Raw genomic sequence first — 72,089 nt, forward strand, 5'->3', positions numbered from 1 at the left:
AATCAAATGAGATCATTTTAGTACAGAATTTTTTCAATTTTGTATAATTGTATATTGAATATAAGTAATTGATTTCTTATATAACACTAGGCCAATATAAGTAATTGATTTTATTTTTAAAGAATGCTAGAATTTTAATGCAGCTTTACAATGAAATGGAACTTTTGGTTGTGTGTGTTTGTGTGCATGTGTGTGCATGCTATGGAATGAGAATAAGAGGTGTATTTGAAGTTATGTTTGCTAAGTAGCCAAGTAGTCCTTAATCAATAAACAAAAGCTAGACCAACTCTGCACACCTTAATAGATTTATCCAGGTGAGGTTGTTACACAAATGAATTTAGGCAGATTATTATTCATGCAGTCATGTAACAGCAGCACACATGTAGTTTATGTTTATGTTAGTTCCCTTTTTTCTCCAAGTTCCATGAAGAGGATGCAGAAAGCTTTATATGAAGGCTGTACACACAATTCTATGCAGAGCTAAGAGTGCCTGAATTTAAGAAATACTCAATTTTTTAAGGGTGTTACTAGCAAACCTGCCCAGACTTACTTTATCCCTTTTTCTTTATGATACTACTCGAGAGAACTATGTCAAGTTACCAAAGCTTTTTCATATGTAAAGATCATTAAACTGGAAAAGATAGTCTGGGATTAAAACAAAAACAAATAAACAAATAAACAAAAACAAAACACATGTAAAGCATAGAAAAGCCCTGAGGGTATGTGGTTACCTCACAATGATAAGGATAGGCTACAATCAGCAAGACTAGTACTGTCTTCCAATATGAGTGTGTGTACTGCTGCACTTCACCAACACAGAATGAGTTCTGCTGTTCTACCACCTGGACAGCATTTGGTGGTGGTATTGTTTTGGATTTAGTCACGAGAATAGATGTATCTCAGCTGTGGGAGGCCATACTCGCACATGATTTGAGTTACCTCCCTGGGCGAGAGGTGCTTAGGTACAGCTGTGTCAGAGCTGTCCCCACCCTTCTCCAGGTTCCAGGGCTTGTCTGTGCAGAGGCATGTCTGGCCACTACCTCACTACCTCAAAGACCCAATCATGGCCCCTGACCTTGGGATGCTGCCCCCCTTAATCTTCATTGGATGGGATTTTCCCCAGAATTTTTTGTTCTTGCTAGCCTCTTCAGTAAACCTTGCTAACACAAGAGGTGGCTGGAGGTTGGAGCTAGGAGAAGCCATCCTGGAGCTGGCTAACTTAGAGTCTTGTCTCTTTAATTCAAAACTCCCTAACGGTTTCTCATGACTTGAACCCCGTGCGGGTCCTGGGCTAAACTCAGCATTGTTTTTATTTACATTAGTCTACAACATATAATAGGGAGTGTATTTTTGTTGCTTACTTTTCATCTGCATATCTTCCTTTTGTGAGGTGTATATATTTTATTTGTGTTTTAAATCTAATCACAATAGTAGACATAATTACAAATGTACTGAGAAGGGCACAGTTGAGATATTTTAGATTTTTAGCATACTGTTACAACAAATATATGTTCAAGTTCAGTCATTATTCAAAGTTCTGATTTTTTTTCTTTTTTTTTCCTTTTTTCTTTTTAGATAAACATGACAGTAGAGTTTATTTGGACTATATATATATATATATATATATATATATATGTGTGTGTGTGTGTGTGTGTGTGTGTGTGTGTGTGTGTATACACATACACACATACTCACACTTGGAGTATAACTTATACTAATTAAGATCCCATTCTTGTGATTGTACATGATGTAGAGTTTCACTGTTGGTATATTCATATATGAACATAGGAAAAGTTATCATCTTTCATATTCCTATGCCCCCTCTTGACCCTCATTCCCCTGTGTCTAATCAACTGAACTTCTATTCTTACCCTCTTTGCTTAGCATCTGTACATCAGATAGAACATTCAATCTTTGGTACTAGGGGGTTGGCTTATTTCATTTAGCATAATACTATCCAATACATCCATTTATTGGCAAATGTCATAAAGTCATTCTTTTTATGCCTAATACTCCATTGTGTGTGTGTGTGTGTGTGTGTGTGTGTGTGTGTATACATTTCATTAACTATTCATCTGTTGAAGAGCACCTAGCTTGGTGCCCAGGATTAGACATTGTGAATTGAGTGGCTATAAACATTGATGTAACCACATCACTATAGTATGCTGATTTTAAGTCCTTTGGGTATACATAAAGGAGTGGGATAACTGGGTTAAATGCTTGGAATAAACATTCCAAGTTTTCTGATGAATCTCCATTCTGCGTTCCAGAGTGGTTGCTCTAATATACCATCCCACCAGCAATCTATGAGTGTACCTATCCCCTCACATTCTCACCAACATGTATTGTTACTTGTATGATTGCCATTCTGACTGGAGTAAGATGGAATCTCAGTATAGTTTTCATTTGCGTTTCCCTAAGAGCTAGATATATTGAACAATATTTGAAAATTAGAGAACACTAAAGAAATAAATTCAACTTAGAATATGAACAGATTTCCCATATTTTTGGAGAAGCAGAATTAATATTGTCAAAATGGTACACTATCAAAAGTGCTATACAGATTTAATGCAATTCCTATTAAAACTTATTTTAAAATATTTTTCACAGAAATAGCAAAAAGAAGTCTTGAATTTTATTTGGCAAAATAAGAGACCCATAATATCTAAAGCAATTCTTAGCAAGAAAAGTGAAGTAAGGGGCATCACAATACCAAGCAGAATAGAAGACACAGAGACAAACCCACAGAAATACAGTTATCTCAGACTAGACAAAGCTGCCATAAACAAACATTGGAGAAAACATAGCTTCTTCAAAAAATGGTGCTTAGAAAACTGGAAATCCATATGTAGCAGAATAAAGTTTAATCCCTATCTTTTATTCTCTACAAAACTCAGCTCAAAGAGGATCAATGACCTAGGCATTAGACCAGAGACCCTGCACCTACTATAATAAAATTTAGGCCCAACTCTCCATCATGTTGGTTTAGGAACCGACTTCCTCAACAAGACTTCTAAATACAAGAAGTAAAATCAAGAATCAATAAATGGGATAGTATCAACCTATAAAGCTTCTTCACAGCAGAGGGAACAATCAAGAGTGTGAAGAGACAGCCTAAAGAATGGAAGAAAATATATACCACCTGTGCCTCGGCTAGAGCATTAGTTTCCAGGAGATATAAAGAACTGGAAAAAAAAAAAACTTAACATCAAAAAAAGCAATAACCCAATCAATAAATGGGCAAAGGAACTGAACAGGCACTTCAAAGAAGAATAAATATGTTTGTTGAATGGTCAACAAATATATAAAAAATGTTCTAAATTTAAGTTGTTAAAATTATTACTTTTATAATTAAACACATTTGACTCAGGAAAATGCATATGTATCAGGATCAATTGCTGTTTCAGGGAATATAGTTTCAAAGCAATCACTGCATTAGAAGGTATATACAGATCATAGTCATTCTAACCTTGCAGCATCAAATTCCACCTTTGATGTGAAGGACAGTATAGTTTTGATGACATCTTTACTGGAAAAGACAAAATATATGATCAGGCACCTATACAGATGTACAAAAACTAATGATAGTTATGTGTGTACATGTTTAAAGCACAGGTAACAGAGGCAGGTACTTCTGTACTTATGTTACAAAAATCGATCATATGACTTAAAATTGTAAAGGTTTTCAGTTTTGAAACTGAATATTGAGGAATTATAATTCTCAGAACACAATTGTTGAACTTTGTAACTTCTGTACAAAGTGTGTGTGGATGCATGTGTTATTCTTCTTCTATAATACAAAAGTTTATACTAGAAACTGTTCTTTGTAATAAAAATAAAAACAAAAAATAATGGACAGAAATAAAATATGATGAGAATATTCTGTTTCACTCAGAAAACAGGCTTAAGAAACGCAAGAAACAGTGTGCATGCATACAGAAAATTGCCAATTATCGCTTTTATATTATTTTTCTGTTTAAATAATTACATTTTAATGATTTATATTTTTCCAGAAGTAGGCATAAGTTTATATAGGAAAGAGGATACATATTCAAGGGAGAATGGGAATCTCAAGAGAGACAGACCTTTGGACATAAAGGGATGTGGGCTATCTCCACAGGGAGAGACAGCCTCACACTTAATTTACAGCCCCCCACATAGATATAGTAATAAAAGATAATAAAAGTAAATTTATAACAAATACTGTTTCTCTGAAGTTTTTCAGCTGTTATGTTTATCATCTGAGTCTTGTTGCTGGAGAAAGCTAACATGACAAGAGTGTGTATGCCACATGTTCTTCAACTGTTGTCTGAATCACAGAACAAGTGTCAAGAATACCTGCTTGTTATGGGCACTGAAATCTTTTACCTTTGCTCCACAGAACACTTATGTATTTCAGGAAACATCAGCCTCCCTTGAGAAGCTCAGTACTGATAGAACTTGAAGCCCTCAGTCATATTTCAACCCCAAAGTGCTCATTCTCTCTAAATCTTAGTATGATTGTATCTGACTAACATAATTTTGCTGATAAAAACTAATGACTTTTTAAAATAATTGATAGCTTGGGGCCTTCCAATGAGTTACTTACAAAAACTGAACCTTATTGGAAAAACAAAAGCAAAGCAAAACAAAACAAAACAAACAATGCCATAAATTTCCTCAGAATACAAGTGATTTTTTTCTTGTTTGTTTGTTTTGTTTTGTTTAAGACAGTTTTGGTGAGTAATAAGTTTCTTCTAGAAATAAAATTTCTAAAAAATTAAGAAAGGGATTTTAGTTGGAAATTAACTAAATTTTCATGACTATTTTATAAAAAAAAAGGAACTGAGTCTAACTTGCAATAATTTTGCTGTTTAAAAAAAGTATTGAAAAACTTGATATTGTTTACCATTTTAGGGTATTGTTATGATAAATGTTTCTGAAGCATCTTCAGAATTTTAACTTTCACACCCTCAACAGATTAATGAGACAATGTATGTGTGCAACTGTTTTCAGATGGAAAGTAATTATTTTTTCAGTGTTAAAAGTAGAAAAGAACAGAGTAAATAATAACATTTCTTGCACAAGCACTGATATGTTGTTACTGTTTAATACAGAGATTATTATATGTTGTTATTGTTTAATACAGAGAATTATTACTATTATTGTTTAATACAGAGATTATATTGTATCAGTGCAATTTTATGAATGCATATGGATTAGCATTCTTTGCCTTTACATGGAAATACAGTTCAAGTTCTTCAAGATATTCTACAAATGATACCCAGGAGAAGAGAGAGGAAAGACATTTGGAGAAAAATGTTTTTGCCTGTGAGGGTAAAAAGTAAAAATATAGAATAGATAGTAAAATGACCAGGCAGTCAGGGCAATTGGCCCCATTCAACCAAACCTGGAGGCTAACCTGCAGACATTAAAGAGAACCATCAAGACCTATATCAAGTGTGAAAATCCTTGGGGCTCACCTGTGGGAACACCTTCAACCAATTCCTTTGTCCCAGAAATAGAAATGGAAGGTGAGGGTGAACCCAGATGGAAGTTATAGGAAGGAGGATGAGTCACAGAAAGGAGGATAGAAGTAAGATACCTATTTCACATAGAATTTGTTCCATGCTTTTCCAAAAATCATATGTAAACTCCTAAGATGACACACAATTTTTTCCCCTGCTATAAAGCCCCCTTCTGCATGGTGGGAGTTCTATCTCTTCTTACTTAAATAAATCCTTCTCAGTTTATTCTCCCCTTCTGTGATTTTCTAAGGACTTTATTCTTCAGAATGTCTGAGAGGAAACCAGAGGAAATTGGTGAGGTGGGAAATTTAGTCTCATCTCAAAACTTCAGTTTCAAAAGTACCCTGCCATTAAAAAATCAATTGATCAAAAGCTTTAATGCATAGCAAATATAAATGTAACTTATGTGATAAGAGAGCTTTGGAAATTACTTTTCATTCTATTTGAAAAGGTAAAATTTCTAGTAGGAAAAATTTTAGTAAGTTAGTGCAGGGGAAAGGTTATCTTCATTTCTCATCAAAACTTACAACTTAAATGAATGTCAGAAGATACCCAGCGAGGTTACTATCCAGGTAGACATTGAATGACAAGAAAACAGACTCAGTACCAAAGGAAATTAGTTAGCAAAATTTATTCAAAGATACAATTAACTAAAGAATGACCCCTTTGTAAGCTCTTTGAATCCTGAAATGGGAAATTTTTATGTTATATATCTATTAAAGGCAAGAGAAAATAAAGTACTCTGCATTCTGTCCTTTTAAATGAAAAAAAAATCCTACATCAACCTAAACTTGAAGTAATTAATTTCATTGTCCTTGGAAATACACTTAAAAATAAAATCCACCAAACATTACAGAATCTGATCTAAAACATAAAATATGCAGCATTTCTAAACCAATTTTCACTTATCGTATGTCAGTATTCAAAATACCAGACAAATGTAATGGCAAGTGAAGCTACAAATGATTTTTAAATGCCATAGTATAAACCAAGAAAATAAGACCAATCATGAAATAAAGTAATATTTTATTTTCACCTAAAATTAAATATTTTTTATAATTCTGAAAAATCTAGCAAAAGTAAAATCAGATTTGAAAATAATATCAAATGTAAATATATACAAAGTCTTTGTCAAGTTACATATTCTATAGATAAAAGGCAAGGCTTAAGAATTTAGTTGACCATGCTGAATTTAGTTTTATTCATGACAATATTGCAAGCAATGATAAGCTGAACATTTTAGTTAAATGCTGGAATTTTTTTATCAATATTAATGAGACTAACGCCTTTCTTGTGGTTTAAATGGTAGATATTTAAATATATAATCTGTTTGCTCAATGGTAAATTTAAATGAACATCCTTCTATTAGTGGCTATATTTTTATTTGGACCTTGCTTATAATGATATAATTAAATTATATCTTTGCAATTCATTTCTATTACATAACTTTGGATATAAAATGACTATCTAAATGAACATGGAAAGTATTATTCAAAATCTCCTGTCCAGTGCTAGGCTAATACTGGTACTAAGTGCCATCCATTAAATTTGCTTTGTAGATACTATTGCTCCAGTTAATGTCAGATCGTCTCCTACATTCAGACTTCTTTGTTCTAGTAATGTCACCTCTTTCTATGCAAGTAGTGTTCTATTTTAAAGGTGCTAAATATCTTAGCTATCTACTCCCTACCTTCATCCTTCAACAAATAGAACTCTAAGTTCTTCAATCCAGTATTAACATGAGCACATTTTAACATTCTCATGTAATTTCCTGCTAAGTTATTGATGTGATTCCTTTATAATACACCTACATCCCATGAATATGCTTAATGTATGCTACTTTTAATAGATTTCATTCTTTTTGGTTATAAAAACTTCAACTTCTGTCTGCCTTTTAAAAATCCAGTTCTTTTTTAACAAAAATTCCTCACATTTCTTTTGCCTATGACTGAAATCACAGTATTTAATCTCAATGCCTCTCATTTGTGTCTCTGTAACAGTTTATATTACAATGTGTGAAATATTTTGTTATGATTTTTTCTGTAACAAATCCTAGATCTATTTTATAACTTTAATGAAAATCTATAAACTACAATAAATTTTAAGGTTCTCCAGGATAAGACCTATTCAACGACTGTCATAGTTCTATGTGCACAGTACATAATAAGTACATGTTTTGTTTAATAGAATTTCATTGTTCATTGGTTTCATGTGGTATTTTAAATTCCTTCACATTCATTCATGCCTATATGAAACAAAATGTAGATTTCAGGGATAAAAATTATGTCAAAAGTCCCTCAGATATGTCCTTTAGATAGTTCCAAATCATATTAGGAAAAAAATGATCAAGAAATGCAATTATATAGGAGCACAAATTTTGTATGACATGGAATTTAAGATGATATCAATTGAAACTATGCTGTTATAAATTTGGAATGTTATATCTAATACCCATGATAATCACAAAGTAAATATCTATATAATATATGCAAAAAGTGAGATGGGAATCTAAACAATTTACCACAAAAGATAAACTAAAAGAAAACTCAGTAGTGGTAGAAGAAATGAAAATATGATGTGTTTTTTAAAAAAAAACATACATCAAAATTACAGAATTTATTTTTTCTCAGTAATTATCTTAAATGTAATGGATTGAACTCACCAATCAAGAGGCAAATATTGGCAGACAGGCCAAGACAAACAAAAACATTAGTAATAGCTAAAACAGAGCTTGGATGGCTACACACACACACACACACACACACACACACACACACACACACACATTTGAAAGAAGTAGAATTTCAACAAAAAAGTTTGTAGGATATACATTCTATTTTGATCAAAGTACAATTTCATGGGAAAGATATAACTGTATGAGCAACAGTTAACAGAACTCCCAAATATTTTAGCAAATTTTGACAAATAATTCTACGATAATTGGTGAAGACTTAAGGACTAATTTTGAATAATGGATGAAACACTACACAAAATGTTAAGGTACACAACAAACTTTTATAATTATAAAAAGGTAAAATAATACAAAATATCTTTTATTGTTGAAATGGAATAAAACTAAAATAATAGCAGAAGGAAATTGGAAAATTTACAAACATGAGAGATTTGAGATGGCAGATTAGAGGAAGGATGTGTAAATAATTGCTCCATGACTCAGAATATCAGCAGTGGGGATACAGATTTTCAGTGAGGTGGGTGAAAGAGGGAATTCATTTGAATTTAATATTAGACAGTCAATCTTAAAGACTCAGAAAACTAGGTGCATTGAACAAAGGACAAGATAGAGTACCTTGGACCAAAACAGTTCCAGCAGATGAGTCACTAGTTCACCGCAGAGAGCAGGGTAACACAAATGCAGAAAGAAATACAATGTATAAATTTGGCATGGAAAAACTTATGGAACCAAAAAGCAGCCTGAAAGCTGATCCAGTGGCTGTGCATTGAACTGGTGCTTGGGAAGTGCTGTTTCACTACTGGCAAGCCAAGAGAAAAAGCAAGAAGCCATTTGATGAGATCATGTTGTAGCTTGCTGCTGTTGGAGCCCAGGGTGATCATAACAAATGGCAGGCAGACATTATGATACTCTGGGACTGATCCAAGGAATGGACATATTTATGTTTGGTGGATTGTAAAACAACTGTGGATGGTCAGCTCACTTGTCTTACAAATGAAATCCACAGGAGGCTACTGTAATTCTGATACCCAACAGAGTTCAACATCTGCCTAGTCCTAGGGTTATGTTGATCTAATCTCTCCAGAGCAAATACAACCAAACAAATTCCCAAAGGCCTAGTTAGAGCTAAGCCCCATGACCAGAACCCCCCACTTAGAAGTTTGCAACACCCACTCTGGGAGTGCATCAATCTTGTCTGTCCAAATAAAACTCCAGTTATCAGTACTTGCCATTCTGTCCTATCTTACATGAGTGATAAGGGAAGTTCAAAGCTATTTCAACCAGCTTCAGGTTTGGGACAATCCAGCTAGCAGCTTAGTGAGCAACAGAGAAGGAAGAAGGGTTTATTAACTACCAGGAGAGAGAGAAAAAAAAAAAAAAAGGATAGCCAAGCATAAGTAGTGATCACTCATCTTCCTCAATAGTTTTTAACAATTTACTTGAAGAAATTCTTTTTTTTAAATTTTTTTATTGGTTGTTCACAAGATTAAAAAGCTCTTGACATATCATATTTCATACATTAGATTGAAGTGGGTTATGAACTCCTAATTTTACCCCAAATGCAGATTGCAGAATCACATCGGTTACACATCCACAATTTTACATAATGCCCTATTAGTAATTGTTGTATTCTGCTACCTTTCCTATCCCCTACTATCCCCCCTCCCCTTCCCTCACATCTTCTCTCTCTACCCCATCTACTGTAATTCATTTCTCTCCTTGTTTATTTTCCCATTCCCCTCACAACCTCTTATATGTAATTTTGTATAGCAATGAGGGTCTCCCTTCATTTCCATGCAATTACCCTTTTCTCTCCCTTTCCCTCCCATCTCATGTCTCTGTTTAAAGTTAATCATTTCTTCCTGCTCTTCCTCCCTACTCTGTTCATAGTTGCTCTCATTATATGAAAGAAGACATTTGGTATTTATTTTTTAGGGATCGGCTAGCTTCACTAAGCATAATCTGCTTTAGTGCCATCCATTTCCCTGCAAATTCCATGATTTTGTCATTTTTAAGTGCTGCGTAATATTCCATGGTGTATAAATGCCACATTTTTTATCCATTCATCTACTGAAGGGCATCTGGGTTGGTTCCACAGTCTAGCAATTGTGAATTGTGCTGCTATGAACATCGATGTGGCAGTATCCCTGTAGCATGCTCTTTTAAGGTCATCAGGGAATAGTCCGAAAGGGCAATAGCAGGGTCAAATGGTGGTTCCATTCCCAGCTTTCCCAGGAATCTCCATACTGCTTTCCAAATTGGCTGCACCAATTTGCAGTCCCACCAGCAATGTACAAGTGTACCCTTTTCTCCACATCCTCGCCAGCACTTGTGGTTGTTTGACTTCATAGTGGCTGCCAATCTTACTGGAGTGAGATGGTATCGTAGGGTGGTTTTGATTTGCATTTCTCTGACTGCTAGAGATGGTGAGCTTTTTTTCATGTACTTGTTGATTGATTGTATGTCCTCCTCTGAGAAGTGCCTGTTGAGGTCCTTGGCCCATTTGTTGATTGGGTTATTTGTTATCTTACTGTCTAATTTTTTGAGTTCTTTGTATACTCTGGATATTAGGGCTCTATCTGAAGTGTGAGGAGTAAAGATTTGTTCCCAGGATGTAGGCTCCCTATTTATTTCTCTTATTGTTTCTCTTGCTGAGAAAAAACTTTTTAGTTTAAGTAAGTCCCATTTGTTGATTCTTGTTATTAAATCTTGTACTATGGGCGTCCTATTAAGGAATTTGGAGCCTTATCCCACAATATGTAGATCGGAGCCAACATTTTCTTCTATAAGACGCAGAGTCTCTGATTTGATATCAAGCTCCTTGATCCATTTTGAGTTAACTTTTGTGCATGGCGAGAGAAAGGGATTCAGTTTCATTTTGTTGCATATGGATTTCCAGTTTTCCCAACACCATTTGTTGAAGATGCTATTCTTCCTCCATTGCATGCTTTTAGCCCCTTTATCAAATATAAGATAGGTGTAACTTTGTGGATTAGTCTCTGTGTCCTCTATTCTATACCATCGGTCCACCCGCCTGTTTTGGTACCAGTACCATGCTGTTTTTGTTACTATTGCTCTGTAATATAGTTTGAAATCTGGTATCGCTATACCGCCTGATTCACACTTCCTGCTTAGAATTGCTTTTGCTATTCTGGGTCTTTTATTTTTCCATATGAATTTCATGATTGCTTTATCTATTTCTACAAGAAATGCCATTGGGATTTTGATTGGCATTGCATTAAACCTATAGAGAACTTTTGGTAATATCGCCATTTTGATGATGTTAGTTCTGCCTATCCATGAACAGGGTATATTTTTCCATCTTCTAAGATCTTCTTCTACTTCTCTCTTTAGGGTTCTGTAGTTTTCATTGTATAAATCTTTCACCTCTTTTGTTAGGTTGATTTCCAAGTATTTTATTTTATTTTATTTTTTGAGGATATTGTGAATGGAGTGTTTTTCCTCATTTCCGTTTCAGAAGTTTTGTCGCTGATATACAGAAATGCCTTTGATTTATGGGTGTTGATTTTATATCCTGCCACTTTGCTGAATTCATTTATTAGTTCTAGTAGTTTCTTTGTAGACCATTTTGGGTCTTCTAGGTATAGAATCATGTCCTCTGCAAATAGTGATAATTTAAGTTCTTCTTTTCCTATTTTTAATGCCTTTAATTTCTTTTGTCTGTCTAATTGCTCTGGCTAGTATTTCAAGGACTAAATTAAATAGAAGTGGTGAGAGAGGGCATCCCTGTCTTGTTCCACATTTTAGAGGGAATGCCTTCAACTTTTCTCCATTCAGAATGATGCTAGCCTGAGGCTTAGCATAGATAGCTTTTACAATGTCAAGGAAAGTTCCTGTTATCCCTAGTTTTTCTAATGTTTTGAACATAAAGGGATGCTGTACTTTGTCAAATGCTTTCTCTGCATCTATCGAGATGATCATATGGTTCTTATCTTTAAGTCTATTGATGTGGTGAATAACATTTATTGATTTCCGTATATTGAACCAGCCTTGCATCCCAGGGATGAATCCTACTTGATCATGGTGCACAATTTTTTTGATGTGTTTTTGTATTCGATTCGCCAGAATTTTATTGAGGATTTTTGCATCTAGGTTCATTAGAGATATTGGTCTGTAGTTTTCTTTCTTTGAGGTGTCTTTGTCTGGTTTCGGAATCGGGGTGATGTTGGCCTCATAGAATGAATTTGGAAGAGCTCCCTCTTTTTCTATTTCCTGAAATAACTTGAAAAGTATTGGTATTAATTCTTCTTTAAAGGTTTTGTAAAACTCCGCTGTATACCCATCCGGTCCTGGGCTTTTCTTGGTTGGTAGTCTTTTGATGGCTTCTTCTATTTCATCCATTGATATTGGTCTGTTCAAATTGTGTGTATCCTCCTCACTCAGTCTGGGCAAATCATATGACTTAAGAAATTTATCGATGTCTTCACTATCTTCTATTTTATTGGAATATAGGTTTTCAAAATAATTTCTAATTGTCTTCTGTATTTCTGTAGCATCTGTTGTGATATTGCCTTTTTCATCCCGTATGTTAGTAATTTGAGTTCTCTCTCTTCTTCTCTTCGTTAGCATGGCTAAAGGTCTGTCAATCTTATTTATTTTTTCGAAGAACCAACTTTTAGTTTTGTTAATTTTTTCAATAGTTTCTTTTGTTTCAATTTCATTGATTTCCGCTCTGATTTTAATTATTTCTTGCCTTCTGCTACATTTGCTGTTGTTTTGATCTTCCTTTTCTAGGGCTTTGAGATGAAGTGTGAGCTCATTTATTTGTTGTTTTTTTTTTTTCTTTTTTTGAGGAATTACCTCCAGGCGATGAATTTCCCTCTTAAAACTGCTTTCATTGTGTCCCATAGATTCTGATATGTTGTGTCTGTATTTTCATTTATCTCTAAGAATTTTTTTATTTCCTCCTTTATGTCTTCTGTAACCCATTGATCATTCAGTAACATATTGTTCATTTTCCATGTGATGTAGGATTTTTCCCTCCTTCTTTTATCCTTGATTTCCAGTTTCATTCCATTATGATCAGATAAAATGCATGGTATTATCTCCACCCCTTTATATTTACTGAGAGTTGCCCTATGGCATAATATATGGTCTATTTTTGAGAAGGATCCATGTGCTGCTGAGAAAAAAAGTATATCCATTTGATGATGGTTGATATATTCTATATATGTCAGTTAAGTCTAGGTTATTGATTGTGGTATTGAGTTCTATAGTTTTTTTATGCAACTGTTGTTTGGAGGATCTGTCCAATGGTGAGAGAGGTGTATTGAAGTCACCCATAATTATTGTGTTGTGGTCTATTTGATACTTGAACTTGAGGAGAATTTGTTTTATGAATGTCGCAGCACCATTATTTGGTGCATAAATATTGATAATTGTTATGTCTTGTTGGTGAATGGTTCCTTTTAACAGTATATAATGTCCTTCCTTATCCCTTTTGATTAACTTAGTCTTGAAGTCAATTTTATTCGATATGAGGATGGCCACCCCTGCTTGCTTATGAGGACCATGTGTGTGGTATATTTTTTCCCATCCTTTCACCTTCAGCCTGTGTATGTCTTTTCCAATCAGATGTGTCTCCTGGAGGCAGCATATTGCTGGATTTGTTTTTTTAATCCATGATACCAGCCTATGTCGCTTTATTGGAGAGTTTAAGCCATTAACATTCAGAGTTACTATTGATATATGGTTTGTACTTCCAGCCTTGTTTGATTATTTATCCTTTTTTAAAAAAAAATAGTTTGTTTCTCCATGATTATCTTTCCCCTCGCCCTCTGTCTTTACCGAGGCACTTCCCACTGATGGTTTTGGTTATTGTTTTTCATTTCTTCCTCGTGTAGTGTTTTGCTCAAAATGCTTTGCAATTCTGGTTTTCTGGCTGCAAATTCTTTTAACGTTTGTTTATCATGAAAGATTTTTATTTCGTTGTCATACCTCAAGCTTAATTTTGCTGGATACAGAATTCTTGGTTGGCATCCATTGTCTTTCAGTGTTTGAAATACATTGTTCCATGACCTTCTTGCTTTCAGTGTCTGTGATGAAAAATCCGTTGGTAACCTTATTGGTTTACCCCTGAATGTAATCTGCCTCCTTTCTCTTGTAGCTTTTAATATTCTCTTTGTTCTGTATATTGGATATCTTCATAACAATGTGTCTTGGCGTTGGTCTACTGTGATTTTGTGTGCTCGGTGTCCTGTATGCATCTTCAATTTGTATATCTGTTTCCTTTTTTATTTCTGGAAAGTTTTCTGTAATTATTTCATTCAGCAGGTTACTCATTCCCTTGGTTTGAATCTCTGTACCTTCTTCTATCCCGATGACTCGTAAGTTTGGTTTTTTTATGTTATCCCATAACTCTTGGATGTTTTTCTAGTGATTTTTTACAGCCTTTCTGAGTTGCTAGACTCTTTTCAAGATGATATATTTTGTCTTCATTATCTGACGTTCTGGCTTCTACTTGCTCCACTCTGTTAGTGATACTCTCAATTGAGTTTTTAATTTGGTTTATCGTTTCCTTCATTTCTAGAATTATTGTTTGATTATTTTTATAATCTCTATCTCCTGATAAAGATGCTTAACTTCTTCTTTTATCTGTTTATGTAATTCATTCTCAATGTGTTCTTTCGCTGCTTGAATTTGCTGTCTTGTATCCTCTTTAATGTTCCATTCCATCTGTCTAAGGTGTTCCTTGAGTTCTTTATATGACCATTTTTCTGATGACTCTAGGTCCTCCTGAATATTTAGGCTGTCCTGCATTATTTGTACTCCTTTTCTTCCTTGCTTTTTGAAGTTGCTCCTGTTACTTCTTGTTCTGTTTGATTGCTGAGTTACTGTTTACTCCTATAAATTTATTTGATGCTTGGGAGGAAAGGTATTAGAAGGGAAGGGAAGAAGTCACTAAAGAGAATGCGAGTAGGCAGGTAGAATTCAAGGAAGGGGGAATAAGAAAATTGAAAAGAAATGAAAAGACAAAAGCAGAAAAAAATAGGAAATAAATAAAGAAAAAAAATTTAAAAAGAATAATAAAAAAAATAAAAATTAAAATTAGAAGAAAAAAAATTTTTAAAAAAATTCAAAAAAAATTTAAAAAACAACAAGAAAGAAAAATGAAAATGAAAGAAAAAACCCAAATCAAAAAAAAGAGAAAGAAAAAAAAACTAATAAATACAGTCTTAGAGTTTGATTAACTTCTCTTTCAGTAGGTGGCACTGTGCCCTCCAGGCCAAGTTTCTCCTGTCAATACGCGGGAACCAATCACTGTGCAGCAGCTCCTCCTCCCAGACTGGGCGAGTCTCCAATCCTGAGTGCCTAGGGCCTCCTCTTGTGTCTAGTCACTTCCCCACTTTTTCTCTAGCCAGGCCCCTCTCACTGGTGACGCTCACCACAATAGTGGCTACACGCCAGGTCTGTTGCTCCCGGGAGCCCTGTTTTCATGAACGACTGGGCATACTCTCCCTGTCTGCCATTCCCTCAGACCCTAAGTTTGTAGAGCTTGGGGCTGAGAATCTTCAGCGAATTTTATTTGCCCTCCGGTAGCCAGGCCCGTGGTAGCTGGTGTAAGAGACCTCAGTTGTCAGCACTGGTGGGAGCGGTAGCCGGGAGTTCCGCGCCGCGGGTCCCACGCCATGTCTGATTCCCTCGGTCTGGCTATCATGCTCATGGGAGAGCTGGGAGGGGCCCTTACGGGAGAGCTGGGAGGGTCCCTTAAGGTTTCCCCGATGTGTGGAGAGGGAAGGCTAGGGAATTACACACCTGTAGTCGCAGGTTTCAATGAAGTTATCTCCTCTGCCGCAGTCTGGTGACTTCAGTTCTCTGCCATGGTGGTATCTCTTGCAAATGGCAACATTTCATTTCCCTTTGCCGGGTGACCAATGCAACGGGTGGGTCCTTACTGTCTCCCCCAAGCCCCGTTTCAAACCTGTGGCCACTACCTATCAAGGCTCGGTTGGCATTTACCTCTGTAGGATCAGAAGGGCTGACCAGTTGTTTCAGCAGGATGGATTAGTGCTGAGTCACAGCTGTTTGTGGGAAGCTTGAATTCAGCTGATCGGGGCTAAGTGTGTGTTCTGAGAGGCCCAGACTGTTTGCCCCAGATCCACGTCAGCTCAGCATTGCCTAGTGATCCTGAGCAAACAGAATTTAAATTGTTTACAACTCCCTATGCCCGCACAGCTGAAGAGGTCAGAGACTTGATCTCTCCACGCCCGCCACCATGTATACCAACTTCTTTAGACTTGAAGAAATTCTTTTAATTTGTATTAAGAATCTTTTTTTTTATTTCTTTGTGTTCTTGTGCTGATTGGTTCATGGATATATATGTGTGTGTGTGTGTGTGTGTATATATATATATATATATATATGTGTGTGTGTGTGTGTGTGTGTGTTTCTAATAAATAACATAACCCCAAATATTTTAGCAAATTTTGACAAAATAAATAATTCTGAATTGAATAATTCTGAATGAATATATGTTTTAATTCTTATCATTTTTGGACTTTGTTATTTTTCTTTGCCTTATCTTTGAGGATTTTAGCTTTTTGTTTGTTTATTTTGTTTTTGTTTGCTTCTCATGTTTCCTTTCTTCTCCCTCTAATAGTCAAATTTACTTCTCTTTCTCTTTGTTTACTTTTTCTTTTTTTAACTTATTTTTTTTCTTTCTTACTTGTAGCTCTCACTTGCTACATTCTGCTTTATTTCTGGTCAAATATTGAATATTCTAAATATTTTTTAGCTTTTTATCTCATTTTTTTTTCTTAATAAACTGTACTTTTGGGCTGGGGATGTGGCTCAAGTGGTAGCGCGCTCGCCTGGCATGCGTGCGGCCCGGGTTCGATCCTCAGCACCACATACCAACAAAGATGTTGTGTCCACCGAGAACTAAAAAAAAATAAATATTAAAAAAAAAAATTCTCTCTCTCTCTCTCTCTCTCTCTCTCACTCTCTCTTTAAAAAAAAAATAAAAAAAAATAAACTGTACTTTTACCATCTTTCAGAACGATTTGGTATATATAACCCCTTTACAACCATTTATATTTTTGCAGTGATTACTGATATATATGGCTTTGTTGATATCTGCTGTTAACTTTAAGCCAGATCTAGTTCATGACTTTTTACTGTTTGGAGCTGTTAGAAAATACTGACTGTCCCATTCCTATTTTTTGATACTTAGTGTTATATATGTCATAGTAGGCACCTGGTACTTACTTCAATGTTATATATTATTTGATTCTGTAGTTGCTATTGCCTTCCCATTTTCTGTGAGGTTCTGGGAATCCACCAGGATACTACAGGATCACAAAGTAAAGACTCTATTCTTGAGCTAAACCCAGCCAAGAGACAGCACACATTGCTTCACACACTAACCATACTCAAATTTCAATGCTACTTTAATGCAAGAAGAGAAGTGAAAGAAAAACCCACAGTAACATCCACGCCTCAAGTAGGAATGGCTAGGGAGGCTCTCAGATCATACCAATTGACATTCATCCACTCCTACAGCAATGTGGGAATGATTGTTCCAAGCCTTGAAAAAACATAACTGCTACCTAAATTTGCTGTATCTAGCAAAGATGTTCTCCAGAATTGAAGGCAAAATTATAACCTTCCAAAATAAGCAGAAAATAAAAGAACATGACAATTCAGTCAGCCCTATAAAAAACATACTTCACATAGAAAAAATCCAAACAATCACAGAGCTTGAAAATCTCAATCAGATCTTATTTGAAGATGAGGTTAGCAAATGAGAAAAGGGACTAAATTAAACATTAGGAATAGATCGAAATGGTAGGAACTAATAAACATCTCCCTACAATAACATTGAATGTAAATGGTCTCAGTGCCCCAGTTGAAAGATATAGGCTGACATAATGACATAAAGAAAGTAAGATGATGAGAATCGATATAACGTGTTAATGAAACCCCCAAACAAGCAGGAAGAGCTACTCCCATATCCAACAAAGAAGGTTTAAGCCACAATTAATCAGAAAAGACAAGAAGATCACTTCACACAGTTAAATGGAACAATCCAACAAGAACATACAACAATATTAAATACTTATTCCATCAATGTTTGTTGGAAGCCACAAATGAACTGTGGGTCTCTCTAAGCCATCTCTAGGCAGAGATGTGCCCCTTGGGGAACTAGTGGTATGATCTCACCAATCTGAGACTGCTTCATTGCCTTGGCAAACATCCTGCTCAAAGATAATTCTGTGATACCACAGAATTTATTGGCTCAGACAGCCTTAGGTTCAAATGCAACTCTGTGGAGGTAGAGTGAGATACCAGGGTCCCTACTAGCCTTGTGGCAGCAGCTGCCTGGGAGGAGGAAGAATTACTGCTCAAGTGATAAGGCCCCAATTAGGTCAAGCTTCCCACAGCCTCTTGATTGATTTTTGTTTACCCTGAAGAAACTTCCCTCACAATAAATTCCTTTGGTGTGTTTCACTATAAATAAAGCATTTGTGGGCTTGTTCCCTTTTTTAGGATCAAACCCATCAGGTTTCTTCCACCCATCAAATTCCTGCTTCAGATATAATTTCCTGTGTTTTTATATTATTTCTTAACACTACTTTTCAGGCTTTTATTCCATCTGACCCACACCTCTGAGAATTACTTATTCCCTCCCTACACAGGTCATGGGTGACAAATGTTGAGCACCTAATTACATAAAACAGACAGCACTATAATAATAATACATGTTTTCAACAAACCTCTCACCAATAGATAAATCATGCAGATATAAACAGAGTAAAGTCTCTTCAGACTCCCAAAATTTATAAAGCAAATGAACGTACCAGACATAGAATATTTCATACAACACCACCCAAATTCACTGTCATCTTAGCTGTTGATAGAACCCTCACCGAGTAGATCATATTTCAGAAACAAAAAACACCAACATAATTCCTTGCATCTTATCTCCATAATGAACTGAAATTAGAAACTGACACAAAAAACTTATACAATACATATAAACACATGGATATTAAACAATATACTTTTGAATGATGAATGGGTGATAGAAGAAATCACGGAAGTAATAAAAAATTTATCAAATCAAATGAGAATAGCAATACAGCATATCAGAACCTCAGGAGATACAATAAAGGCAATGAAGGAAGATAAAAGTGTATAGCTGAGTGCCTCCATAAGTAAATCCTAAATAAACAACCTAAGGATTCATCTCAAGGTCCTTGAAAAACAAGAACAGAACAATTCTAAAACACTAAAAGGAAAAAAAAAACCATGAAGATCAGAGCTAAAAGCTATGAAATAGAGAGTTTTAAAAATAATATAAAAGACCAATAAAACAGAGTTGAATCTTTGAAAAGAAAATAAAAATTAATAAACACTTAGCAAAATTAATCAACAGAAAAGAGAGAAGAGTAAATTAATAAAATTATATGTGAAAAAAGGAAAATTCACCAAAATTATCACATAAATCCAAATGATCATAAGGAACTGTTTTGGAAACATACACTTTAATTAACTGGAAAACTTAATGGATACATTTCTATACACAAATACCCTGCCAAAATTGCATAAAGAATATAGAGGAAACCTAAACAGACCAATAGATAGTAATGAGATAGAAGCAGAAAAAAAAATTTACAACACAGAAAAGTACAGGACAAGATGGATTCTCAGATGAATTCAGTCAGAACTTTAAAGAAGAACTAATGCAATACTCCTCAAATTATTCCCTGAAACAGAAAGAGTCAGAACATTTCCAAATTCATTCTTTGAATTCAGTATCGACCTCATATCAAAACTAGATATTGGGCTGGGGATGTGGCTCAAGTGGTAGCACGCTCATCTGGCATGCGTGCGGCCAGGGTTCGATCCTCAGCACCACATACAAACAAAGATGTTGTGTCTGCTGAAAACTAAAAAATAAATATTAAAAATTCTCTCTCTCGTTCTCTCTTAAAAAAAACTAGATATGGACACATAAAGGGAAGAAAAGTACAGACATATCCCTGATGAACATGGATGCAAAAATTCTTAATAAAATATCAACAACATATTTAGAAGACTGTACCTCATGACACATTGTTTTATTCCATGGTTACAAGGATGATTTAACATATACAAGTCAATAAGTGTAATATGCCACATAATTAGAACTAAGGAAAAAAATGGCACGGTCATCTCAATAGATGCACAGAAGGCCTATGACAAAATCCAGAAATCATTCCTGAAAACCATGCTTAGAAAACCATGAATAGAAGAAACTTACCTCAACATCATAAAAGCTATAGATGATGAATGTTGATTTTAAGTTCTTTAAGTATAAACCAAGGAGTGGGATAGCCAGGTCAAATGATAGTTCCATTCCAAGTTTTCTAAGGAATCTCAATAACACTTTCCATAATGATTGCACCAATGTGAATTCCCACCAGCAATGTATGAGTGTACCTTTTCCCCACATCCTCTCCTACATTTATTGTTGTATGTATTCTTGATAATTGCCATTCTGACTATGGTGAGATGAAAGCTTAGAGTAGTTTTGATTTGCATTTCTCTATTTGCTAAAGAACCAATCTAGGTACCCTTCAACAGATGAATGGATAAAGAAATATATATATGAATGATAGAATATTACTCAACCATAAAGAAGAATGAAATCATGGCATTTGCAGTAAATGGATGGAGCTGGAGAATTTCATGCTAAGCTAAATAAGCCAATCCCCATAAAACAGAGGCCAAATGTTTTCTCTGATATGGGGATGCTAATTCACAAATAATGGAAGGGGCTAGGGAAGAACAGCATTACTTTAGATTAGATAGAGGGGAAGGAATTTAAGGGTATGTGGACAGGAAGGATAGTAGAATGAAAAATACATTATTATCTTATGTATATATACGACTGCATGACCAATGTGATTCTACAACATGTACAATCAGCAAAATGGAAAATTATACTCCATTTATGTATCATATATCATAGTGCATAAATGTATTCTACTCTCATTATAACTAATTAGAACAAATAAAAATAATTGTGAAAAGTACAACAGTAAAAATGTCATAAAAATAATCAATTTCACAAGAATCCTAAATAAACACACACACATGCGCACACACACCTAGGTATAATTCTAACCAAAGAGATGAAAGACTTCTATAATTAAAAGGCCAGAACACTTTTGGTGGGATTACAAGTTATATAACCACTATGGAAGAAGACACACGAAGATGAGAAGCCCTCCCATGTTCATGGGTAGTCAGAATTGATATTGTTACAATAACCATAGGACCAAAATCAACATACAAATTCAAAACATTCTTATAATTTTTCACAGAACTTAAAAAATATTTGAAAGAGTAAAAGACCCAAATTGTCAAAGCAAGTCTAAGTCAAAAAAGCAGTGCTGTAGGCATCACAGTTTCTGTACTCTAATTATACTAAAGAGCTATAGTAACAAAAACCTTATGGTACTAGTATAAAAATAAGCTCATAGACCAGTGGAACAGCATATAAGACACAGAGATAAAATCACATAGGGACAATCATCTGATCCTTAGCAAGGTGCCCAAAACATAAATTGGACAAAAGTGGTAGGGAAACTGGTTATTGACACATAGAAGCATGAAATTAGATCCTTATCTGTCACAATGCAAAAAAAAAAGTTAGAAATGGATCAAAACCTTGGAATTAGCGAACTCTAACATACAGAAACAGGCAAATACTTTCTCAACATGACTACTAAAGCCTTGGAAATAGTACCAAGAATTAATAAATATAATGGCATCAAATTAAAAAACTTCTGTATAGTAAAAGAGACAATATTTGCTATTTATTTATTTTTATTTATTTTTAATTTTTTTAGTTGTTGATGGACATAATACCTTTATTATATTTATTTATTTTTATGTTATGCTGAGGATTGAACCCAAAACCTCATACTTGTGAGGAAAGCCCTCTGCCACTGAGCCACACTCCCAGCCCCAGTCTTTGCTATTTAATCTTCTAAAAGGTATTAACATCCAGAATATAAACTTAACATCATCAACAACTACAAAAACTGTTAATTGGGTAAATGAATTAAACAGACACTTCTCAAATGAATACTAATGGTCCACAAACATATAAAAAAATTTCAAAAACTATCAATTAAGACATTTCAAATCACAACACCAAAGAGATTTCATCTCACTCCAGTTAGAATGGCAACCATCAAGAGTACAAACAATAATAAATGCTAGAGAAGATGTGGAGAAAAAGGAACACTTTTACACTTTTGGTGGGATTATAAGTTATATAACCACTATGGAAATCAGTATGGTATTCTCTCAAAGATTAGAAATGTAACTACAATATGACCCAGTTATATCAATCCTCAGTACTTGTCCTGAGGACTTAATGTCATATCACAGAGATACATGTTTAAAGTAGCACAATTCTTAATAGCCAAACTATAGAACCAGTCTAGGTGTTCATATGTGAATAAAAGGATAAATAAAATGTGGTATATATACTTGGCAATAAAGAAAAACAAAATTTATCATTTTCAAGAAAATATATGGAACTTAAGAACATTATGTTCTCAATGAATCTCACCATTATGTATAATTATAATGCACCAAAAGTGGAAATAACAAGAAAAAAAATCACAAACATATGGGGACTAAACAACATACTATTAAATGATCAATAGTCTCAACAATAAATCATCAAGTAAATTATAAATTACTTAGCAATAGGCAAAAAAAATACTACAATGGTCATAGCACACAGCAAAGGTTATGCTCACAGAGAAATTTGTAGATGGAAGTGCTTATGTTAAAAAGAAAAAAAAATCATATTTGGGTATGGTGTGACAGACCTATAATCCTAGTAACTTGGGAGGCTGAGTCAGGCGAATTGCAAGTTTGTGCCCAGCCTGAACAAGTTGGAAAAACTCTGTATTAAAAAACAAACAAACAAAAATGTATTTATAAGTAGCAAAAAGATCTTTAGAATAGAGGGAAGGGAACAGGTGGATGGTGGAGTAGAGAGGAAAATGGGAAGTTCTAGGGAGTGAATCAGTACAAAATATATCCTATGCTTTTATAATTATGTCAAAATTAAAACTATTGCTATTTATAACTAAAAAGAACCAATACAAATAAGAGACTAGGGATATATATCAATGGCAAAACAGCCCTGTGTTTGGTACCCAAATGGGGAAAAAAGAATGAAAAAGAAAAGGAAAACAATTTCAAACTAATAACCTAACTTTGCATTTTAATGAAGTAGGGAACATAGCCAACTAAGATCAAGCCCAGCAGAAAAAAAGAAATTTTTAACAGAAAAGTGGATAAATATTGAATTTTTAAAAGAGACTAGTATTGATGAATTCAAAAGGCAATTCTTAGAACAGAACAACAAAATCTACTTATCACTTGCTAGTCTGAAAAATTTGAAAAAATTCATAATTAAATGAAAATGGGAATATTATTCCCACTCCTACAAATACAAAAGACTTAAGAGAGAATGCTATGAATAATTATGTACCAAAATTTTTAGATGACCTTGATGAAATGGGCATATTCCCAGAAAAAAAGAATTAGCTAAATTTATTCAAGAAGTAGAAAATCTGCATAGGCTTATAACATCTTAAAAGACTGAATCAGTAATATAAAACCTCCCAACAGAGAAAATTGCAGAATCAGATTATTTCATTGGTGAATTTTATCAAAACTTTAAAAAATAAGTAATTCTAATCTTTTGCAAAGTTTTTTTTTTAAAAAACAGAACAGAGATAAATATCTTCTAAGTCGTTCTACAAGGCCATCATATAATGATACCGAAGTCTGATAAAGATATTACAAGCAAACACAATTACAGTACAACATCCCCTGTGAAAACAAATACAAACATCTTCAACAAAATACAAGCAAACTGAATACAACAGCTTATAAAAAGGATTATATACCACAACCTAGGGAATTTATCCTAATAAAGCATGAGAAGCTCACCATAAAATAATCAATCAATTTAATATACCACATTAATATAATGTAGAAAAAATAGTAGGGTGGATCATCTCAATTGATGCAAAAATAATTTGACAAACACAAAACAAGCAATGAATAAAATACAGGGACTATTCTTTATGAATATAGATACAGTTGTTCTAAAAACTCCTAGGGAACCTTATCTAGTAATATGTAAGAATTATGTATCATGATGAATTTTTAGTAATTTGAATAATGTATTGAGCATATATTAAAACAATTAACATAATAGAAAAATACAAAAAAGTGCATGAATGAACAGCTCAATAGGTACATAAAAGCATTTAATACAGTTCAACCACATTTATGACAAGAAAGAAACTAGGAGCAGAGGTAACTTCTCAACATGATAAAGAAGATTTTTGAAAGATTGACAGAAAACATCATACTCAATAGGGAGAGATTGAATGCCTTTCCCCTGAGATCAGGAGAAAGACAGGATGCCTGCTTGCCACATGCCTTTCCACACTGTACTGGAAGTTATCTTCAGGCCCATAGATAAGTAAAAGAAATAAATAGCTTCCAAACTGAATAAAAATAACTAAGATAATTTGTGTATATATACATATATATATATATATATATATATATATATATGAAATTTATGTGTACATACATTCACACACATAAATATTTGTATTATATTTATTTATATTTGTGTGTATATATGTGTGTGATTGTGTGTGTGTGTATATATAAACAGTACTATTAAATCTGCAAGAAACTTTTAGGGTTAATATATTTAGCAATATTTCAGGAAGCAATGTCAATACATTGTTTGTTTCTTTATAGCTGTAATGAAAAGTCCCAAAAGAAAAATACAAAACCAATTCAATTTAAATGACATCCAAAATAAGCAAATACCTAGGATCAAATTTAGCTGAGTGAAAGACTAGTAATCTGAAAACCAAAAAGCAAAGCTGAAAGAAATTGAAACTTAAATAAATTAAGATATCCCTTGTACATAAGTTCAAAGACATAATATCATTGTCATTATTACCTAGAATGATATCTAAAACCTCATTGAAATACTATTAAAATTCTAAGATTTTTGTATTTTTTTCAGAAAAAAAACCTGATACTCGAATTTATATGAAATATTAGGGGGCTTAAAATAGTCAAAATAATCTTGAAAATAACTCACGACTTACATTTCCCTATTTCTGAGCTTAGCACAAACCTACAGTAATGCAAACCATGACCCAACTGAAAGAATGCCAAATATGTATAAGTTCTCAGTTTGGGTTTCACTTATCCATGAATATGGATATTTGGTTTAAAACCAAAATTTTGTTTGTGGTAATTTTGAATAATAATTAAGCATCAGTGCTTAATTAATGTTCAATATTTTTATTTCTTTTTTATAAACTAGTTTACCATTTAAAGCACAATATTTTATCTATAAAATGGAGATCTCCATGGCTATCCCCTCTGATTTTTATAAAATATTTCTGTAAGTCATCACTTATCACAATATCAGATTCATAATTTCTGCTCTGTAAACTTTAAATTTTTCATCATTTCTTGTTTTATAAACCAATAAAAATGTAGGTAGATATTTTCTGTCCTTGAAAGGACAAGCTCCTATATCTTTTGCTTAATCACTGTGTCTGAACTTTGGCTGCTGTATTTCATATAATGTTTATGTGTACACTCTATGTGAAAGTTTGCATATGAATTGTAACGCTAAAGAATAGAATTATAAAGTTATGTATGTAATATTGAACCTTTTACAAATTATTATAGTCATTTATTCTTATGCAGCACCTTATATTACTAGTGATATACCTGAAACATAACTTCAAATTGATGTATTCCAATACTTTCTCCTGTGGACAACTCCATAATAACGAGGGGGACATCTCACAGGACAGCTCAAATTAACTGGCCATGGCACATTTGTTCATTCTATGAGGACACTGTGTTGATCACCAATGGCCACATCTAGGACAAGAGGAAAGGTGATGGCTCGTGTATTATTTGTCATTTCTGGATTATTTTAACTTTGTAACATTATATTGAAGTAAGACAATGTATCCTTATACTGATAAGTGTTCAAAATCTGTAAATATATTATGTGGTTTGGAGTAGAGAGCTATAAATAACTAACTTTGATGACTATTGTGTCATACATACTCTTCATAGAAAACTTAAATTTTTTAAATTAAAATAGTTACAATTTCTACAAGAAGCCATATTTCGAACAGAAGGACCTAAATGGTGAACATTTTTTTATTCAATCTTCATAAGCAAACCTTTGCATTGATAAGAGATACAATAAACTTATTACCTTGCAGTGCTCTGTAGCACATAAATAACTTGATTAATGCATCCACAAATGACATTGAGACAACCCATATTATCTCTATATATGCATGAATAAAATAGTTTTAATTTGAAAAAAACAATATTTATGATAGAGGCTATTTATCTTCTTAAGGGATAAAGTCAAGAAAATTAATTATGTTCTCACAATGATTAAAAATAGTATTTCACCCAAATGACCTCCCTTGCTTACCTTTGAGAGAAGAATGAGCCTATATTTGAACAGTTTAATGTACCCAATCTTTGTTAGCTTGGATACCACATAATGCAGCCTATTTTTCTCTAGCGAATACATTATATACAAAGAACAACCTCTGAAGTATATACCTTTTTGGTTTGTTAAAAATATCAAAAGAAAATTAGTGTTTTTTAGCTATTTGAAATATTAAAGGAACCATTATATTAGAGAATTAAATATTTACATATAAATTAAATAGAGTTAAAATCACTGGCTACAATAAATGTTTCTAATATGTAAATATTAAGCAATAATTTTGAGAAGTTATTTTATTCATTATAAGGGGTTTTTATGACCAACACAAAATTAAGTCAAAATTTGAAATTTCAATAATTTTTTTCCTTCAATGCAATGATTAAGTTATGTATAGTACTGTATGGTTTCGAATTGTCACATAATACACTTCACTTTTTGACTACAGAGCTTAACATAATCTGGATCAAAACTTTCAGTGTTCATACAAACTAGTAAAGCATTTATTTTTGAATAAGCTAGAAGTTATGAAAGAATTTTGAACTTTTTATTTATATCTCCCCCCTTTTCTTCTTCCTCAACCTGGCTCTATGCTAGTTTTAGGGTCAACCATGAGTGAAATATTCACAAAAGGGAAAGCTTACCCCAGGAGCAATATCTGGACTAGAATTCAAGCCATAAATCCATAGTGACTATGTCTAAAATATCCAGATGTGGGGCTGGGCATGTAGCTCCGTGCTAGAGTGCTTGCCTAGCATGTGGCAGGCACTGGGTTTGTTCCTCAGCACCACGTAAAAATAAATAAATAAATAAATAAAGGTATCCTGTCCATCTAAGAAATGTATTTTTAAAAACTCTAAATGAACCATTAAAAAAAACCTTCCTTCAAATTTTGCCACGCTGATACATTTTCACATTCACATTTTTCTAATAGTATGTAGAATTTAACACTGAGGAGCTTTCATATTTCATACACAAAGGCAACAGACTACATCCATCATAGTGTTGGATTTACTTCAACTTCCACTCTGTGGTGTTGGAAGCCACAAGACATCCCTGACAAGGCAATACCAGGAGACTATTATCCAGTCTCTTCAGTAGCAGTTTTGTCATCCATTAACTTCTTTACTCATTTTTATTCATTCATTTATTTTTGATTTGTACATTTTATTAATTTTATGAATCTAGTTATTTCTTTATATTTTTTCCAGAAATTCCATGAGTCGAAGTGCTTGATTTTGGGAAAAATACATTTAATGGTATACAAATTTTGCCATGATCACAAATAGTAACAACCCAGGAATCAGAAGACTTGCTTTGTGGAAGTCATATAGCTTTGGCTGGTATAACAATTCCATTATAAGCTGAGCTTTTTCTGAAACAAAACTTGAATAGTGCAATGATATTTTCAAGCATCATTAAATGCTAAAATACCAAAAATTCAATTTGCATAAGAGTCTGAATAATTAGCACAGCATGATAAATATACTTAAGTAATTATTAAAAGCTTCAGGTGACTTAAATATGAAAATGAATCAGTCTCTGGTCTGAAAGAGGCTCAGTGTATGTATATGTATATGTGTGTGTGTGTGTGTGTGTGTATATATGTGGCGAGCCGCTTCTGCGGACTGTGGTCGCCATTACAAGATGGCGCTGGCCTTGTGGTGGTCTGTGATAAACAACTCCTTCTTTGGGAGAGTTGGCACATGGTTCTTTGACACCCTACGAGAAAGCTCCACGTGGCAGCTTCGCATTGGGTGTTTGGATACTTTATTAAGGCTGGGAGGGGCTTCTGGGAGATTAGAAGAACTCTCGAGAGCTTGAATAAACAGCTGTAAGAAGATTCCCGGTGTTGCGTCTTCCTTGCGGGCAAGGGGGTCGCGACAAGTGGTGCCGAAACCCGGGAAAATCAAAACTTGCAAGTCGTCAGAGGTGGTGCACTGAACAGTCCCGGTAAGTGGGACCCCATAGTCCCCGTGGGTGGGACCCGACAGTCCCGGTGAGTGGGACACGATAGTCCCGGTGGGCGGGACCTGATAGTCCCGGTTAGTGGGACCCGCAATCAAAGCGGAGTCAGCTCCTCTACAAAGACAGAGAGAGCCTCATATTTTATTGCAGCTGCACTGTGTACTTTTCTTTTGTTTCTGTGTACTTTCGTTTTGTCCTCTGTATCTGTTCTGTTGCTGTGTCATGGGTGTCACATCTTCAAGCCCGCTTCTTCTGGCACTAGATGGCCTGTTACGTTCCAAAGGCCTGAAAGTGAAACATAGTATCTTACAGAGATTTTTGCAGAAAGTAGATGTTGCTGCACCGTGGTTTGCATATTCGGGCAGCCTTACTATGCCTTGTTGGGATAAATTGGGCAAGGATCTTGACTTTGCTTGTGAGCAGGGCATATTGGAGGGTGGGGTGATTCCCCTTTGGAAGATAGTCCGTAGTTGCCTCACAGATGACAGATGTCATGACGCACTTGCTAAAGGACAGGAGGTTTTAGAAAAGTTACATGAGGAGAAATCGGAGACAGCAGGCAGTGAGATATCTCAGGAGGATGGGAGTGTGCGGAGCGTGAAACAGGGGAGGAGACGATTATCTCTGACAAAAGGTGAGGTATCTCGGGAGGATGGGAGCGTGCGGAGCGAGAAGCAGGGGAGGAAACGCTTGTATCCAGATCTCAGTGCGCTGCGCACACCCCCATGTGGAAGCGGGTCAGAAGAAGAGGAGGATGAGGAGGAGGAGCTTGGGAGGCTGTCTCGCCAGCTAGGGAGTTTAGCTGCTGGAGAAGGGAACGAAGATAGACCGGGGCTCAAGAAATGTGATCCTCCGGACCCACCGCCGTATGGTGGGGGTGTTTCGGGGAGAGCTTTCCATGCTCAAACATGGAAGGCTGTTAACGCTGAGATGGGTCTTGCTTATCCAGTTTTTCAGGATGAGAATAGGGGAAGATTTTCGGAGCCTTTAGATTTCAAAATTGTGAAGACCCTGGCGGAGTCTGTACGCACTTATGGGGTGGATGCCGCCTTCACATTAACTCAGGTGGAGAGTCTGTCTAGATTCTGTATGACTCCCTCTGATTGGGCTAGCCTTGTTCGGACTTGTGTTTCTCCGGGCAAGTATTTGGACTGGAGAGCATTTATGCTAGAGGGCGCAATAGAACAGGCCGCCCAAAACCATGCAACAAGACATCCTCATTGGGATAAGGACATGCTTTTGGGACAAGGTAGATTTGCTAATCAACAGACAGGATTCCCTCCTGAGGTATATGATCAAATTAATAACATTTACATTCGGGCATGGAAGTCACTTCCAAATAGAGGAGAAGTGTCTGGTAATTTGACCAAGATTTTACAAGGCCCTACAAAACCCTTTTCAGATTTCGTAGCAAGGATGGTGGATGCTGCTGGAAAGATTTTTGGGGATCCTGATAGAGCCATGCCCCTTGTTAAGCAATTGGTCTTTGAGCAATGCACCAAGGAATGTAAAGCAGCAATCGCTCCTTATAAGAACAAAGGCATAAAAGTATGGATAAAAGTGTGTAGAGAGATTGGAGGGCCTTTAACTAATGCAGGTCTTGCAGCTGCTGTCCTTCGGATTACAAAAGGGGGCAATCCTGCCGCCAGAACATGCTTCCATTGTGGTCAACCCGGTCATATCAGACGTGAGTGTCCCAAAAATGTCAATTTTACTGGACCTCCTCACGGTGGCCCTTCCACTGGCCTTCGATCACCGGGATTGTGTCCAAAGTACAAAAGGGGGAAGCATTGGACAAAAGAGTGTACATCAGTGAGGGACATCCATGGACAGCTTATTTCAGCTGGGCCAAAAAACGGCCGACGGGGCCCCCGACCCCAGGGCCCGCAAATATATGGGACAGTGGAGAATGTCACACCCGAGCCCGAGACATGGCCATCTCTACGCCATCCCATGAAACGCGGAGAGCCACTACAGGTGCCGCGGGATTGGACCTCTGTTCCACCTCCAGACTCGTGTTAACACCTAAGATGGGAGTCCAATTGGTGGAAACTGAGTTCAAAGGGCCTCTACCACCTGGCACTGTAGGTTTGCTAATTGGACGTGCATCTTCCATTTTACAAGGTCTTCATGTTTTCCCTGGAGTCATAAGTCCTGATACTGTAGGGATAGTAAAGGTTATGGTGGAAGCTCCAAAAGGCATTGTGTCCATCTCCCCAGGAGATCAGATTGCTCAATTACTGGTTTTGCCTAGTTTACATGATCATTTCCCTACAGACTCAAAGTCACGGACAGGGAATGAGATTGGTACCACCGGAGGGAATTGTGCTTATTTGTCACTAGATATGAGTAATCGCCCTACTTTGAAATTAAACATAAAAGGTAAATCAATTGTGGGCTTACTTGATACAGGTACAGATCGTAGCATCATTGCACTTAAGGACTGGTCTAAGGGATGGCCAGTGCAGACTTCTGATCAATCTCTGAGAGGACTTAGATATGCCCAGGCTCCTCAGGTTAGCTGTAGACATCTTTCCTGAAAGGACCCGAAAAGACATCATGGTACTTTTCAGCCTTATGTACTTAATTTACCTATCTCTTTATGGGGCCGTGACCTGATGAAAGACATGGGGTTCACTCTTAGTAATGACTATTCCCCAGTGTCCCAACAAATTATGCACAATATGAGGTATAGGCCAGGTTTAGGACTAGGAAAACATTTACAGGGACGTAAGCATCCTGTACAAGGTCATCAAAAACTTGACAGATTTGGTCTGGGTTTTTCCTAGGGGCCGCTGAGGCTCAAATACCCATAACATGGCTCACCGAGGAGCCTGTTTGGGTGCCTCAGTGGCCTCTTCCCTCGGTTAAACTGGCAACAGCCCATGCTCTAGTTAAAAAACAACTTGACTTGGGTCACATCCAACCCTCTACTTCTCCATGAAATACTCCCATATTTGTCATTAGGAAAAAATCAGGGAAGTGGCGCCTACTGCATGATCTACGAGCGGTTAATGCTCAAATACAACCTATGGGGCCCATTCAGAGAGGGCTGCCTCTGCTCTCTTCTGTTCCTCAAGGCTGGCACATTATTGTTATTGACATTAAAGACTGTTTCTTTTCTATTCCTTTACATCCTAAAGACTCACAGCGTTTTGCCTTTACCCTTCCCTCGTGTAACCACGAGGAACCAGATCAAAGGTTTGAGTGGATAGTGTTGCCGCAGGGAATGGCTAATAGTCCCACAATGTGTCAGATGTATGTAGAAAAAACACTTGTGCCCCTCAGACAAAAGTACTCCTCCATCAAGATCATTCATTATATGGATGATGTATTATTGACTACTAAATCAGAACAAACAGTTCATGAGGCCTATGACGACCTCGTGAAGTTGTTAACACAATGTGGGCTGCATATAGCACCTAAAAAGGTTCAAACAGGAAATTCTATTAAATATTTGAGAACAACAATTGGGTATGACAAATTACAACCACAAAAAATCACCATACGAACTCAGGATCTTCAAACTCTAAATGATTTTCAGAAACTGCTGGAAGATATTAATTGGATACGAGGATATTTACATATTTCTAATGTTGTACTACAGCCTTTGTATGCTACTCTTAAAGGTGATCCAGATCTTACTTCCCCTCGTAGCCTCACCAAAGAGGCTAGAGCGGCCCTTATGACAATAGAAGAAACTATACAACATGCCACTTTATGCAGGCTCCAAAGTGATAAACCTTTTTAATTATGTGTGCTTGCCACTATGCGACAGCCTACTGGAGTACTATGACAAGATAGACCTTTGCTATGGATACACCCACATGTATCCCCAGGAAAATCCTTAGAATATTATCCTGATACTGTTGCAACATTAACACTTAAAGGAATTCAACAAAGCATTCAATTTTTCGGACAATCACCTTCTTCTCTTATTATACCCTATACTAAAGCTCAACTTAATGTTTTGTGTGCTACTCTAGATAACTGGACTATTCTATGTTGTTCGTTTCAAGGGGATATTGATAATCATTACCCTTCTCATCCGTTACTCCATTTTGTTAAGGAACATCCTATTATTTTCCCTAAAGTAACTTCATCCAGTCCAATTCCGGGGGCTGTTAATATTTTTACTGATGGTTCCAAGTCTGAAATGAGAACTTATGTCATTAATAATTCTCCCCCTGTCCAACATCAATTTGCTCCTAAAAATCCACAATGGGTAGAACTGCAAATTGTTATTGAGGTGTTTAAACAGTGTTCTTTTCCTTTTAATCTCATTTCGGACTCCATCTATGTGGTGCAAGCACTAAAAATCCTAGAGGCTGTGGGAACTATTAGTGATGCCCGTAATGTATCTACTTACTTTAATCAGCTTCGACGGCTTATCTGTAGCCGCACTACTCCCTTTTATCCAATGCACATCCGGGCTCACACCTCTCTCCCTGGTCCATTATCACAGGGTAATGCCTGTGCGGACTCAGCCACTCGAGGTCAATTGATCTGTTTGACTTCCTCCTTAAAGGAGGCTAAATTGTTTCACCAAAATTTCCATGTTAATGCTTTAACACTGCGCAGGCGTTTTTCCATTTCTAGAGCAGATGCTCGACAGATAGTATTGCACTGTCCCCATTGTGTCACATTTCTTCATCCCCCTACCTATGGAGTGAACCCACGGGGGTTGAAGCCACTGGTTGTCTGACAAATGGATGTGACACATATACCTGACTTTGGTAACCTCAAGTATGTCCATGTTTCTGTTGATACGTACTCTGGAGTTATTCATGCTTCTGCGTTATCAGGAGAAAAGACACGTAATGTCATCACTCATTGCCTGGAAGCCTGGGCGGCGTGGGGTGCGCCCACGTCCCTTAAGACTGACAATGGACCTGCTTATACTGACAGACAATTCACGTCCTTTTGTTCTACTATGAGAGTACAACTTACTCATGGTCTGCCTTACAATCCTCAAGGACAAGACATTGTTGAGCGTGCTCATCGCACCTTAAAGAAAACTTTACAAAAACAAAAAGGGGGAATAGGAGCTGGACATACTCCTAAAGAATGCTTGTCCTTAGCTCTCTTTACTATTAATTTTTTGAATTTGGATATTCATGGTCGCTCTGCGGCCGATAGACATGTGTTCCCTCAGCCCTCTGTGATTGGCTATGTTAAGTGGAAAGATGTTCTTACGGGCCAATGGAACGGCCCCGACCCCGTGCTGACATGGGCACGAGGATCCGTATGTGTTTTTCCCCAGGATCGCACGGAACCATTGTGGGTCCCTGAACGCCTGACAAGAAGAGTCCTGACGCCAGCTACTCAGCAACAAGAATTACCACAGCAATCCCGTGATGAGGATCTTCATTCTGCTGAGTGCTCTGGCTCTGGTGCTGATGCCGATGACACAGACGACACCAATGCAATGGTGGGCGGTGGCACGGGCTTGGCCAATGCCGATGCCGGTTCACGGTAATTCCAGTGTCCTTCCCACTCTTTTCTCTACCTCGTGTGAGATGTCTGCGCCCTGTGCCTCTCCTAGAGGGGACGTGGAACGCATTTACAATCAATCTCAAGTTAATCTCACAGGAGTGTTTTGTTTTAGCCTTGGGAACGCTCATTGTATCCGTCTTAAGACCAAGAATTTGACTAACTGGGACAATCCATTGCAGTCCAGTCAAGTCTCAGGGAGCATTCTCAGTACTGTATTGGGCCAAGTAGTCTCAGGGGAACAATCAGGCTCAGGAACCTCCGTAAATAGCTCTGCTTTAACCACAACTACCTTGGCTAGTATCTCCGAGGTACTAATTCCAATGCCCCCATATTCTAGTGGACTTCCTTATGCCACTCATTTTAAGGCTTCTCCTTACTGTACCCCTAATCTTGGTTTCCCCCCAACATTCACGCCTTGTCAGGATTATTCTTGGGAGAAACGTCAAGTTGCTAAAGGTTTCTCCCTTTCCCCCTCTCTTAAGAGGTATGTTTATGATATTTCTGCACTGGCTCAATTGCTGGGAGCCAAAAGTTGGTTGGCTAGTGTTTCTGGCACTGTTTACGAGAGTGAGCGAGGTAGTAGACTCACATCTGTTTCATTCAACTCTCTGTTGGATAATGCCACATTGCCCCCTGCAGCGGTTTGTGTTCAATCTCCGTTCTTACTCCTTTTGGCTAATGACACCTCGTCAGAAATGCTGGATTGTTTTAATGTTAATTGTTTCTTATCTGAATGTTGGGATGGTTCTTCGGCTGTAGCAGTGGTTATGAAAATTCCAACCTTTGTTCCAATCCCAGTTATTGCGGACCCTGATAAATTCCCCATTGTTGAGCTACTTAGAGTCCGCAGGGATTTTGGAATCACAGCTGCTATAGTGACAGCCGTGGCGGTATCTGCTGCTGCAGCGGTCGCGGCCGGAGTGGCCATGACCAATCAAGTGCAGACTGCTGCCTCCGTTAATCAAGTTGTTCAACAAACTTCTATGATACTTGAGTCCCAAAATGCAATTAATCAACATATTTTGTCAGGGATCTTAGCTGCCAACCAAAGAATAGATTTACTCCAAGCTCAGGTAGAAGAATTGGCTGATTTGGTGCTTTTGGGCTGTGTTGATCAACGTGCACATTTATGCATAACCTCTGTCAGATTTAATGATTCCAGGAATGCCTCCCGTATCATCGGAGAATACTTGGCCGGAAATTGGTCCATGGCAGCGAAAAACATGATCCAGTCTCAACTAACCCAGATAGCTGTCTTGAATAGTACCCACGTTGATCCCATAACGTTGGGTCAATTCACTGATTGGATATCTTCTGCCTTTTCCTTTTTTAAAGAGTGGGTGGGGGTAGGCATTTTTGGCGCAATGTGTTGCTTCGGTATGGTTCTCTGCTTGTGGTTTCTCTGCCGCCTTAAGGCCCGCAATGCTCGCGATAAAGCTATGATTATACAAACACTTGCAGCTTTGGAAACTGGCAACTCACCTCAAGTTTGGCTTGCACAAATTAAACAGTAAACCTTTGACATGGTCGTTGCACCCCAAGTTTTACGGACATTACACTGGGAACGACATGTCCTTCCTTGTTATTCTCCTAGTGTTGGAAAGCCCTTGCACTCTACCGGCTTTACTGCCATTGCACACAGATGGGTTTCCACGCTAGTACTTTTCTATCGCTCTATGACCCGTGCCTTTCTTTTAGGGTGTTGCCAACTTGTTTGTCGTTGTATTTCTATACAGCCACAGTTTAGCCTCAGAGACCTAATCATGACTGGCTGAGTAGATACCATTAAACGCCTTGGCAACAACGAGCTGATCTTGTAGTACCCAGAGACGGGCAACTTTCACGCTTGCACTGCAACCTAAGACAGGGGAATGGGGCCTCCCCAAAGACGGGTAAGCAATGTAAGGGCTGTGAACGACCTAAGACAGGGGCTACTTGATTCCCTTTGACGTGCTATAAACAGAAGGAAAAAACTGCTGGCAGTGGATTCCCCCCGGCCCCCAGGGCTTGGATCCAGCCCTGATTTGTATGCACGTCAAGGAGGCCAGCTCACAGGGCCTTAACAGCTTTGTGGTGTCTGTTTTCATATTCAGCCAATAACGGTCATGTGGGAACGTCCTGACCTGCTTGGGTCTGATGAGGTTCCTGGTTGAAGGCTTCGTATGAGTAATGGCGATTCACCTCTACTCTTGCCTGTTTTGTTTTTAGTAAATGAAAGGGGGAACTGTGGCGAGCCGCTTCTGCGGACTGTGGTCGCCATTACAAGATGGCGCTGGCCTTGTGGTGGTCTGTGATAAACAACTCCTTCTTTGGGAGAGTTGGCACATGGTTCTTTGACACCCTACGAGAAAGCTCCACGTGGCAGCTTCGCATTGGGTGTTTGGATACTTTATTAAGGCTGGGAGGGGCTTCTGGGAGATTAGAAGAACTCTCGAGAGCTTGAATAAACAGCTGTAAGAAGATTCCCGGTGTTGCGTCTTCCTTGCGGACAAGGGGGTCGCGACATATATATATATATATATATAAATTAGACACAACTACATAAGCCATGAAAAAGCATTCTAAAGATTTACAATGACAAATTCAGTTACTGTAGAAGAAAAGACTTCTTTTGGATCAAACAGATGAAATTTGATGAAAAATTGCTAGGGAGAAAATAGAAGGAAAGCAAAGATAATGCATTTTTCCCCATGAAAATAGGGAATATTTTTCATCAAAAATTGCAGATAAGGGGCTGGGGATGTGGCTCAAGCGGTAGCGCGCTCGCCTGGCATGCGTGCGGCCCGGGTTCGATCCTCAGCACCACATACCAACAAAGATGTTGTGTCCGCCGAGAACTAAAAAATAATAAATATTAAAAAATTCTCTCTCTCTCTCTCTCTCTCTCTCTCTCTCTCTCTCCTCTTTCACTCTCTCTTTTAAAAAAAAAATTGCAGATAAGCTACAAAATCCTATAAGCAGAGAAAAAATATTAGGAAATCATATTTAATGTAAGTTTTTATATTGTCTCTCCACAATCATCAACTAAATTTTTTATAAGGGAAAAGTTAATGTGTTTTTTTTACAATTATTTATGTCCTTAACCAGGTGGGAACATTTGCTTATTGCTGTTGCTGTCATTGTCATTATTACCATTACATCATTTACATGGAAAGAGAGAAACACTTCCACTTGGCATATACTTTTCTTGTATGAATTCTGACATGGCCTTTCTGCTTCTCTCCTTCAGGAGCACATTACAGGGTCAAAAAAAATAAAAATAAAGCCAACTAAAGTCATGTCATCCTTATGGTCAGTTGACATTTTATGCAGTTCTCTGTCTTATCCTTAACATGCTCATCTTGTAACTTTATTATGGGTTTCATCCTTAAATAGATTCTTTTTAAAGATTAGGGAGACTTCAAAGGTCAACACATGTAAGTCACACTGATGAGAGAAGCCAGTGCTTTAAAAAAAAGTGTCTTATAATCCTTCAGCAGAGTTAATAAGGAAATCTGGTAAAAGTGGAACAGCAGGGTCATCTTTACAAGAAAAATAAAAAGATGAAAGTGGGCAAGTTCAATAATCCTGCTCCTTTTGATTTAAACTACAAAATTAAATAAATTCCAACGCAAAACCCATTATATAAGCTCCGTTTAGTTTAACAAAATTGGTACATTTGGTTAAAAGAGCAGATGGTGACTTCGTGATTGTGGTCAATATTCTCTAAAACCTAATTGAGAGTGTTTCAGGGGGAAAAAGGCAGGTGTAATATATAGTTACGCAGATTTACATTTCACCCTAGACAGACATCACGCACATCTGTTCTTGGAGATGAGGGAAAACATGATTCCTTTAGCTTTTTATCCTATAGGCTCATCCACTGCTTTGGAGATTGAGGTTGGATATTGTGAGAAACGTGTTTGAGTTTGATGGTCTTTTAATGAACCAGAGAATTACCTAACATAGCTAGAATTACAGTATCCTTTCAGATGGAGTCTCCACCCTCAGAAATTTGAGGAGGTATAAAAGAACATACTGCTATATTGGGTTCTAGGGAATAGAGAAAAGGTTCTATAATTTGCATCATAAATTGCTTATGTGATTTAGAAAAAAAAATGCCTCTACTATGTATACTCGAATTGACATCAGCTAAATTTGATCATTGTGTCTATAGGAAACATTACATGATTTTGTGTTAGGATGGGTCAATCAAATAATTTTACAGTTGAGTAAACCAAGCCTCATTAGAGCTAATCATTCTCATTAGGTCGCACAGCTTATGAGAGGTGGGAAAAAATAACTAATACTTAAAACTTTGCTTCAGTACCAGGAAGATTTTATATACAATTAACATTCTTTCTGATTCTTGGCTTGAACAGTTGGGGTATTTATTGTCCCACCTGATGAAATTTCCAGAAAGAAGCAGATGGATCACAGCTGATCAATTCAACAGCTCAACAGTTCATCCATGAGGAAGGTCACTTCTGTATTTTCACCATGTTATCCTACAAGTGACAGTTTGATCCTCAACGAATTCACCTTTAATTACAAAATATTTGAGCTTCAGGCAACCCTTGGAGCAGCACGATTCCTTGTTTCCATCTAGTGGAATATATTAAAAAACTTCTCCCACAAGTATGAAGGCCTAGCCTTTAATTTAGCTGGTCAACTAAAGTCACTCCAGGTTCATACAAATAAAATTCAGCTAAAGGCCAAGTGATACAGAACAACAAAGATAAGCAATGGGGAAAACAATAGTGATGATGAAGTTGAGAAACCTTTGCTTAAATAGTGTATATTATGTGTCAGATTCACATATCTATCATGTATATATTAACATCTATGACACACATATTATATATATATTTATATATATATATATGTATATATATATATATATATATATATATATATATATATATATGAATGTATGTGTATTTATGAGGAATAGAAGCTGCATAGACAACAAGTAGTATTAAGGATAACTTCTCTCTCTCTCTCTCTCTCTCTCTCTCTCTCTCTCTCTCTCTGTCAGTACTGTGGGCTTAACTCAGGGATGCTCTAGCACTGAGCTATCTGCCCATCCTTGTTTTAGTTTTATTTTTGAGACATTGTTTCTTCTAATTTACCCAGGCTGACCTTGAGCTCACTTTATTCTCCTGCCTCAAACTCCCAAGTAGTTTGCATTATAGTCATAACTGACTGCATCAGGCAGCAACAATCTCTTAAATTCTAGTTTCCTATAGTATGGGATATGATTAAATAAAAAATTAATGAACAAAAGCCTCTGAAGGGGGCTGGGGATGTGGCTCGAGCGGTAGCGCGGTCACCTGGCATGCGTGCGACCCGGGTTTGATCCTCAGCACCACATACCAACAAAGATGTTGTGTCCTAAATATTAAAAAAAAAAAAAATTCTCTCTCTCTCTCTCTCTCTCTCTCTCTCTCTCTCTCACTCACTCTTTAAAAAAAAGCCTCTGAAGAATTATTTTGCTATCATTGTGTTATATTATGAATTAATAAAATACAATAGAATATTAGGGTTTGGGTGACCTTAAAACTTATTTACTTAAAGCAGCTTACTTATTTTTACTTCAACAATATATTCCATATGAAAAATACTCAAAGTAAATCATAGACTTAAAAGTAAAACAAACAATCACAGAATTCCTAGAAGACAAGATAGCAGAAAATCTAGATGGCCTTGGGATTGGTGATGACTGTTTAGGTACAACACACAAGCTACAATTCATGAAAGGAAGAATATGGGTTGAATTTTACTAAAATTAAAAATACTCCACTAGGTGAGGTGGCACATGCCTGTAATCCCAGCAGCTCAGGAGGCTGAGACAGGAGGATCACAACCTCAAAGCCAGCCTCAGCAACAACAAGGCACTAAGCAACTCAGTGAGACCCTATCTCTAAATAAAACACAAAGGAGGGTTAGGGATGAGGCTCAGTGGCTGAGTGCTCAGAGTTCAATCCTCAGTACTCCCTCACCCCCAAAAAAATGCTCCATGAAAAACACTTTCAAGGCAGCAAAAAACTACAAGACTTAGAATATATAATCACAAGAGAAATATTTGATAAAGAACTGTTTTATAAAATAAGGAATTTTTTAAACTCAACCAGGAAACAAAAAATATACAGATGACATATAAGAATATGATATGATGTTCCAAATATATCATTAGAGAAATGCAAATTTAAAGAAGATACCACTATATACCTATTTTTTCTATTGGAATAGAAAAAATCCAGAATACTGACACCAGTGAGAATGTGGAATGACAAATTCATACTCTGTTGGGAATTCTCAATCTGATGAGAATGCCAAATGCTACAACCATGTTGGAAGACAGTTTGGCAATTTCTTACAAAACTAAACATATTCTTACCATATGATACAGTAATCAATGTCTTTGGTATTTACCCAAAGGGGTTTAAACCTTATGTCTTGCAAAAACATGCACACAGATGTTCACAACAGCTTGTCATAGCTTCCACAAATTGGAAGCAACCAAGGTGTTCTTCAGTATGTAAACATGTGAAGTGTAGTACATACAGATAATAGAATATCATTTAGCACTAAAAATAAATGAGTTATCAAGACATAAAATGTTAGTAAACTTAAATGTATATTGCTGAGTGAAATAAGACATTCTAAAAAGGGAAATTCTTTGTGATTCTAAATATGTGATGTTCTAGAAATGGAAAAAGTTATTTAGACATTAAAAGGTCAGGTCAATAATTTTTAGGGTTGGGGGCAAGAAAGGGAGGCTGAACAGTTGAACTCGAGGGACTTTTAGGGCAGTATATATATTTTATATCATAACATGGTGATGGATACCTGTCATTATAAATGGGTCCTAAATTTATAGAACACATAATACCAAGAGTAAAATTTAATGTAGACTATGGATTTGGGGCAACAGTGATGTTATGTTCATCAATTGTAATGTATTTTCACTGTAGTGGGGGATGAGACAATGTAGGAGACTATAAATGTGTGGAGGTAGGGTACATATGGGGCATCTCTGTACTTCATACTGCATTTTTCTATGAACATATAGCTGCTCTTAAAAAAATTAAATATATGAAAAAAACAGCCAGTACTCTTGAAAATCATATGTGGCAAAATAACTTATAATCTGGTAAGTTACTACACCATTCCAATGAAGGCTTGTGAGGAAGATATAGCTTCAGTTTATATAATCCCAGAAAAGGCAGCTATCTTTCCCCCACCCCTTTCTCTGGTCTCAAAATATTTTATTGTAATCCACTGTCCTTATTTTTAAAAATAAGAAAATATAAACATACACCATACCTTTACCCTTTAGAAATATTTTATTATATTTTTGCTTTAGTTTGAGATTGACATGACTTTTTAAACTCTTAGTTGGTTATGAATTTTCACTAATTTAACATTTAGATCAAGGAAAGATAAATACCATTAAGTGTCACCCAGCTCTCTGTAATTATATTGGTTTCATTAGTTATGATTTGATTATTTTATAACTTACTGCAGTCCAACTTCTGTCTCTTATTCTCCATTCATTTTCAAGGATAGGAATAAGGAATCCAGGTTCTCTCAGTATCTTTAGGGTAACTTTAATCCCTAAATGCATTTTTACCTTTATTGTGTTTGGTTAAAACTCAGAAAACCACTTAATACTACCCATGACGTTGCAGTCTAAAATAATAATATGTACATGAAGAACATTTAATTCTCAAAACCTTCATTCTTTATTTGGTACCTAGACTCTCCAAAAATTTTAATAAAGAGGAAATTGATGAATAACAATCCATTATTCTCTCAGCTGAAAACATCCACCATGATTTATGTCAAATTATTTAATACACAGAGATTAGACTTCTTAGGCTTCACCTCACACTTTTTAAACCTTCAGACTTATTAGACATTGTCACTTCACAAAAATGCTTACTTATATTAGCAGGACTATTGGAAACTGATTCTATAGGGTATTAATGTTTTCCCTAAGGCTCTCTCAGAAAAGAGACTAAATCATTCATTCAGCTTCCAACAAATAGTTGAGAGTTGATTAATATTTACTCAAAGAATTAAATGTTTTTGTTTTCTTTGTTTTACAACTAGTATTCTTCCACGGAGAGATGAATATTATTAGAGTAAAAATAAATTCATTTTATTAATTTTGAATAGTAAATAGAAAGTGTATTTATTTCATCTTGGGTTATGTAGTTTTTTTTCCTATTTGTTTTCATGTGCCAAGTTCTTTTTAGTAGAACATTAAGAATATAAACTTAATTTCCAAATAATAGCTCTGGGAAAAATTCAAATATTAGTCCATTTAGGAAATAACTGGACACATATTTTTTATGTCTTTAATGATAAATCATAGACATTTAAAAAGTCATCATATTTGTGTACACACAGTTTGGATTTTCCAATGGAAGTTGTTATTTGGAAGTCCCATAAATATGTTTAATGTAAACCTCTCTGGTAATCTTTTGAATTAATGAAAATATTCAAGAATATCTAAGAATCTCATCAATAAGCATCACTAAATTACATTAGAAAGACTATTTAAAAATAGCATTTGTATAAAAGCGTATTAAAAATTAAACTACATTCTCTTCAGTGAGTTGTTCAGTTTTGATTATTTAAAATTTTTTAGCTATGGACTTTTATGTGATATGTTGAAATGAAATTCTGTAAATATTAATGCCTGTTTTCTATATTTAGGCTTCATCCAAAGAGATTTGCCTGTGCTCTCTCTTTTACCTTATAAATAGCTGGGGTCATTGCTACAGCTGGGGACAAAATGTCTGTGCTTATTTTTGTATCAGTGCATGAATGGCATGATTGTGTATGTACATATATATCTCCATATCTCTTCATGCAGACACTTATGTGTATTTTGTATGTACAAATATGTGTCATGTAAATGTATATCATGATTTAGAGAAGATAATATAAATGCAAGTAAATTCTCAGTAGATAAAATGTACATACTGACAATTATATCAGACATTTGGAACTAGAGAAGGTGAAAATGAAGAGGATTGGAGGGTTGAGTAAGTAGAACTTCTTAAAGTACATATCCAAATAATATATTTAACATTCAGGATATTACAAAAAGGAATTTTCAAAAGGGACAAAGTCTTGTAAAGAGCTTCATTTTAAAGATAAAAAACATAAACATTGACTTCGTTTCATAAATTCATCTGTGTTTTCTTTCCCCCATAATCTTAAGGTGTAGATCATGCTGAGTCAATATGAAAAGGAAATTCTACAAACTATAATCCACAATAATAACAAGTAAAAAACCATCATCCCACTTCTCTCTGGATAACATTTAATAATTACCAGTGAGTACCTTCAATTTTCTTAAATATCTTCATAAAGCTCATATTATTAGATAGTTACAAATTGAAGGATCAGGACACTTAAAATAAAGCCTGTCACTTAAATCACACATACTCAAACACATTCAAATGCATTCTCCAAGACCTAAAGAAAAATCTTACAAATTTCCATTTTAGATTTATATACCTTTCACTCTTGAGAATCACAAAAGTATTTATAGCATTTTTTTCCAGACATCTGGGTTTATAGAGTAGTTTACATTTTATTGAAATGATATTTTTCTAGTATTTATTAATTCAGATACCTGTTTTCAAAATGACAAGTGATTTATCTCTTCATCAACATTTGACAGCTATTTCAGAAATTGTAGAATGTTTTGAAGATTTATAAGGGGTTCTAAACTGATTAAAATGTTTCACATTAAAAAGCAATCTTCACTGTAATGGTAAAGTCTGACAATAAGCTCCTAGAAAACACCTTCAGAATATTTCTTTTCCCACTTCTCACATAAGCTCAGAGTCTAAGATTTTAGTTTACCATTAAAAGAGTAACAAAGTAATGAGAAGCCTTGCTCACCAAAATGATTTTAAGTTTAATCATGTAGGTGTACAATAAATATTGTATAACTTTCAGATATATTAGAAAAATATCAAGCTTATTTTACTTTACATCTATATTTATATAATTAACATTTGAGACAATTATTTTGATATTTTTGAGTTATATATTGTCCTATTCATTTATATTGCAAGACAATGTTGAAATTTGACTGCAATTATTAAAAAAAATATTTAGATAAATTCCTGATTTATACCTACCAATATATATTGAAATTCATACATCTAATTTAGGAGAATTAATTCAAGAAATATTTGCATATAATTATTGTTAATTTATGTTTTATGAAAGTTAGAAAATACTGGATCTTGGTAAAAAAAAAAAAAACTGTGTCTGATGTCTGAGTGTTGCAGTAGAATATTTCTTCCTACTCATGGAACCCCTCAAAATCTAAACTCTCCCTGTATTTCCTCATCCTACCATCACTCGGTTTTGGAGGGAGAAAGAATGTTGAGAAAACAAAATGAAAAGAAAAAGGTAAAATATAAACTATCTCCAGAGAACTGGGAATGATCATAAATATAAAGCAAAATTATTTTTCTCTTTTTTACTAAACAGCAGGTTCCATAGAAATCCATATTACGGAGAGAGGTTTTGGAACCATTCTACATTTATTCATCTATTCATTCTTCATGGGTACATTCAACTTCTACATGAAACTGTTTCAATAATTTTTTTTTCTGGTTCCTTAATCATCTTCTTGACCTAAAAATGTTTATTTTCCCCAACACATTATCCTAGAAATGTTCTCCATTTCCCTTTAGGGAAAATACAATTATTGTGCTGATGTCTTCCAAATATATATTTTGTCCCTAGCTCCCCCTGAATCCATTCCCATTTAGCTCCATATCAGACATCTACTTCAGATTATCTTACTCCTAATGTATTTCTTCATTCGAAGCAATTGTACTAAACATCAATTAATTTTTTGTTATGAGAAAGGAAACCTTATAGAATTCTTCTCCTCTCATTTACTTTTCCAAATTCACCTGCAAACCTTTTCAAACCCACCTTCAACATCTGTTTAAATTTTGACCATTTTCCATTGCTATCATGTTCTTTGTTCAAGTGATTATCACTTGTCTCCTGCATTGCTTTTATAACTTGATACCATATCTTCACATTCCCATATCATAATTATACACTTTGCTCTTCACAGAACAACCAATGTGATTAAATCCACAATCCAGACTAATTCCTACTTACCATGGTACACTTATCTTTTATCTATTAAAATCTGAAATGTGGTCTAATAATATTATATGATTTTGATATAACATCTACCATTTCTAGCATCCTGGAAAACAGCTGATGTAATAACCAAGATTAATTAAACACAATATAATGAAACTTTTTGTAAATTTTCTTAATTAATTACCTGGAAAGGAGTGACTTTCAAAAGTCTTCAAATATGTAATGGAAAAAAAGTGTATTTTTATAGATTTTTTTTTTTGTTAATCCTAAAAGTTGCTTTTATGACATTGGACAAAATAGCATAATATTTCACCTCAAAAAATATTTAAAATACTCTGAATTTTAATTAGCTTAATTGCTACTTGAAATATGATTTATAATAAGGATGATAAGTGTAGAATTAGAGTATTAATATTGTTTAATGTAGCTTTATTATGTCTTTTTTAAAAGTTTTTATTCAATGTTCTTTCATTGATTACTGAGTATGTATGCTTAAATAATTATAATAAGAGATCTTGAAGAAAAATCTAGAAGCTAAGACAAAGTCCAAAGGAATCAGTATAATTGTGGAAGATGTTAGCACTGCTGACAAGATCCATTGGCCCTTATTCACTCTGTGCATGAGGAGAATTATATTTCCCTACCTCTCAAAATTAGTTGTAATCAGCCTCTCAAAGTTAGCTGTCACAAGACTCATTTACATGAAAAGGAAAATGATGCTTTTATTCAGATATGAATGCATTTAAAAGGCAGTAGTGTTTCTGTTATTTCCTCTCCATTATCATTTCCAGAGATATTTTATCTGAGGGAACCTTTATTAGCATGATGACCAAGTAAGAAAAATGGCAGTAGAGGCCCATGTAATATGTAGTAAGCATGCAGTTTCTTTAAGACCTTTAAATTTTGGAGTTTTGTTTTTATGTTTTACTACAGAACAACTTAGATGGGGTTTAGTGTATACTTCTAAAATAATAATAAAACAATTTTTTTTTCTCAAAATATAATACTTGATATTCTTTATTAAAAAAGTGTACTGGCACAATATATAAAATTTGACCCAACCCAATATCACAAAATAAATTCTAAATGAATGGATCATATTAAAATTTTCCCAAATTGGGAGCATACATTGGTCTTCATCTTAAACAAATTTTTCTTTAGTTTTCTATCTATCACATTTAGCCATATTCTCCTTTCTAAAAGCTCATGAACATTTAAAATACATTATGAAAGCTAATTGATCTTAATGATAAGTTAGAATCTCAATTAAATGTGAGTGTTAATAACATGTCTGTGATTCTAAGGAAGTATTGCTTTAAGTTTCCACAGTCAGGAGAAGTGACGGATGAAACATAGACACAAGAAACAGTTTCTTTGCAAATACAAAAGCCATAGTCTGGATTTCAATGAAACTTTTATGAAAGATAAACAAGATATCTTTGTGCCTAGAATTTGTATATATAGAATCACAACATTAAAACCGTTTTTTTTTTTTTTTTTGGTACTAGGGTCTAAACTCAGGGGCACTCAACCATGAGCCACATCCCCAGCTGTATTCTATATTTTATTTAGAGACAGAATCTCCCTGAGTGCCTCTCCTTACTGAGGCTGGCTTTGAAGTCAAGATCCCCCTGCCTAGGTCTCCCAAGCCACTGGGATTACAGGCATGGGCCAACAAGCCTGGCCTACATTAAAACATTTTTTATTATCTAACATGATTTCATTTAGTATACTGTTTCACTAATGTTAAGCACTACCTTCATCACAGAATTTAAAAATTACACATATAAGTTTTATCTGATTATAACTGAAGTCAAAAACTTATATAGTGAATATTAACACATTCTTTTACTTAGAATAATTGAGGCTTTAAAATTAGGGTTGATATTACAGTATCCTTAATCACCTATGCATTTTTTGGTGTGGGGGTGGGAGGATGAATGTATCTCTCTGCTATTCTAGCCTTCAAATAAAATGATAAATCTTGCAAACATTTTGAATTAAATACTAATCAGTGCCTAAGAAATTCTGCAGTAAAATAAAGATTCTCAAGGATGTGATATCAAAGGAGATGGAGAAGAGAAACTGGCAACTTCCCTTATCTCCAATCTTTAGGAGAGGATCTAAACAGAAGGGCCTTGGTGATAAAGAAGAATGTAGTCATAAAGCATCTGAAGAAATCCTCCTGCACAGTGGGCGTGCAACTTCTCCTATTTATTCCCCTAGCTTGTATGCAGGATGCAGCCCTCTGCTGTATCCCATCCAGCTCCATAAAGGAGTAAATAAGAAAATGTCCAAAGCTTCCTATTGATTCCTGCAAGTTCTTCATTTGGGATCAATAAACACTGTTCTTGGGCATTTTTAGTCCTGGGGTTAGACAAACCAGAAGCAGCTGACATTTCTGAAATGATTTTAAATTTGAGATAGTCTCTCATTTTTTAAAGAAACAATTACCAATTTATAAAGAATAATATGAGAAATAACCAGAGGGGTATATGGTTGTAACCATATGTGGTTATAAATATCATATATATATATATATATGTGTGTGTGTGTGTGTGTGTGTGTGTGTGTGTATAATTTTGTTGAAGAATGTCCAATCTCCAATGCTTCTAATTATTCATTAAACAATATTAATTTACTCAATCAATTGTCCCTTTAAATTTTTTTTTTATTGATACAACAAAATATGGACCATTTTTATGGATATGTAGCTCACAGAAGAAATATAAAAGGCTAAGAAGGAAAGCAAAGGATGAATAGCTTTAATAATAACTGCAGAAAAACAAACTTAACAATCATTTTTAGTTTTTTGTTAATAATAGAAGCAAAACATTTTAAAAATACTTGTTAAGAGCATCTTGAGTGTACATAAATAGATGAGAACATTGCTCAGCACTTAATAGGAAAAGATTTATGTCAAACATTTTGGTTGGCAATCTCTTAGTTCTCATGTATTTACAATTTATACCTTTATGTCATTGTGGGATAGAGGTATGTGATTGTGGTCACAGAATAAATTTTTGTCTCTTTTATGGTTGCCAATTTCTAGTTATAACATTCATTATACTTATTTATCTCTTATTTTGTTATACCTTGTAAAATTTTGGACATGATTAATAAGTGCACAGTAGATGAGTAGACAGATAATATGTGTTTAATTGCATTTATATGAGTTCTTTTTAGTTTCTATTTGTAAGGCAAAATGGGTCTGTTGAGTCTGTAGGGTGGCTCAAGTTTGACATGCTCTAATCTGAAGTCCTTCCTAAGTTGAGTTTTTCCATTTAAAAAAAATTAGACTCCACTGTTAAATTGTACATTCATGAAAACAAGAACCACTGAATCCCTTCATTATACGTGGAAAACATCCTTTACAAATTGACTGAAAGGAAAAGGAAAGAAAGAAAACTCATATTTCATCTAATTTGACTTGAAAATATTGTGCTAAAGAAATCAAGCACAGTTCCATGACACTTCTCTATTTGTTCAAAATATCATAAATTCTAAATGAAAATAACTTTTAGATACTACCATGTGACAAGTACCACGCTAGCTGCTGGGGAGAAAAAAAATGAACAATACTCAGTGCTTAACACATGTGTTCAAAATCTAACCCATGCAAATTATAAGTGAAGTTTAAATCTCATCCATTATGAGTGAATTGCAAGATGCTAAGAATCCACACAAGTCACCTATTAAAGTCATGGATTTATTTAGAATTATTTTTTAAAAAATGCGGGTTCATAAAAATAAAAAAAGCTAAACATTACATTGCAATATCAAGAGTATGTAGAGCTTATACTTCTCCAGTAACCATATAAAGTTAATCTAACATTTTATATAATTTAATGTTCATAAAGATATAAGTTAAGTAATATTATTTACTTTATTTATAAATTGAAAATATGATTAATATTTTAATTATATCTATCTATAAGTTATCTATAAGATCACCAGATAGATAGATACCCAAAATGTATGTAAGAAAAGCCTCTTTTGTTCCAACTTGTTACTCAGAAAAAGAAGAACTCACCAAATAAGCAGTTTTTCACCAGGTCTTATAGACTATTTTATCAGTTATGTTATTACAAATGAGATGTAGTTTGTGGAGTAGAAAAGGAAAAACAAATAATCTTGGATTTTTTTCCTCCTTTTTTAACAAAGAAAGTCAAACAATATGATTCCAGCCTACATTGAATTTTATATTTTTACTTCAATTTATCAAAAATTTTAACAAAGCCATATAATATATAGTTATTCTATGAATGTACAGCATGCATACTTATCAGATTAAAATACCCACTGCCTTGATACAGAAAAAGTTGATTTAGGAGCTTAAATAGATTTTTCAATGACAGCCTAACATACAAATTTTAAGAGATTTGAACCTTGTTTTCACAACACAGTTAGAATGTGTTCAGTAAAACAAGCAAACCGTGTGATATCATATGTGGCTCCAAGGGGAATCTTGGTAATTAGAAGTACTCATATATTATAAGTCTAGAAAAATTAAAGTATGAAAAAAGGAGTGTATAATGTATAATATAATAAGTATTAATGTATAATATTATAAGTCTAGAAAAATTAAAGTATGAAAAAAGGAGTGTATAATGTATATATTCTTATGATAAGAATATATCATAAGAATATATACATTTTTAATATGAACAGATATTTAACTAGTTATCCTCGTTGTTAGAGTGAGTAAAATTTATTTGCTTCCACCGGGACATTTTGGATTTATCTCAACAGAGTCTCCTTATATAGAGACATGTATAAGGATGTATGGATTTTATAAAGCTCATGTGATAGTTTGATATTTGATGTGGAATCTAGTTCCTTCCAGTGTGACACCATTGCTTTATCCCTGTACCATTTTACACAGCATCCCTGTAATTATGCTGAGGAATTAGCTCAGCTGTCAGTCTTGGGGTAATTTCTGAACAAAGAGGAGATAGTGTTCAAAGACTAATTCCTCTGTAGAGTGATGAAAGTAGCAATATCTGGCTGATTCAGATAGAGCAAGAGCAAGAGTTTAAGAAGCTGGGATTCTGCAACATGTGTCAGACCTCAAAGTCTTCTAATCCACACTTGAATGAGAATAACAGTCCACTGGTGAGGAATTGAAGCAGGAGGCAAATATGATGAGACAGGTTTCTTAGAAGATATGACTCGAAGGTGTTTCCCATGGGAACTGAATGTCCCTCCACCCATCTTCATCACCCCTTTTATTCTTTGAGAGAATATTTAATATTTTCTAAGTTGTATTACAAATAATATAAACACAGCTCCACATAAAGTCCCCACATGGTTAAACTTCTCAAAAACACAGGCCGATTTATATAGAAATTCTCTTAGAGCCATCAGTGATCCTTTGGATGAAATCTTGTGCTGTTATGAAAATGAAATAGACATTTCATTTATTGTTGAGTTATCACAACACTTAAAGGTAGGTGAACCCAGGTGGTAGCAAGAAGGAACATGTATATTTAGAAAAATAATCAAGAAAGACAAAACAGGAGTTTTAGCTGTTTAGAAATTAGATCTAATAAAGAGAGAGAATTCAGGGTAAATTCTTATTTCTGACTTTAGCAACAGCTTTGTATTCTCAGTCATTGAAATATGTTAGGAAGAGCAGATGGGTATATGCTGTGATAAATTAATCTTTAGTATGTTAAGATGCGTTACCGAAAGGACATCTAAGATGGAAATGTTTAGAAAACTGCTTTGGTTCTTTTTTCATTTCTAGTCATCTACACAATTATGGAATTACATGTCTTATTTCGACCATATCTAATTTTATTTCTATACAGTATCCCAGGAATCCAGAATAATTCAATGACAGTTTTCAACTGAAGAACTTGTAACTATCTTCAATATATTATTATATACAATATCATGCATTTGAATAACTTTCTAAAAATTGTACAACCTAGAAATGGTAAGATGTACTTCTATACCTTGTGCAAGGCAACCCGTTGAGAAACTAAACTGATGTCATTATAATCCTACACAAATAAAATAATGGAGCCTTTTAGATCAGAATGTTTTTGTGATATGGGTGTGTGATAATACTCAAAATATGCATTTTTATAGTCTAAAAAAACAATTAGTGAATGATCCTAAATAATTATTCTAGTTTTTACTAAGTTATGTGAAAATGAAGCAACAAAGTACTTAATATTTGACAAGAGGGAAGATGGGGCCAGAAACTTGACAACAAGAAAACTAAATAACTAAGCTTGCAGGATGATCTACCTCAGCAGATCTCACTGCTTCAGTGATATTATCTGAATTTTTAAAAAGGCAATTCTGATGAAGGATTAGATATGTGAGATTTTAACACGAATGAACAATTTATTTTGTCTCAAAGCCCTTTCATCTTAGTAGTAAAAGTGTGTGTGTGTGTGTGTGTGTTTGTGTGTGTGTGTGTGATGTGTATAAATTGGCATATGGATTTTCACATAATTCCTCTCAGTTCCTCATACTTATCTTTTACCCTTGTTCCCTAAGGAGGTATAAAACAAAATATTCATGAAAAAAAATCTCAACTGAATTAAGAAGATGTTATGTGAAGAGGCCAACCATATTCTCATTCATTGAAATATGTTAGGAAGAGCAGATGGATGTATGCATATGGGTTAATGGGATTATAATCCCAGATAACTGGATTCTAGATTTCCACAACATCACTGTGAGTACAATGTGAGAGGTGGAAAGGACAGATTCAAGATAGGCAGGGAGCGGAACGGGAAGATTCCATTGCTGAGGAAAGGAGAGACTTCACTTGGAGTGGAAGTTACAACTTTCCCATGGGTTCCAAGTGCTTGAGAACAGAAAATACAAGGTGGTTTTGAACAGATTGCTGACTTCAAACTGCTGTTTTCTTCTTTAAGAAATGTCTTTTAAAAGACCTTTGAAGACAAAGTCTTTGGTGTTTGAGTCTCAACATTGGATTTGCTCTTGTAAGAAATATAGGTCAAGACTGCCTGCTAATAATAGAACTCGGTGAGTGGCTTCATTTTTTTTCATTCTTCTTTTCCCCCTTCTTTTATGGATCAACATGGGTTATAATATATGATTTGAACAATAATGTATAGAGCCATGTATATAATAAGTATATATTTTCTAATTAAGTTTAATATCTAGCTAATTAAAAAGTGAATATCTGAAAGCTTATTTGTAGATTTCAACTCCATTAGTATCATAATAGAAAGACTGATCTTTCTTTTAATTACTATAATAAATAATGTAAACTATGGATCGTGTGCGTGTGTGTGTGTGTGTGTGTGTGTGTGTGTGTAGTGATTGTTTGAAGATGTTGATGTCAAAACAAATTCAAGCAGAAACTGGAAGGAAACAAATGTTGAAAGAAATGAATAAACCCATATTTCTTTACTGGACTTGACTCAGAAAAACCTTACAATTTGTACAAATCATATTACTGCATGAAAGTAACAGAACTTGAGATTTGGAGTGGACAGAGCAGCTGCACACCTAAGAGGGCATTCCCAGAAAGCAGAGGGAAACAGAGAGGTGAACTGTCAAATGTACTCTTTTATCTCAAGACCACTCAAAATTTACTGTGCAAAAAGAGGCTAAGGCTTCACACTGCAGAAACACAGCAGGGTTCTACATTAAGAAGGCAAAAACTGCTGAACAGAGATTAACACAGCCACCCAGGGCTGAATACACAGAGTGAGGAATATGAAAACTTCAAAGTAAAAGGATCTTGGCCAAGACACAGGCTTTCAATGAACATCCAAAAATCATTCTTTAAGGATAAGGATTATATAATTGGAGTAAGGAATATAATTGAAGACAAAGGCCAAACCAGAATAAACTCACCATGATAAATACTCCCACAGCAAAGAAATTCATTGGTAATTAATTACCAGCTAGAAGAAAGCTCATCACTTTGGAAGCTATTATTTTGTTTTTAAAAAATGAATAACAGAGGATAAAATATATTAAAAATAATGCATATCTAAGCACATCACACTTAAACTGATAAAAACTGAAAATGAAGAGACAATCTTGAAAACAGCCAGAGAAAAAAGGGTCTCATGAAATAAAGGAAAAAGAAGACATGAATGGTTGCCGATGTTTCTTATTTATTTATTTACTTTTAATGTAATTTTTAAATTTATATATGATAGCAGAATGCATTACAATTCTTATTACACATATAGAGCTCAATTTTTCATATCTCTGGTTGTACTCATAGTGTATTCACAACAATTTGTGTCTTCATACATGTACTTTGGATAGTAATGATCATCAATCACATTCCTATGTTGACACATGATTGTATTCATGAGGTACAAGGTGATAATTTCATTTATGTATGAATCCAGTCACTAGTGATCAATTCAAGGTAATTAGCATATCCATTACATAAACTGTGTCATTTCTTTATAGTGAGTGTATTCAAATTCCTGTCTTCTAATGATTTTGAGATAAATGTATTATTGTTAATAATATTCACCTTTCTGCACCACAGAACAAAAGAACTTGTTCCTCCTATCAAACCATGTACCCATTAATCAAACTTTCTGCCTCTTTTCCCCCATTTTCCAAATCTCTTATAGCTACTATTCTGTTCTAGATTTCTATGAGATCAATGTTTGGAGATTCACTTTTGACTGAGATAATTTGATATTTGCCTTTCTATTATTCACTGATTTCACTTAACATAATATCCTCTAGGTCCATATATGTTATTGCAAATAGCAGAAGTTAATTTCTTATGAACGAATAATATACTGTTGCTTATAAATACTACTTTTTCTTTATCCATTCATCGATTGATTAACACTTCTCCACATCTTAGTCAGCACTTGTTATTATTGTTTTGCTTTTGCTATTTCATGATTGCCATCCTCATTGGTGTGAGGTGCTATCTCATTATGGTTTTGCAATGCTGTGCATGATTTTTCTCAGTAACAATTAAGGAGAGAAGACAATGAATAAACAACTTTAAATTGCTTTGAAAATAGAATATGTACCTGGAATCCTTTCTCTGCAAAAATTTCTCCAAAATTATGGCAAATAAAGGCACTTTTGCCAACTGAATTTATTACCAGTAAACTCACACTAATAGAAGTACCCAGGGAAATTCAAGTTGAAACAGAATGGATCAAGGTGGGAATGTATATCTTCAGAAAAGACTTAAGATTAAATACATAATAGACATAAAATTTGTCAAGAAATGGAGCATAATACAAGTATAGAAATAATTACATAATATACAAAGGAACTAAGCATTTATAATAAAGACTAAAATTCTCATTATTGTTCAAAATTAAGAAAGATAAAGTACATTTTCCATAGGGCCACTGTAATGTATAAATAAGGTATTATGTAAATACTAAGCAAATAATTTGTTTTTAAAATAAGCTGGACAAATAAACAAGATAACATATATATTAATATAAAATTAGCCTTCAAGGTAAATTACAATATCAGAGATGAGGAAAAATATTTCACATTGATTAATGTGGAAATTCATCAAGAACTAAAAGTACATGGAACTAATAAAGCAACTTAAAAACATAAAAAGCAAAAACAATGAAACCCAAAGGAGGAAATGAGAAAGTCCTTTATCAGAATAGAATCATTTAAAATTCTTATATTAGAGATTTATAGTAAACACAAAACCAAATTTTATAAGGGTTAAAGTATACAGAATATATTTTCTAATACAAGTTGTATAAAAGTATAAATAAATATCAATAAATCATCTAAAAAGTCTCTAATTATTTTGATATTTGACAATGGACTATGTAAGCCAAGGATAGATCAATCACAAGTAACATTAAAAAATATTATAAAGTAAGTGATTATTAAAATATAACATATTCAATAGTGGGAGAAAGGTAAGGATTATAAAATAATAAATACTTACACATTATCTGATTCTACAAAAAGAAACTGGACAAACAAAACCCAAAAATCTTTACCTAAAAATAAGACAAGATTAGAAGTCGCAATAGACAAAACAGATAGAAAATATAGAACATTTTCAGAGCAAAAACTACTTCTATGAAAGGATTAATACAACCACTAAGCCATTAGTAATTGTGGTTAAGAAATATACACAAATACTCAATGCCAGAAATAAAGAAGAAATAATTCATAAACCACACAAACACCAAATTAAAAAAGAAGAAATTATGTATATATAAGATAATAAAATGGTACATATAATTAGTAAGATGGCTAACATTTTTAAAAACATGATACATCGCAACAGACATAAGAATAAAGAGAACAGATGACATTAGAAAACATAGAAATACAATTTTTTACTTCTTAAAAGAATTGTATCAAAAAATTTACCTACAAAGAAACATCCATACCCAAATTTTTTGACATAGATAGTCAACAAAAGACCTTTAAAGGATTTACAATAATCTTACAGGAACATTTTAAGGTAGTAGAAATTGTAAGAATATTATCTTATTCATTCCATATGTTATGTATAATCTAGTTATCAAAACTTGAGAACAATATGAGAATAGAAAATTGTGAACTAACAAATCCCATGAATTCAGGAAAATAATCTTCAAAAAAATCAGAAAATCAAATATATGAATATATAAAAAGATTATACATGAGGACCAAGGTTTTTTTAAATTTAAAAATTGATCAAGTTTATTTACTACATTAAAATTCATAGAGTATAAAATCATAATCATCTTTATAGATATAAAAAATTTGAGGAACTTCAGAAGTCATTAAAGGCAAAAAGATAAAAAAAAAGTTACAAAATCACTGTCAACCAGCTAGGAAAAGAAAAGAATTTCTTTGTAACATAAAAGAGAATTTGCTAAAATCCTGAAGCTAATGGAGATGATTACTGATAAAATATTGAATTCTTTCACAGTGCATTCAGAAAAGAAAATCCAAAAACAAACAAAAATTCTCCCTCAGTACTCCTACTCAATATTGCACCAAAGGTATTACCAAGGAAAAGGGACTAGAAAAAGAAAGGTGTAACAATGGAAACTTTAAAACAAAAATATCTTTATTCACAGGCAACTGTATTTAAAATGGACAAATTGATTTACTGTGTGATATTTATAGATAAATATATATTTCCAAGCTATATAATAACAATGAGGGAATAGACTCACACCTGCATGATTAGTTTATTTTTTTTAAAATAAACCAAAGAAATCAGAGAGAAAAGGAAAGTGTCTTTAAAAAAATGCTAGAACAAATAAAGATCCATAGGAAAAAATTAGCCACAATCATAATGTCACAGTACATACAGATATTAAATTTTTGTTCTGATTAGAAGAGTGTAAGCCAAGCAGTTCTGTATTAGCTCCAAGCCTGGTGGCAGCCACGGTTGGTTTCACCAAGATTATAGGCTGTTAGTTTTTAAGGCTACAAAAGGGCTGGATGTGTTGATACAATAATAGGGCGTATTAAAACATCAGAAAGTTCTCTGTCTTTACTGACTCTCCTTCTCTCTTTATGAACTATTAGAAATCTTTGATTTCTAAATTGCTAAAAGGTTAATTCTAATAATTTATTTTGTCAGTTTTATTGATTTTGTGAAAGGGGTTTCTAGAGGCCTTTATTCCACCATTTACACTAAGGATTCATGTGGATTATTTTTGAAATTACTTTAATTTGTGTAATTGACCTTTCCATCATTTTTAATAAATAAAAGAGTTTTGTTGCTTTCCTAGTGACAAGGCTTCATACAAACAAATAACTCCAGCAAATAATATATTACAAAGGGAAAAAATGTAAACTAAAAAGAAAAGAACCATAACTTTCCAACTTTAGGACAACCGTCCTATACCAATTTATGAAAATCACCAAGGATTTAGTATTCTTAAATATATTTATATCTTATATTCTTAAATATTCTTAAATTACATTTCCTCAGCTAATATCTTTTTCTAATTCACTAAGAAATGTTTTATTTCCCAACAATTAATGCTATAAAGTTCAGCTGAATTAAGGATTATAGTTATATTAAGAATACTTCCCAAGCATCTCATAAATTTATAGGAGTAAACAGTAATTCATCAGTCAAACAGAACAAGAAGTAACATGAGCAGCTTCAAAAAGCAAGGAAGAAAAGGAGTACAAACAATGCAGGACAGCCTAAATATTCAGGAGGACCTAGAGTCATCAGAAAAATGGTCATATAAAGAACTCAAGGAACACCTTAGAAAGATGGAATGGAACCTTAAAGAGGATACGAGACAGCAAATTCAGGCAGCAAAAGAACACATTGAGAATGAATTACATAAACAGATAAAAGAAGAAGTTAAGCATCTCTATCAGGAGATAGAGATTATAAAAAATAATCAAACAATAATTCTAGAAATGAAGGAAATGATAAACCAAATTAAAAACTCAATTGAGAGTATCACTAACAGTGTGGAGCAAGTAGAAGCCAGAACGTCAGATAATGAAGACAAAATATATCATCTTGAAAAGAGTCTAGTAACTCAGAAAGGCTGTAAAAAATCACAAGAAAAACATCCAAGAGTTATGGGATAACATAAAAAAACCAAACTTACGAGTCATCGGGATAGAAGAAGGTACAGAGATTCAAGGGAATGAGTAACCTGCTGAATGAAATAATTACAGAAAACTTTCCAGAAATAAAAAAGGAAACAGATATACAAATTGAAGATGCATACAGGACACTGAGCACACAAAATCACAGTAGACCAACGCCAAGACACATTGTTATGAAGATATCCAATATACAGAACAAAGAGAAAATATTAAAAGCTACAAGAGAAAGGAGACAGATTACATTCAGGGGTAAACCAATAAGGTTACCAACGGATTTTTCATCACAGACACTGAAAGCAAGAAGGTCATGGAACAATGTATTTCAAACACTGAAAGACAATGGATGCCAACCAAGAATTCTGTATCCAGCAAAATTAAGCTTCAGGTATGACAATGAAATAAAAATCTTTCATGATAAACAAAAGTTAAAAGAATTTGCAGCCAGAAAACCAGCATTGCAAAGCATTTTGAGCAAAACACTACACGAGGAAGAAATGAAAAACAATAACCAAAACCATCAGTAGGAAGTGCCTCCGTAAAGACAGAGGGTGAGGGAAAAGATAATCATGGAGAAACAAACTAAATTTTTTTTTTTAAAAAGGATAAATAATCAAACATGGCTGGAAGTAAAAACCATATATCAATAGTAACTCTGAATGTTAATGGCTTAAACTCTCCAATAAAGTGACATAGGCTGGTATCATGGATTAAAAAAACAAAGCCAAAAATATTCTGCCTCCAGGAGACACATCTGATTGGAAAAGACATACACAGGCTGAAGGTGAAAGGATAGGAAAAAATATACCATGCACACGGTCCTCATAAGCAAGCAGGGGTGGCCATCCTCATATCCAATAAAATCGACTTCAAGACTAAATTAATCAAAAGGGATAAAGAAGTACATTATATACTGTTAAAAGGAACCATTCACCAACAAGACATAACAATTATCAATATTTATGCACCAAATAATGGTGCTGCGACATTCATAAAACAAATTCTCCTCAAGTTCAAGAATCAAATAGACCACAACACAATAATTATGGGTGACTTCAATGCACCTCTCTCACCATTGGACAGATCCTCCAAACAAAAGTTGAATAAAGAAACTATAGAACTCAATATCACAATCAATAACCTAGACTTAACTGACATATATAGAATATATCAACCATCATCAAATGGATATACTTTTTTCTCAGCAGCACATGGATCCTTCTCAAAAATAGACCATATATTATGCTATAGGGCAACTCTCAGTAAATATAAAGGGGTGGAGAAAATACCTTGCATTTTATCTGATCATAATGGAATGAAACTGGAAATCAATGATAAAAGAAGGAAGGAAAAATCCTACATCACATGGAAAATGAACAATATGTTACTGAATGATCAATGGGTTACAGAAGACATAAAGGAGGAAATAAAAAAATTCTTAGAGATAAATGAAAATACAGACACAACATATCAGAATCTATGGGACACAATGAAAGCAGTTTTAAGAGGAAAATTCATTACCTGGTGATCATTCCTCAAAAAAAGAAAAAACCGACAAATAAATGAGCTCACACTTCATCTCAAAGCCCTAGAAAAGGAAGAGCAAAACAACAGCAAATGTAGCAGAAGGCAAGAAATAATTAAAATCAGAGCGGAAATCAATGAAATTGAAACAAAAGAAACTATTGAAAAAATTAACAAAACTGAAAGTTGGTTCTTCGAAAAAATAAATAAGATCGACAGACCTTTAGCCATGCTAACGAAGAGAAGAAGAAAGAGAACTCAAATTACTAACATACGGGATGAAAAAGGCAATATCACAACAGATGCTACAGAAATACAGAAGACAATTAGAAATTATTTTGAAAACCTATATACTAATAAAATAGAAGATAGTGAAGACATCGATAAATTTCTTAAGTCATATGATTTGCCCAGACTGAGTCAGGAGGATACACACAATTTGAACAGACCAATATCAATGGATGAAATTGAAGAAGCCATCAAAAGACTACCAACCAAGAAAAGCCCAGGACCGGATGGGTATACAACGGAGTTTTACAAAACCTTTAAAGAAGAATTAATACCAATATTTTTCAAGTTATTTCAGGAAATAGAAAAAGAGGGAACTCTTCCAAATTCATTCTATTAGGCCAACATCACCCTGATTCCAAAACCAGACAAAGACACCTCAAATAAAGAAAACTACAGACCAATATCTCTAATGAACCTAGATGCAAAAATCTTCAATAAAATTCTGGCGAATCGAATACAAAAACACATCAAAAAAATTGTGCACCATGGTCAAGTAGGATTCATCCCTGGGATGCAAGGATGGTTCAATATATGGAAATCAACAAATGTTATTCACCACATCAATAGACTTAAAGATAAGAACCATATGATCATCTCGATAGATGCAGAGAAAGCATTTGACAAAGTACAGCATCCCTTTATGTTCAAAACATTAGAAAAACTAGGGATAACAGAAACTTTCCTTGACATTGTAATAGCTATCTATGCTAAGCCTCAGGCTAGCATCATTCTGAATGGACAAAAGTTGAAGGCATTCCCTCTAAAATCTGAAACAAGACAGGGATGCCCTCTATCACCACTTCTATTCAATATAGTTCTCGAAACACTGGCCAGAGCAATTAGACAGATGAAAGAAATTAAAGGCATAAAAATTGGAAAAGAAGAAATTAAATTATCACTATTTGCAGATGACATCATTCTATACCTAGAAGACCCAAAAGGGTCTACAAAGAAACTACTAGAACTAATAAATGAATTCAGCAAAGTGGCAGGATATAAAATCAACACGCATAAATCAAAGGCATTTCTGTATATCAGTGACAAAACTTCTGAAACGGAAATGAGGAAAAACACTCCATTCACAATATCCTCAAAAAAAATAAAATACTTGGGAATCAACCTAACAAAAGAGGTGAAAGATTTATACAATGAAAACTACAGAACCCTAAAGAGAGAAGTACAAGAAGATCTTAGAAGATGGAAAAATATACCCTGTTCATGGATAGGCAGAACTAACATTATCAAAATGACGATATTACCAAAAGTTCTATATAGGTTTAATGCAATGCCAATCAAAATCCCAACAGCATTTCTTGTAGAAATAGATAAAGCAATCATGAAATTCATATGGAAAAATAAAAGACCCAGAATAGCAAAAGCAATTCTAAGCAGGAAGTGTGAATCAGGCGGTATAGCGATACCAGATTTCAAACTATATTACAGAGCAATAGTAACAAAAACAGCATGGTACTGGTACCAAAACAGGCGGGTGGACTGATGGTATAGAATAGAGGACACAGAGACTAATCCACAAAATTACAACTATCTTATATTTGATAAAGGGGCTAAAAGCATGCAATGGAGGAAGGATAGCATCTTCAACAAATGGTGTTGGGAAAACTGGAAATCCATATGCAACAAAATGAAACTGAATCCCTTTCTCGAGCCATGCACAAAAGTTAACTCAAAATGGATCAAGGAGCTTGATATCAAGTCAGAGACCCTGCGTCTGATAGAAGAAAAAGTTGGCTCCGATCTACATATTGTGGGGTCGGGCTCCAAATTCCTTAATAGGACACCCATAGCACAAGAGTTAAGAACAAGAATCAACAAATGGGACTCAATTAAACTTAAAAGTTTTTTTCTCAGCAAGAGAAACAATAAGAGAGGTAAATAGGGAGCCTACATCCTGGGAACAAATTTTTACTCCTCACACTTCAGATAGAGCCCTAATATCCAGAGTATACAAAGAACTCAAAAAATTAGACAATAAGATAACAAATAACCCAATCAACAAATGGGCCAAGGACCTGAACAGACACTTCTCAGAGGAGGATATACACTCAATCAGCAAGTACATGAAAAAATGCTCACCATCTCTAGCAGTCAGAGAAATGCAAATCAAAACCACCCTAAGATACCATCTCACTCCAGTAAGATTGGCAGCCACTATGAAGTCAAACAACAACAAGTGCTGGCGAGGATGTGGAGAAAAGGGTACACTTGTACATTGCTGGTGGGACTGCAAATTGGTGCGGCCAATTTGGAAAGCAGTTTGGAGATTCCTGGGAAAGCTGGGAATGGAACCACCATTTGACCCAGCTATTGCCCTTCTCGGACTATTCCCTGAAGACCTTAAAAGAGCATGCTACAGGGATACTGCCACATCGATGTTTATAGCAGCACAATTCACAATAGCTAGACTGTGGAACCAACCCAGATGCCCTTCAATAGATGAATTGATAAAAAAAAGTGGCATCTATACACTATGGAGTATTATGCAGCAATAAAAAATGACAAAATCATAGAATTTGCAGGGAAATGGATGGAACTAGAGCAGATTATGCTTAGTGAAGCTAGCCAATCCCTAAAAAACAAATACCAAATGTCTTCTTTGATATAATGAGAGCATCTATGAACAGAGCAGGGAGGAAGAGCAGGAAGAAAAGATTAACATTAAACAGAGACATGAGATGGGAGGGAAAGGGAGAGAAAAGTGAAATTGCATGGAAATGAAGGGAGACCCTCATTGCTATACAAAATTACATATAAGAGGTTGTGAGGGGAATGGGAAAATAAACAAGGAGAGAAATGAATTACAGTAGATGGGATAGAGAGAGAAGATGGGAGGGGAAGGGAGGGGGTATAGTAGGGGATAGGAAAGGTAGCAGAATACAACAATTACTAATAGGGCATTATGTAAAATTGTGGATGTGTAACTGACGTGATTCTGCAATCTGCATTTGGGTAAAATTGGGGGTTCATAACCCACTTCAATCTAATGTATAAAATATGATATGTCAAGAGCTTTGTAATGTTGTGAACAACCAATAAAAAAAATTTAAAAAAAGGAATACTAACAATGACATTGGCAACATTAGTCATATATAATGACTTATGACTTGCTGTGCCCATGATAGTCCCAGTCCTAGTATACATTTGGTGTCTTAAATCAATTGTTTATAGCATCCTCCTTGACACACAGAAAAACATACTTTTTTTGATGTAGGAAAATTATTTCCTAAAATAATCAAGCTTTTATTTCATACTGTCATTAATATGGTGGTAATTACTTAAGATGTCAGTGGTGGAACAGAGATATATTTCCTTAAATATAACGAGGCATGTAACTTTTCTTCTTTTGATGTAAACATCATAACTCTCACCTGTCATGTATGTATCTATCATCTTTCTACAAATATTAGGTATTATGCATATATGAACACAAATAATCATTTTACCTTTTTTTCTATCCTAAAAACTATTGAGCAATATATTCAGGTATATTCAGTGAGCTAATGACTATATTTCATTTAAATTCTAATAGAAAATCAATTATCATGTTTTAAAATATGAACACTTATTTCTTTTTACAAGTTTTTATATTTTAAAACACAATTAGTTTTAAAATAAAAAAAATAAAATTAGTATATGTCAACAAACACCTGTTTGACACTCAACTTCCTTTCTGAAATAATGTTCAGAGGCCATTAATCATGGTTGCAATTAAAGTAACTCTTTAGCAAATTGGACTAGATTATGAAATTTCTGAGAAATATGAAACCATATCTTGGTACATAAAAGATGTTCCTCCTCCTTCTTCACCATGTTAATTTAATCAAGGAGAAAGAAGGAACTCAAAAGTAGTGACTGGTGCTCTTCCAGGTTTTATGACAACATTAGTCAAAAGATATTGTATACTGCATAAAACCCAAGAGAAATGGACTATCATATACAATGTTTAATAAGGGTCTAATGAAATTACTGTTTACAGTAAAGTAATACTATATCTATTGAATTGTACTGCATCTAATAAAGTAATATTTTATTTAATATCTAATAAAATTACAGTTCATGAAATTTTAAGTACTGTTTAAAAATTCACTGTTTATAGTAAAGTAATACCAGAAACAGTAATTTCATTAGCAGAGGTTCTCAAGTGGAAGTGTGGGAATCCAAGGAAGTTTTTGGAATTTCAGTTGCCCTACATTGAACCACAATGGTTTCCAGAGGATACAGGTTGATGAAAATGTGATTATGTCACTGTTCTGACTCTTTTGAAATGTATGCATACATATTCTTAAATTTTGTAATAGCTCAGTTTTAACTATTTAATGATAAATAGTGACAGATCCAAGCCCCATAAAACAAAATTCTTTGTAGTAGATAATATCATTTAAGAAATTAATGGGATTTGGAAATCAAAAAGATAGTGAGCCACTACTTTAAGTGTATATCCATTTTTGTAACTGCCTAGTTGTTAAGAGATATATGTTTCTTTCTTTAAAATTGACTTTTTAAAAATTACTTTACTTTTATTCAAAATAATAAATATTTTGAAAAATAAAAAAGCAAATTATATACTAAATCTAAGAAGCATCTACATAGGCATATATTTTTAGAAAATGGCAAAGTAATCAATTGTTGGGAAAAATATCAATATATCACAATTTTAATAATTATATATATAATGAATAAAATATAGTTGTGTATCCAGTGCTTTCACAAAAGTTTTGATAAGTTAAAATGGAATACTCAGTGGATATAATTATAAAATAGCTCAAGTTTTATTCTAAAGAGTAGTAATTGATCCTACAGTGAGATTTATTCTGTAATCATGGAAGTCAATGGCATTTACAACTAGAATAAATTAAGGTAAATGAAGAGGAAAATTGTATTCTGTGTAACATTTGGTTCATTATAGGCTTAAACAACTATGTCAATCTATGTTCATCAATAGAAATTATGTCGCTTGCAGACATAATTGAATGAAAATATTATCTCCAAGAAACAGCCTATGGTGCACATGCATAGGCATCAGTTTTTTTTAACTGATCTGCTTTTTAAATTCTTACAAAAAGAGATCAAAAGTGTATATAATTTGCAATAATATTGTATGATATGTATTTTGAATTTTAATATAAAAAGACAATTGAGATTACATTCTCACTCCAGAAAAACTTGTTCCTTCTGGATTGTTGTTTCTTTTTTTTTTAGAAATTACATTATGCTTTTCTCTACTATTGAGATTAATTAGAATCTTCATGAGTAACCCAAGATATTGAACATAGACTTTTGAGAAAACTATTCCATTGAGGTTTACAGATTTTAATTCAGAAAGTCAGAGATTATTACTTGCTAATAGGTGAACACTACGTTTATAAGAAGCTAATAATAAAAAATAGCAGTAGTTGTAATATCATCAACTCTCTGAAGGATTTCAGAAGCACAGGAGCACATCCAATTCTTCACCCCAACTTCATGAGACCATTTCCTACTTAAAACAAAGCAAGAAGGAGTCAACACCTAACTAGGCATTACTCACATGTGGAACTATGATATTATAATTATTGTTTCATATTAATATTAATATTATTTTACAAATACAATAATTATAGAAAATATTAATGTGTTTTTCTCTAATAGGTGTCTGTTGTGCATCTTGGAATGGTGAGTTAGTGTTCTAAACATATTAAGAATTTTGCACTTACTTATTCTTGCTTTAAGAACATACTCATTTTGCTTTCTCTCTTATTTTTAGAAGTTATATTTGATTATTTATCTTTTCTAATGTTCTATGTAAGTCTTTAATTCCATATGGGTGTATTATCACATACTTCTACTTATTATCTATCACATGACTTTTCTCCTGGCCAAAAAGGCCAAGCTAAATATGAGTTTTGCCAAATAGAACAAGTGTTTTGAAGAGTAGTCTTTTTAGTACAATATTAAACTCTGAGTGGAAGATAAGGAAGCTGATTCTTCTAGGTCTTCCAATTGGCTGAGCAAAGAAATGTATATATGCCTAGTAAAGTTCTATTTTTGTTTTTGAGCTCATACAGACCTAGGTTAATGTTTTTCTGATAAGTTTTATTTTTTGACTGTGGAGTTTTAAACATTGCAATGGAGATTTTACCTGTGTAAAGCTACAAGGCCTTTACTATTGTCTTATGTGTTGTATGTTATGTGTGCACACTTCTGTTTTGTGTTGTATGTCTATATGTGCATATGTCCATAGATCATATATGAAGAACGCTCATGAAAAAATGGATACAAATATTCTTTTTTATTATTCACGTGATTTAAATGGTTTAAATTTAATTGGGTAAACAGCTGTTGAGGATTGTTTTAATATGTGAACAAATAAGGAGGTTAACAGATCTGTTTGTTTACTTTCACCTTTCCTTCTCATTATATTTAATAATTCTGTTCAGAATAATGTAAATTGTTCAGAAAATTGTTTTCTTAGTACCTGTTGGAATGTTATTTAATTTTTTTTTACTATCATTGCCAGAATTCCTATCTTCATCCCAGTGCCAGTGAAGACAAAGATAAAACCAAACTACAGCTTCTTCGATAGTTATCACAACAAACTGTATAAACTGATGCATCAATGAATAATAACTCAACAAGTAATGCTCAATCAAGGAGTCTATTTACTTTGGGAGGAAATGGACATATTGATAGATTCCTCTGCTTTGAACTGCTTGCAGAACTTGTCTGGACTATGTATCACTTGTATATATTGTGAACTATCTGTTGGTGCAGCGAATTGTGGTAGTGCTGGAGTATCTTTGCTGATGGTGTCACCGGTGCTACAATTTTTCAAAGGAGCCCTCAATTGGCTTAGTGTCATGGCATTTTGCATCCTCCTCCCTTCTACTAGTGATGGTCTAAAATTTAGGGGCCAACAGAGGTGAGGCAAAGAACCTCACCCCCCTACTGGCACCAAGGCCAAATTTGGGGGCCAACAGAGGTGAGGCAAAGAACCTCACCCCCCCCACTGGTACAAAGGCCTATCCACAAGTATGGCTGTATGCTGGACCTGTAGTCAGTGATGGGTATGATCCCATTGCAGTGGTACCAACCTAAGACAGGAGGCTGACGCCTAGAGGTCAGCTCATCCGATGACGGATAAGGACCATATGTTGAATTGGACAACCTAACAGGCACGGTCCCTAAGCCACATTGCTTGTTGTTTAATTAAACAGAAAGGGGGAGATGCTGAGAGCCATGGCCGAGTCTGTATGGCCCCTGGCATTTTGCCAACAGTATTGGTTGACAGGCGAGGCATTACTATCCGCCTCGGCCACTACTTTTGAGTTCTCGCGCTACTTTGGAGTTCTCGTGAGGATTCCCGGGGATTCTCCGAGAGTTCCCATTGGTTGTGGAAGTGCAGGAGGAGGGATTTCCGGAGGAGATATTTCTGATGGCTGGTTCCTGGACTAGCGGCGTGGTGTTCAGGAGAATTCCCTGGGAGCATGTGTGAAGTGTTTTCTTGCAGTTCAAAAATAAATTTTGTTCCTGCTTCAGTGGCCCATGGTTTGTGCCCAGCCAGACTGCGGCAGCCATGGATATCTAAATGTCTGTAAATCTCTCTATTTGTAAGCATTTTTTTTTTTTTTGCTATGTTAATCTGAACATTACTACACTGATTGGTCTAGCTTCCTCCATTTCTTTTTTGTTTGTTTGCTTTTGTTTTTTTAGGGGGTATCCCCGATTGAATTCAGGGGCACTCCACCACTGAGCCACATCTTCAGCTGATTCATGCTTTTCACTATCAGTAGTGAATTAGTTTCAAATGACTTCTTTCATTTGGTCACCTTGTTTTATATTTTCCCCACATAGGTCTTGACCTCATTTTGTTTGATTTATATCTGAGTATTTAATTTTAAAGTTGTCAATGTGGTGGATTCCATTGATTAGCTTTTAAATCATTAGCTCTTCTTGCATGCAAGACATAATCTCTCAGTTTTTATATTACTGAGAACGTTTCAATATTTTCTTTAACCTTTAAAGATAATTTTGCAGGATATAGAATTATCTATAAGTTGTTGTGTTATTTTTCCTACATGTTAATATTTTACTCTATTACTTTCTTTCTGGCAAGATTCCTATCAAAATGTTTATATTCCCCACATTTCTAAAATAAACTCTGTATCTTGTTTCCTCCATAATCATTTTTTTAAATTTATTTATTTATTCTAATTTGTTATACATGACAGCAAAATGCATTTCAATTCAGAGTAAACATATAGAAAACATTTTTTCATGTCTCTGTACACAAAATAGAGGCACACCATTTGTGTATTTATACATGTTTTTAGGGTAATAATGTCCATCTCATTCCACTGTCTTTCTTAACCCCATGCCCCATTCCTTCCCTTTCCATACCTTTGACCTATCTAAAGTTCCTCCATTTCTCCCATGCTTCCCCCATTCCCATTATGAATCAGCATACACGTATCAGAAAAAAAAAACATTTAAAATTTGTTTTCTTGGGATTGCCTTACTTAGAATAAAATTCTCCAACTTCATTAATTTACCTACAAATGCCATGATTTTATTCTCTTTTATTGCTGAGTAATATTCCATTGTTATATATACCACACTTTCTTTAACCATTATGCTACTGAAGGCATCTACATTGATTCCACAATTTAGCTATTGTGAATTGTGCTGCTGTAAACATTGATGTGGCTGCATCACTGTAGTATGCTGATTTTAAGTCCTTTGGATATAAACCAAGGAGTGGGATAGCTGGGTCAAATGGTGGTTCTATTCTAAGTTTTCCAAGGAATCTCCTGCTTTCCATATTGGTTGCACCAATTTACAGTCCTACCAACATGTATGAGTGTGCCTTTTCCCCCACATCCTCATCAACAATTAATGGTGTTTGTATTCTTAATACCTGCCATCAGACAAGAGTGAGATGAAATCTTAGAGTAGTTTTGACTTGCATTTATCTGATTGCTAGAGTTGTTGAACATTTTTTTTATATATTTGTTTATTGAATGTATATCATTTCTGAGAAGATTCTGTTCATTCCTTTGTCCATTTATTGATTGGGAGATATATATATATATATATATATATATATATATATATATATATATATATATATATATATATATATATTTGTGTATGTGTTAAGATTTTTGACTTCTTTATGTATCCTAGAGATTAGTGCTTTATCTGATGTGCATTTGGTAAAAATTTGCTCCCATTGTGTAGGTTCTCTATTCATTTCACTGATTGTTTCTTTTGCCGAGAAGAAGCTTTGTAGTTTGAATGCCTACCACTTATTGATTCTTGATTTGATTTCTTGCACTATAAGAGTCTTACTAAAGATTTCAGGAACTAATCTGATATGATGAATATTTGGACCTTCCTGTTATTCTATTAGGTGTAGGGTCTCTGGTTTAATTCCTAGGTACTTGATCCATTTTGAGTTGAGTTTTGTGCATGTTGAAAAATAGGAGCTTCATTTCATTTTGCTGTATATGGATTTCCACTTTTCCCAACACCATTTATTGAACAGAATGTCTTTTCTCCAACATATGTTTTTGGCACCTTTGTCTAATATGAGATAACTACATTTATGTGGATTTGTCTCTATGTCCTCTATTCTGTGCCATTGATCTACAAGTCTATTTTGGTGCCAATACCATGCCATTTTTGTTACTATTGCTCTGTAGATTAGTTTAAGGTCTGATAAAGTGATTTCACCTGCTTCACTCTTCTTGCTAAGGATTGCTTTAGCGATTCTGGGTCTCTTATTTATCCAGGTGAATTTCATCATTGCTTTTTCTATTTCTATGAGGACTGTCATTGGGATTTTGATTGGAATTGTATTAATTTTGTATAGTGCTTTGGGTAGTATGGTCATTTCGACAATTCTGTCTATCCAACAACAAGGTAGATCCTTCCATCTTCTAAGGTCTTCTTTAATTGCTTTCCGTAGTGTTCTGTAGATTACATTGTAGAGGTCTTTCACCTCTTTTATTATTTTGATTCCCAAATGTTTTATTTTTGTTTTAAGGCCATTGTAAATGGGGTAGTTTTCCTAGTTTTTCTTTCAGAGGATTTGTCACTGATGTACAGAAATGCCTTTGATTTATGAGTGTTGATTTATATACTGCTACTTTGCTGAAGTAATTCATTAGTTCTAGAAGTTTTCTGGTGGAATTTTTCAAATCTCTTAAGTATAGAATTATATCTCCTGCAAATAGTGATAATTTGAGTTCTTCTTTTACTATCCAAATTCCTTTAATTTATTTCATCTAATTGCTGTGGCTAGAGTTTCAAGAACTATGTAAATAGAAATGTCTTGTTCCAGTTTTTAGAGGGAATGCTTTAATTTTTTTCTCAATTTAGAATGATATTGGCCTGGGACTTAGCACAGATAGCTTTTACAATGTTGGAATATATTCCTGTTTTCCTTGTTTTTCTAGTGTTTTGAACATGAAAGGGTGCTGTATTTTGTCAATTGCTTTTTCTGCATATATTGAGATAATCATATGATTCTTATCTTTGAGTCTATTGATGTGAAGAATTACATTTATTAAATTCTATATGTTGAAGCAACCTTGAATCCTTGGGATGAACCCCACTTGACTGTGGTACACTATCTTTTTGATATGTTTTTGTGTTCGATGTGCCAGAATTTTGTTGAGAATTTTGTCATCTATGTTCATTTAGAGATATTGGTCTGCAGTTTTCTTTCTTTAATGTGTCTTTGTCTGCTTTTGAAATCAGGGTGATATTTGCCTCATAGAATGAGTTTGGATGTGTTTGCTTTTTTTCTATTTCATGAAATAATTTGAGGAGTATTGGTGTTAGTTCTTCTTTGAAGGTCTTGTACAATTCAGCTGTGTATCCATCTAGTCCTGGGCTTTTCTTTGTTGGTAGACTTCTGATGGCGTCTTCTATTTCATTGTTTGAAATTGATCTGTTAACTTGTGTATATCATCCTGATTCAGTTTGGGCAAATCATATGACTTTAAAAATTTGTCAGTGCCTTTGATATTTTAAACTTCATTGGAGTACAAATTTTAAATATAATTTCCAATCATCTTCTGTATTTATGTATTGACTGTCATAATATTTCCTTTTTCATTATGGATGTTAGTAATTTGAGTTTTCAGTCTCTTTCTCTTCATTAGCATGGCTCAGGATTTATCAATTTTATTTATTTTTTAAAAGAAACAACTTTTTTTGGTCCATTTTTAAAATTTTTTCTTTTGTTTCAATTTCATTGATTTCAGTTCTGATTTTAATTATTTCCTGTCTTCTACTTCTTTTGGTGTTGATTCGTTCTTCTTTTTCTAGGGTTTTGAGCTGTAATGTTAAGTCTTTTATTTGTTGACTTTTTCTTCTTTTAAGGAATGAACTCCATGCAATAAACTTTCCTCTTAGCACTGCTTTCAGAGTGTCCCAGAGATTTTGATATTTTGTATCAGTGTTCTCATTTACCTCTAAGAATTTTTTATTCTTTTTTTTGATGGCTTTTACAACCCATTGCTCAGTCAATAGAATATTATTTAGTCTCCAGATGTTGGAGTAGCTTCTGTTTTTTATTTTATCATTGATTTCTAATTTCCTTCCATTATGATCTGATAGAATGCGGGGTAGTACCACTACTTTCTTGTATTTGCTAAGAGTTGCTTTGTGGCATAATATATGGTCTATTTTAATGAAGGATCCATGTGCTGCTGAGAAGGAAGTGTATTCACTTGTTAATGGATGAAATTTTTTATATATGTCTGTTAAATCTAAGTGATAGATTGTATTATTGAGTTCTACAGTTCATTTATTTAGCTTTTGTTTGGAAGATCTATCCAGTGGTGAATGAGATGTGTTAAAGTCATCCGGTATCATTGTGCTCTGGTCTATTTGACTCTTGAACTTGAGAAGAGTTTGATGAATGTAGATGCTCTATTGTTTGGGGCATATATATTTATAATTGTTATGTCTTGTTGCTGTATGGTTTCCTTAAGCAGTATAAAATGTTCTTTATCCCTTTTAATCAACTTTGGCTTAAAGTCCTGCTTGTTTCTGCAAGTCATGTGAGTGGTATGTTTTTTCTCAACATTTCACCTTCAGTCTGTGGATGTCTTTTCATGTGAGATGACTGTCTTGGAGGCAGCATATTGTTTTTTTTTTTTTTTTTTTTTTTTTTTTTTTTTTGTAATCCAATATGTCAATCTATGTCTTTTGATTGGTGAGTTTAGGCCATTAACATTCAGGGTTATTATTGAGACATGACTTGTTTTCATATCATTTTTGTTTATTTTTAGTATTTAAATTAACTTGGTTTTCCCTTTGCTTGTTTTTTCCTTTAGTGTAATACCTCCCT

Source organism: Spermophilus citellus (assembly GCF_964194105.1).
Source record: "Spermophilus citellus genome assembly, chromosome: 3".
NCBI classification, from domain to species: domain Eukaryota; kingdom Metazoa; phylum Chordata; class Mammalia; order Rodentia; family Sciuridae; genus Spermophilus; species Spermophilus citellus.